At 38.2% G+C, this 70775-nt stretch overlaps 1 pseudogene across 1 annotated transcript; it reads left to right on the forward strand.

The window, feature by feature from the left end:
* The first annotated feature begins 5259 nt into the window (after positions 1–5259).
* Positions 5260–52898, forward strand: LOC110200605 (cytochrome P450 2C23-like; annotated as a pseudogene). Its single transcript, XR_013485167.1, has 6 exons — positions 5260–5472; positions 16290–16452; positions 16771–16923; positions 17272–17432; positions 45708–45849; positions 49208–52898. The product of XR_013485167.1 is annotated as a cytochrome P450 2C23-like (transcript).
* Positions 52899–70775: the final 17877 nt, after the last annotated feature.

The following is a 70775-nucleotide window of genomic DNA, read 5'->3' on the forward strand; positions in this document are numbered from 1 at the left end:
GGTCAAGTAAAAAGAAAATTTGAAACTGATCCAACCATTCTGGAGAGCAGTTTGGAACTATATCCGAAGGGCTATAACACTGTGCATGTCCCTGACCCAGCAATAGTATTACTAGGTCTGTATCCCAAAGATATCATAAAAAAAGGGGAAAGGATGCACATGAATAAAAATATTTATAGCAATTCTTTTTGTGTTGGCAAAGAATTGGATATTTGGGGGATGCCCATCAATGGGAGAATGGCTGAACAAGTTGTGGCATATGAATGTAATGGAATACTATTTTCCTATAAGAAATGATGAGCAGGCAGACTTCAGAAAAACCTGGAAAGACTTATATGAATTGATACTGAGTGAAATGATCAGAACCAGGAGAACATTGTACACAGCAACAGCAATGTCGTAGGAGGATCAAAAAAATTTTGATAGACTCAACTCTTCTTTTGTTTTTTCTTTTTGGTGAGGCAATTGGGGTTAAGTGACTTTCCCAGGGTCACACAGCTAGTAAGTGTTAAGTGATTGAGGCTGGATTTGAACTCAGGTCCTTCTGACTCCAAGGCCAGAGCTCTATTCACTGCGCCACCTAGCTGCACCCTAGACCGAACTCTTCTAAGCAATTCAGTGATCTAAGACAATTCCAAGACTCATGATGGAATGTGCTATCCACATACAGAGAAAGAACTGTGGAGTATGAATGCAGATCAAAGCATACTATTTTCTCTTTTTTTTCATGGTTTTTCCTTTTGTTCTGCTTCTTGTTTCCCAACATGACTAATCTGGAAATGCATTTAATATGATTGTACGTCCACAGACTATATCAGATTCCATGACTTCTTAGGGAGGGGGTAAAGAAGGGAGGAGGAAAAATTTGGAACTCAAAATCTTTTTTTATTCTTTCCCAGTTTTTTGTTTTACTCCTAATTTTGATTGCATTGGATTTGTTTGTGCAAAAACTTTTCAATTTAATATAATCAAAATTACCCATTTTGCAGTTCATAATGCTCTCTATCTCCTGTTTGGTCATAAATTCTTCTGTTCTCCATAAATCTGACAGATAAACTATTCCTTGCTCTCCCAGTTTGCTTATAGTATCAGCCTTTATATCTGAATCATGAGCCCATTTTGACTTTATTTTGGTATATGGTGTGAGATTTGGGTCTATGCCTAGTTCCTGCCATAGTCTTTTCCAGTTTTCCCAGCAGTTTTTTTTTTTTTTTATCAAATAGTGAGTTCTTATCCCAGAAGCTGGGGTCTTTAGGTTTTGGACCTCAAAATCTTTACAAAGTGAATGTTGAAAACTAAAAATAAATTTAAAAAAAGAGAAAAAATTCAAAATGTGAATAAAAATAAATAAGGAGATGGCACGATCTGCAAGGGACCATAGAAGATAAACCAATATCAGTATTCAACATATATTTTGCAAATGCTGTAGCATCAAAATTAATAAAAGAAAACTCATTGAATTCTAAGAAGATACAGACTTCCCTGCAACTCCAGCTCAGATGGGGTACTGGCCCTCATAGTCACGGCACTTTGATTTAAATCTATTCAATTCATTATGATTCAATCAACTGGGAACTGTGGTAATACCAAGTCTACTATCTATCTGACTATATTGTCTATACTATCTCTGACTTGTAGGGTGCAATATTTATAAAAACACCCCAAAAATGGTCACTTCTTTTCTCCTCCAGTTAAATAATAGCCACATCCAGTTACTGTCAGAGAACTGCCATTGAATACTCAGTGGCAAGGAGCAGATGCATTGTCTGCAATTGGCAGGGTACCTAGCAGGCTAACCTAAGCTGCTAACTCTTGATTCTTCTCCTTTTGTACTTCCAACCCCACATTCCATTCCCATGTGGCAGAATAGATAAAGTGTCAGCCCAGGAGTCAGGAGACTTGGTTTCACTTACTGGCTATGTAACCTTGGACAAGTCACTTACCATCTTAGTGTCCCCAGAAAACTCTCTAGCAGAATAGATATTTCAGAGAAAGTGCCAATGTGCATTAAGCAAGGACATCTACCAACAGGAACTCATGCCCTAATGGAATCACATATCTAATTTTTAAGAATGACAGAGCACATACTTGGCATGATCATACAATAGATTTGTGGTAGGAAAAGGTTTATATGGAGTTTAAAGACATGGGTTCAAATCCTGCTCTGCCACTCTGTGCTTGAACATATATGTGTAAATCATTGAATCACTCAGGGCCTAGGTTTTTGCATTTGAAAAATGAGGTGAGTAATGCTTGCCCTGCTCACCTCACAGAATTCTCATGAGAATTAATGGGAACAATGTCTGAAAAAAGCTTGGGAAACCATAAAGTGCTAAAGAGAATCATAGGATCATAGATCTAGAGTTGGATGAAAAATCGGAAGTCACTGAGGCCAATGACTTAATTTGACAGATGAGAAACTGAAGCCCTAATTATGACAATTGACTTGAGAAAGGTCACATAGGGAGTCATCAGCAGAGCTTGGATTTGAAACCAGACCCTCTGACTGCAAGTCACCTCACTAAGTGCTGGCCTCACAGGAAACTTGAGAGATCAAGTGACATGGTGCACCCAAATTGCATTTTACAGTAAAAAAAAAATGCTGTTAATTGTGACTGTGTATGAGTTTAAAAGCTATATAAAGATCAGATAATGATGTAGCTCTTCTTATTATTACCTCCAAACTGAACTTCAGCATAGAAATTGAAATGAAGTAGAATTCCATCTTGTCCAGAATGCCATGCAAACTTTGGGGGTTTGATGCACTCAGTGACATTTTATCTCCAAATGGAATACCTGGAAGACCTCACCACCCAAATGGAATCCTTCTGGTTACTTACCATGACAGTGCTAAAAACTGTTCATGTGCATGTGGCTCACTGATAATGATGATAATAATGATAAGAACATTGATTCAAAGGGAGCTCCCTCCAGAATCTAGGTCACTCTTTCTTGTCCTTGCACTATGCACCTTCTATCTATGTGAAAGCAATTAGCAGGAATTAAATAATAGTAGTGCTGGATTAGGTAAAGAGATGAGTTTAAAGAAATGTAAATCTGCTCAGAAGTTCATGCCACATTCAAAAGAGTTCAAGAGTGGCCATTCCATCATACATGTCTTGTATAAACAAAGAAAGAAGTTAATATCAAATTGAGTGAGTCCATAGTTCAGGTGGGATCCCAGTTTTGCCAGACACTCATTGGGTTTATGGCCTTGCATAAATCCCTTCATATCTCTGAGCTCAAATTTTCTAATCTTTAAACTGGGTGAGGAAAATTTGATTGGAGGGTAAAGGGGAGTCACAGGTTCACAAGGGTTTACTGTTTGAGAGCTAAGTCTTCTAGTTTAACACTGTCAGTAACTAGGGAAGGAAACTGAAGTCTAGGTATAGGAAGGGACTTGACCAAGGTCAGAATGTTAACAGGGGGTAGAGCCAGGATGATATTTCTGCTATTATTCTTTACTCACTTAACCACCATTTGGCTCAGTTTCCTCATCGTTAAAATGGGGATAATAGTAGCATCTACTTACTCATGTTGTTGTGAGGATTAAATGAGATAACACTTGTAAAGCTTTCAGCACAGAGCCTGAGATATGGAAAGTGTCATATAAATATTATTATTATTATAACATACATCAAGGGTTCCATGATTGTATAAGTGAAGGAACTCCCTTTAGAAATGGAAAAGGTAAGACAGTCTTACCTTTGTAGGATAGGAAGCTCATGTGTAAGTATTCTTCCTCCACAGGGACAGGATGCAGGGGTAGGCTGGTAAATGTTTAACAGATGGCTTCCCAGAAAAAAAATATATATAGCTATCAAAGTTTTAGGTTTAATATGTACTATTAACATTTCTCCACTTGTTTAAATCTAGAAATAAAACAATAAATTAATCCCTGATTTTTATAGATGTCCCAGGTGTAAATGGACACACTTAGAATTTAACAACCAGCCCTCTTCAGATAGACTGAGCTGGTTCTAGCATACCCCTGATCAAGAATCTTATTTTTTTATCTTTTTATTTTCTTTCTGAACTCTCAGAATCTCCTTTGTTCCAACAGAGCAAGAAACTTTGGTGGAATGGCACCCATAGACAAATTTTGCAGGTGATGGACTTCCTGTGAATAGAAGAGAGGGTGATAAGTGAATGGAGACTAGCTGAGACCCTACTCCAGTGTGCACAGTTCATTTTGAAGTGCTCTCTGTGTGCTGACCATTGATGGCACATTAGGTTATCTTTGAAACTTTAAAGATCTGTGGGCAAGTCAAACATGGGGCAAGGTATACATTCTGATGTCATGTTCAGAGCATTGCACCTGACAGGAAAGCAGAGGTCAGTGTGAACAGAGAAATGTGTTCCATATCAATCCAAGGGGGAAGACCATTAAGAATAAAACTACCTATGGCTACAGTCTCAATATGAGATCTGTGGTTGTTTTCCAACCTAGAATGGGACAAGTAATCCATGGAGGTCTATGAGAGAGTTGGGTTCATGCCCTGCTTGAGGTGTCATGAGGACATATACCAAGGATGGTTTGAGGGTGAGTGTCATCAAGGACTGCTACCATAAAAGACATCAAACTGAAAGATCAGGGTAATAAAGAATAAAGCTCAGAAGACATTCAGGGATATAAAAATGTTGGGACACTAAAGGTCCAAGCAAGAAGAAGAAAAAAGGGATATACGGTGGGGAGGTCCTCTAGGGTGGGTTGGTCCACTCAAAGAGGACAAAAAGAAGGCAGAGCATGTTAATGCTTATTTTGTTGCCATCTTCTCTCTCAAGAAGAGTGTTCTTCAAGGTGGAGAAAGAAGAAGCATGGTTAAGAAGGCAAGTAAGCCTGGTTTAGCTTAGGAGATAAGAAGATAGCAGCTAATCTCTTGAATGTGAAGTCAAGTCTATAGGATCTTAGAATCTGGACTGTATAATCACATCCTCTCAGGCCGAATTTGGACACTTTCTCTCCTTAGCTCAACAAATACCTACAGGCCAACAGAAACGTGATTGTTGACAGCCTGTGAGCCCCAGCAAGATCAGTTGGACAAAATATTTCCCTACCCTCATTTACCCTTGGCAATTTAGGGCCAAGTTAGAGTCAGGAACAGATTCCAAGGCAACAAATCTGTACACATTTACTCAACTACCTCTTGTTTACAGAAAAAAATCAAAGTTAATGGAACGTTAACTCTGTTTGTCTACAAGGACTATCTATTCATTGCCTGGGAATTCCCACCCCTTGTTATTACCAATGATCTGGTACCTCTGAGAGCTGTAGGACCATCTCTGAGGGCAATGGATCCTTGGGTACTCACCATGACTGCCCTCCTGGCTTGGGTCCTTTTACTGATCTTCTTATCTCTACGGAGCCAAGGATTCAAAAGGGGGAAGCTCCCACCAGGTCCCACTCCTCTTCCCTTTATTGGCAACATCCTGCAATTAGATATGAAGACTATCAGTGCATCATTCTCAGAGGTAAAGGGGCTGGATTTGCTTTTTGGGTCCTAGCTGCTTGGGTTGTATGTGTGTGCATGAAAGAGAGACATTAAGACTTCAAATGAATAATTGAATCAGGACTCATGGTGATTTAGAGTCCTAGGTCATGGAAGATGAATTAAGGGCTCTTTGAGCGATATTTACATTAGCAACGATGTCAGCCATGCATTGATTGTTTTGTCAAAACTGTGACAGCAGCAGGAGAAATTCAACAGCAGGACCAAATATTTAACTTCTGTAATGCATCATACTAGGCTCTGGGGATACAAAGACAAAAATAAATCATTCAATTAATTAGAACTTCTTCAGGACCTACTATGTGGCAGCCACTGTGCCAGACATGGGAGACAAACATATGGTGAATGAAACAATCTCTCCTTGAAAGGAAATAGTTAGCATCTTCCAGGAGCTTATGTTCTGCTAGAGGAATACAACAACTTCATAAGTAAGTAGAAAGTAATTAGAGGACAGACAAAACACTTGCATTTGTGGCACCCAAAGTTTTTCAAGTAGGGGAGAACACCTGAGCTGGAACTTGAAGGAAATAACAGATTCTGATTGGGAAGAGAGGGCAGAATGATTTCCAGGCATGGGAGAGAGTCTGGGAAATAGTAAAGAGTTGAGATAACATGGATAGGAGGGGAGTTTGGCAAGAATGCAAAGTTTGGAGTGAGAAGTAATACAAAATAAATCTGGACAATTAGGTTAGAGTCAGCTGTGGAGGCATTTAAGTGCCAAGTTAAGGAGGTGGTAGGGAGCTCCTGCAGACTTTTGAGTAGAGAAATCACATGATCAGAACAGTGCCACAGGAATGTTAAGTTATTAGTTATGTGGATTATTCATTGCAAAGGAGAAATATTAGAAGTAGAGGATTGAACTTGGAGGCCATTGAAAGAATGGGTAAAAATATAATTTATTAAGGACATACTATGTGCTCACTATTGTGGAGATAACAGAATCAGAGTTTTCAGCTGCATGTCAGTTGGAAAGGCCTTGTGCTCCATAGGACAAATTAACAAAACTGATGCTAATGCAGCACACTTAATTTCAATTCCACTGATAAATATCATATTTTTTCTGATACTGAAGCATTGGATAGTGCCTAGGACATTGGTGGTGGGAATTTTTCCCCAGTCTTCAGTAGCCGTGGCATCAGCATCTACAGAAGTAGTTTCCATGTAGTTGCTTCCAGAGCTGATATTTGGGGAGGCTGTATGGAAGTAGGAGCAGTGATATGCAGGGCTGGGCTCCCACTCTCAGGAATCATGGGCTTACCCTTCCTGCTAGGGTCAGTTGTTTATTACTTAGTATTGGTAGTGGTGAAGATGGTGGATCCCTTCTCCACAGTGATTGTTCCTCATTGAAAAGATGACTACTTGTCTTGGGTTCAAAGCAGAGCCAATGGTTTAGGGGCAGGGGTCATTGACATGAGAGGTAAACAATCAGAAAGGTTCTTGAGCAGTAATTCTTGACTATCTCCATCATTTTCCAAGAGAATTTGGTGGTGGTTTTGCTTGTCTGCCACACTCCACCTTCTCTTTCTCTCACAGTGACTTTCTGTGTTAGCTAGTTTGGGTGCCTGTCTCACTGGCCTATTAAAATAGTCTAAGCAAGTGGGGATGAGGGTCTTAATTGGGTCAGTGGACAACTGAGGAGGCAAGACAGAATAGATGTGAGAGACATGAAGATAGAATCTACCAGACTTCACCTTAATCAATTGGATACGTGTAATAAGTAAGAATGAAAAGTCAAATGTAAATTTGTGGCTTTTAGGGTGAATGGAAGTGGCTCCTCAAGAAGTCCACCTCTTGAGTGCCCTCGAGTGAAATGGGTAAGTTTGAAGGAAGGAGTAGTTTTAGGAGAAAATAAGTTGCATTATGTACATGCTAAATTTGCAATGCTAACAGGACATCCAGGTTGAGAAATCATTCATAAACAGTCAGCCATGTGAGCCTGGAGTTCAAAAGTGATAAATTCTGGTTGTATAGTTGTGGGAGTCTTCTGCTTAGAAATGATCGTTGAAACTATGGGTGCTGATATCACTTAGTTAGAGAGGGTAATGGCAGGTCAAGGGTCCAGAAATGAGCCCAAGTGGGCAGGAAATGTCTGAAAATCCAGCATTGGGGATTGAGAAAGAGCAGCCAGGCTTGTAGCAAGAGAACCAGAAGAGCCCAGCGTCATGGAAATCAAGAAGAGGAAGGCCTCCAGAGATTTCTTGATGGCCCAAGCTCCTGCTTCCTCCTCTCTCCATTTTTGGTAGTCATTTCTCATACATTATCATCATAAGTAAAATGACATAAAATTCTCTTTTCTTTCTCCTTTTCCACTCCCCCTCTTTATCAATGAGCTCACCTAAGCCAATAGTTTCATTGATGTGCTATGAAATTATCCACCACGACAGTCTTAGTCGTACATTTCCATCTTCTTCAAATGCCCTTCTTTCTACCAAATCTTCCTTGAGAAATCTTCATTCAAAGCTTTTTCTGCTTTGATGGATATTTAATTGGACTTTCCAATCAAGCAATTAAAAAGCATTGATTAGGTACCTAGTACATGCCAAACACTAACCAAGCTACTGCTGCTGCAAACACACAAATGATGTAGTCTCTGCCCCCCATTGATCATTTTTCTGTATGAATGGGGCCAAAACACGTGAAATATGCATACAGAAAACACTAAGCTAGCAGGCTACAGATAAGGCACTTATCCAGGGCAAAGTCTGTCTCAATGCCATGCTTCCAGTACCTCATTTGTACCAAAAGGAGAACTTTGGAGTTAATACCTGGGAAAATCTAAGACCAATAACTCTTTTGTGATTATTAGACAAATGTACATTGCCAGATTATTGCTCATCCTGTAGACATGAGAATTCAGGAAACTGCTCATTAATCATCCTACATTAGAGTGAGGTCTTTAATTAAAAGTGTCTTTGTAATAAAAGAACTCAGATCATAGTGGAGAGACTATGTCTCTGCACTGACACCTGGTGCTTGACAAAGTAAGTTGATAAAAGAGGCTCTATATATCTCTGTTCAGTTACATCTATTGGCCACAGTGCATCACTTGGGTGGCAGCCACAGTAGCAGCAGCAGTGTCTGATTCCAGAGCTCTTAGCCCACAGACAGTGGGAGGATAGAGTGGCTGATCAGAGGGAGATTGCAGGGATCTCTTTGCTGGTGCTGAGGTAGGATTCTCTTGTTTTGCCCATGCTTGGATCTGGGTCACAGTCCTAGCTGGTGGTCCTGGGGTGAGGAGGAGAGCTCGTGTGGCAGAGCTCATAGTGAAGGTGAAGAGAGAATCCTCCTCACAGTTCCAAGGCAGAAAATAGTGTCTGTGGTCAGTCATAGACTAGAGCACAGGCCAGGAAAGGAGTAAACACCTCACCCTTGATCATACCACCTTGGAAGAACTGAAAACTTACAGATCCCTAGAAGCAACTCTGAAAACAGCTGCACAAAACTCCTGAAGCTTGGGAAGTACATTCTCCACACTGGAAACAAAGCCATATCTTATCAAAGAGATAAAGTCAAGTAATTTCCTGGAAACATGAGCAAACAGTGGAAAAATACTTAGACTATAAAATCTTACTTTAGTGACAAAGAAGAGCAAAACCTACAACTGGAAGAAGACAACAAAGTCAAAATTCCTACTTCCAAAGCCTCCAAGAAAAACATGTATTGGTCTCAAGCCATGGAAGAGATCAAAAAGGATTTTGAAAAGCAAGTAAGAGAAGTAGAGGAAAATTGGGAAGAGAAATGAGATGATACAATAAAATAATGAAAAATGAGTCAACAGCTTCCTAAAGGGGACCCAAAAATACTGAAGAAAATAAGACCTTAAAAAATAGACTAATCCAAATGGCAAAAGAGGTCCCAAAAGCCAATGGGGAGAAGAATGCCTTCAAAAGCAGAACTGGTGAAGTGGAAAAGGAGGTCCAAAAGCTCACTGAAGAAAATAATTCCTTAAAAATTAGAATAGAACAAATGGAAGCTAATGACTTTATGAGAAATCAAGAAATTATAAAACAAAATCAAAAGAATAAAAAAGTAGAAGACAATGTAAAATATCTCTTTGGGGAAAAAATGACCTAGAAAATAGATCCAGGAGAGATCATCTAAAAATTATTGAACTACCTGAAAGCCATGATCAAAGAAAGAGCCTAGACATCATCTTTCAAGAAATTATCAAGGAAAACTGGCCTGATATTCTAGAACCAGTAGGTAAAATAGAAATTGAAAGAATCCACTGATCACCATCAGAAAAAGTTCCTCAAAGGAAAACTCCTAAGAATATTGCAGCCAAATTCCAGAGTTCCCAGGTCAAGGAGAAAATATTGAAAGCAGCCAAAAAAAAAATCAAATATTGTGGAAACACAATTAGGATAACACAAGATTTAGCAGCTTCTACATTAAGGGATCGGAAGGCTAGGGGTATGATATTGCCAGAGGTCAATGGAGCTAAGATTAAGACCAAGAATCACCTACCCAGCAAAACTGAGTATAATCCTTCAGGGGAAAAATGGATATTCAATGAAATAGAGGACTTTCAACTGTTCTTTCTGTGTGTGTGTGTGTGTGTGCTTTTATTTGACATTTTTAAATTTTTTAAATTAATTAATTTTTGGTTTTCAACATTCACTTGCACAAGATTCTGAGCTCCAAATTTTCTTCCTATCTCATCCCTCCCCTCATCCCAAGGTGTTGTGCTTTCTGAATACCCCTTCTCTTAATCTGCCCTCCCTTCTATCTCCTCCCCTTCTCTTACCCCATTCCCCTTCTATTTTCCATAGGGCAGGATAGATTTCTATACCCCATTGCCTGTATATCTTATTTCCCAGGTGCATGTGAAAATTATTTTTAACATATGTTTTTAAAACTTTGGGTTCCAAATTTTCTCCCTCTCTCCCTCCACACCCACCCTCATTGAGAAGGCAAGCAATTCAATACAGGTTAGACACATGCAGTCATGCAAAACACTTCCATAGTAGTCATGTTGTGAAAAACTAACTATATTTCCCTTCAACCTATCCAGCCCCCTGTTTATTCTATTCTCTTTTTTGATCCTGTCCCTTCTTAGAAGTGTTTGCTTCTGATTACCCTTCTCCCAAACTGCCCTCCTTTCTAATCATCCCTCTGCTCTCTTATCCCCTTCCCCCCTATTTTCCTGTAGGGCAAATAGATTTCCATACCAAATCGAGTGTGTATGGTATTCCCTCCTTAAACCAAATCTGATGAGAATAAGATTCACTCATTCCCTCTCACCTTCCATCATTTTTCCTCTATTGTAAAAGCCTTTTCTTGTCTGTTTTGTGTGAGATAATTTACCCCATTCTACCTCTCCCTTTCTCCTTCTCCCAGTACAATCTTCTTACCCCTTAATTTTATTCTCCAGATATCACCCCTCCATCATCAATTCACCCTGTGCCCTCTATCTATCTATCTATCTATCTATCTATCTATCTATCTATCTATCTATCTGTCTGTCTGTCTGTCTGTCTGTCTGTCTGTCTGTCTGTCTGCCTGTCTGTCTGTCTGTCTGTCTGTCTGTCTATCTATCTACCTATCTGTCTGTCTGTCTATCTATCTATCTATCTATCTATCTATCTATCTATCCATGCATACATACATATAATTTTTTCCCTCCAATACTAACAAAGGTCTCATGAGTTACAAATATCATCTTTCCATGCAGGAATGTAAATAGTTCAACCTTAATAAGTCCCTTATGATTTATCTTTCCTGTTTACCTCTTCATGCTTCTCTTGAGTTTTGTATTTGAAAATCAAATTTTCCATTCAGCTCTGGTCTTTTTATCAAGAATGATTTAAAGCCCTCTATTTCACTGAATGTCCATTTTTCCCCTGAAGGATTATACTCAACTTTACTGGGTAGGTGATTCTTGGTTGTAATCCTATCTCTTTTGACCTCTGGAATATTATATTACAAGCCCTCTAGTCCCTTAATGTAGAAGCTGCTTAATATTGTGTTATCTTGATTGCGTTTCCACAATACTTGAATTGTTTCTTTCTGGCTGCTTGCAATATTTTCTGCTTGACCTGGGAATTCAGGAATTTGGCTACAATATTCCTAGGAGTTTCCCTTTGGGGATCTCTTTCAGGAGGTGATGGGTGGATTCTTTCAATTTCTATTTTGCCCTCCAGTTCTAGAATATCAGGGCAGTTTTACTTGATAATTTCTTTTTTTTTTTTTTTAAGGTGGATAGCTGCATTTTATTTTTAAAAAAATTATTTATTTTTAGTTTTCAACATTCACTTCCACAAGATTTTGAGTTCCAAATTATCTCCCCATCTCGTCTCTCCCCCCACTCCAAGATGGCTTGCATTCTTAATGCTCCTTCCCCTAATCTGCCCTCCCTTCTATCTCTTCTCCCTCCCTTCTCTTATCTCCTTCCCCTTCAATTTTCCTGTAGGAAAGTATAGATTTCTATACCACATTTCCTGTATGTCTTATTTCCCAGTTGCATGTTAAAACAATTTTTTAAACATTTGTTTTTAAAACTTTGGGTTCCAAATTTTCTACCTTCTTTCCTCCCCACTCACCCTTACTGAGAAGGCAAGCAACTCGATACAGGTTATACATGTGTAGTCACGCAAAACACTTCCACAGTAGTCATGTTGTGAAAGTTAAGCGTATTTCCCTTCATCCTATTGTGCACCCCATTTATTCTGTTCTCTCTTTTGACCCTGTCCCTTCTTAGAAGTATTTGCTTCTGATTACCCCCTCCCCCAATCTTCCCTCCCCTCTATCATCCTCCTGCTCTCTTGTCCCTTCCCCCCCCCCCCATTTTCCTGTAGGGTAAGATAGATTTCCATACCCGATTGACTGTGTATGGTATTACCCCCTTAAGCCAAATCTGATGAGAATAAGATTCACTCATTCCCTCTCACCTTCCCCCATTTCCCCTCCATTGTAAAAGCTTTTTCTTGTCTGTTTTATGTGAGATAATTAACCCCATTCTACCTCTCCCTTTCTCCTTCTGTCAGTATAATACTCTCTCACCCCTTAATTTTATTCTCCAGATATCACTCCTTCATCTTCAACTCACCCTGTGCCATCTATCTATCTATCTATCTATCTATCTATCTATCTATCTATCTATCTATCTATCTATCTATCTACATACACATAATTTTTTCCCTCCAAGTACTCTAATACTGACAAAGGACTCATGAGTTACAAATATCATCTTTCCATGCAGGAATGTAAACAGTTCAACCTTAATAAGTCTCTTATGATTTCTCTTTCCTGTTTACCTCTTCATGTTTCACTTGAGTCTTGTATTTGAAAGTCAAATTCTCTATTCAGCTCTGGTCTTTTCATCAAGAATGCTTAAAAGTCCTCTATTTCACTGAATGTCCATTTCCCCTCCTGAAGGATTATACTCAGTTTTGCTGGGCAGGTGATTTTTGGTTGCACAATACTTAAATTTTCTCCTTGACCTGGGAACTCTGTAATTTGGCTACAATATTCCTAGGAGTTTTCCTTTGGGGATCTCTTTCAGGAGATGATCAGTGGATTCTTTCCATTTATATTTTGCCTACTGGCTCTAGAATATCATTTTGCCCTCTGGTTCTAAAGTATCAGGGTAGTTTTCCTTGATGATTTCTTGAAAGATGATGTCTAGACTCTTTTTTTTGATCATGGTTTTCTGATAGTCCAATAATTTTAAAATTCTTTCTCCTGGATCTATTTTCCAGGTCAGTTGTTTTTCCAATGAGATATTTCATATTGTTTTCTATTTTTTCACCCTTTTGGTTTTGTTTTACAATTTCTTGATTTTTCATAAAGTTGCTAGCTTCCATTTGCTCCATTCTAATTTTTAAGGAAGCATGGGTAAAGCAAGAGATTCATGCCTCAGCACCAGCAAAAAGATCTCTGAAATTCCCCTCTGATTAGCCATTTGATTCCCCCTCAGTCTGTGGGCTGAGAGCTCTGGAAGCAGCTGCTGCCCCATGGCTGAGCTGGGACTGAGGCTGGGACCAAGCTTCTCTCTCACCGAGGTTGTAGACTTTTCCTACTGACCTTCTAAATTGTTTTTGGCATTTGTGGACTGAGAAGTCTGGAAACCACCACAGCTGCCTGTGATTGAGTCCTCTGAGTCCTGCTCCAGGTTTGCTGAGGCCTGGTTTGCCTGCATGCCCACAATGAACTGTGCTCCTCTCCCAGCGCAGGACAATAGACCTTTTCCAATCAACCATCCAGGTTGTATTGGGCTGGAAATTTGTTTCACTCTGTCTTTTTGTGGGTTCTTCTGCTTTAGAATTTGTTTAGAGACTTTTTTTTTTACTGGTATTTGGAATGGTTTGAGGGAGAGCTCAAGCAAGTCACTGCTTTTACTGCACCATCTTGGCTCTGCCCCTTCCCCCAATCATTCTTGATGAAAAGACCAGAGCTGAATAGAAAATTTTACTTTCAAATACAAGACTCAAGAGAAGCATGAAGAGGCAAACAGGAAAGAGAAACCATAAAGGACTTATTAAAGTTGAACTGTTTACATTCCTACATGGAAAGATGATATTGGTAACTCATAAGACCTTTCTCAGTATTAGGGTAGTTGGAGGGAATATATGTATCTCTATCTCTATCTCTATCTCTATCTCTATCTCTATCTCTATCTCTATCTCTATCTCTATCTCTATCTCTATCTCTATCTCTATCTCTATCTCTATCTCTATCTCTATCTCTGTCTATGTCTATGTCTATGTCTATGTCTATGTCTATGTCTATGTCTATGTCTATGTCTATGTCTATGTCTATGTCTATATCTATCTATCTATACACACATACACACACACACACAGAGCACAAGATGAGTTGAATGTGAAGGGATGATATCTAAAAAATACAAAATTAAGGTGTGAGAGAGGATTGTACTGGGAGAAAGAGAAAGGAAGAGGTAGAATGGGGTAAATTATCTCACATAAAAGTGGCAAGAAAAAGCTTTTACAGTGTAGGGGAAGGGGGGGAGGTGAGAGTGAATGATTGAATCCTACTCTCATTGGATTTAACTTAAGGATAGAATAATATACACACTCAACTGGGTATGGAAGCCTATCTTACCCTACAGGAAAGTAGGGAGGAAGGGGATAAGAGAGGGGAGTGATAGAAGGGAGGGCAGATTGGGGGAGGGGGTAATCAGAAGTAAACACTTTTGAGGAGGAACAGGGTCAAAGAAGAGAATAGAATAAATGGGGGGCCAGATAGGATGGAAGGAAATATAGTTAGTCTTTCACAATATGACTATTATGGAAGTGTTTTACATGACTACACATGTCTAACCTGTATTGAATTGCTTGCTCTCTCAATGATGGTGGGTGGAAACAGAGGAAGAAAAAGAATCTGGAACTTAAAGTTTGAAAAAGAATGTTACAAATTCTTTTTACATGCAACGGAGTAATACAATATGCAGGCAATGGTGAATATAAATTTGTCCTGCCCTACAGGAAAATATGAGGGGAAAGGGATAAGAGAAGTGGAGATGATAGAAGGGAGGGCAGATTGGAGGATGGGGTATTCAGAATACACACCATCTTGGAGTGGGGGAGAGGAGAGATGGGGAAAAAATTTGAAAGTCAAAATCTCGTGGAAGTGAGTATTGAAAACTAAAAATAAATTAAGTGATTAAAAAAAAGAAATGGTCAAATCTGACTTTATATATTGGTATCTTAGCCAGAAATAAGGATGTTTAGAAGAGAGTGGCTTTTTTGGATAAGGATAATAAAGTCTTTTTTATACTTATGGAGTGTATGATTCCTCTTGATATGAAAGAACGATAGTAAGCAAAGATGTATCAATCTGGGAGTTTTTTCCATAATGATTATGAGCTTCCCAGGAATGAGAGTGTACAGAACCATTTGGAAAAGTCATGGATTTGTGGTTCAGTATGGACTATTATCCAGGAAAGATTTATAAAGAGCAAGCAGATAGGTAAAGTGGATAGATAGATAGATAGATAGATAGATAGATAGATAGATGGATAGATAGAGATAGAGACTGATCAGAGAGAGAAAGAGAGAGAGAGAGAGAGAGAGAGAGAGAGAGAGAGAGAGAGAGAGAGAGGAGAAAGAGAGAGAGAGAGAGAGAGAGAGAGAGAGAGAGAGAGAGAGAGAGAGAGAGAGAGAGAGAGAGAACAATTAGAGTAACCTGGAGAGAAGAGAAGGTCCAGAGAGGACCAAGAGAGCAGTCAACAGTGTCAAATCCTGTAAAAAGGTCTAGAAGAATATGAATTGAGAGAAGGCCATCAAATTGGCTCTTCAGAGACCATTAATAACTTTAGAGAGATCAGATGGAGTTGAGGGTTGGTGACTGAAGAAATACAGCAAAAATTTCAGAAATGAGAGGATAGGCAAAAAGAGTAGATAGATTTTGTTATGAAGTGGCAATCCCTTTTGTATCCTGTGTAGCTTTTCCATGTTCTGCTATAAATATTCCATGGGTCATCTACCCAGCATCTACCCTAAGGCCTTAATACAATCTTTATACTAGACAAGTACCAATGGAACACAGAAGGAAACTACCTGAAAAAAAAAAAAACTGTGACATATAATGACAGGGATTTACAAGGAGCAAACTAAAAGGAATGAGAATAATACTTTGTCATTCCACAGATTATGCCTTTGTCTACCCAGAATTCATTAACAACATATGGTCCCATACATGCATATGTACACATATGTACATATGCTGTAGCACATTATGAGGTAATGCGGAGGTAAATCCCAACTTTCTGAAGTTTCACACTGAACCTTTTCCTATTTCTTGGCATTCTTTTCACAGCTGGCTGAAAAATATGGCCCCACCTATACTTTTTATTTTGGAACCCAACGTGTTGTGGTGCCATATGGATATGACATTTTGAAGGAAGCTCTAATTAATCAAGAAGATGATTTTAGAGAGAGAGGAATTGTACCTGTATTTGAAGATGTAATCAAAGGAAAAGGTAAGTTTAGTCTATTCAAAAGAGTCATTGAAAAGCAAATGGGTATGGCAGAATACCACAGTAGAATGTATCCCCCCTCGTCCCTGGAGCATAGTTTACTGGTTTCATATTTATTGGTCTTTTCTCAGTACCTAAGACAAGACCTTCATGTAGTACGTACTTGATACCTACCACGCTGTAGTGAACTTTGCTTTGCATTAAATAAAATTAAACTCGATCAATGAATTAAGCCAAAAACCCTATTGCCACCATGCACACTGTGCCATCCCACCACTTCCACTTAGAATGACCAATGTCCTGTTGTTCTTCTTTGTTTAGGAGTTATGTTCAATCAGGGAGAGAGGTAGAAACAAATATGACCCTAAGGAACTCTCATGACCCTAAGGAACTTTGGAATGGGGAAGAGAAGCATTGAAGAGAGAGTTCAAGAAGAAGCCCAATGCCTGGTTGAGGAGCTCAGGAAAAGAAAGGGTTGGTTTTCAGTTCTTTCCTCCTGGGCCTGTGGTGTCCAACTGCTTACCCATCCCGTGTCTTAAATACTACTTGCTTTGGAAGTTATTCTAAAAGCTTCTGCCTTGGTTGACTGATCAGACAATCACTCTGCTGGACCAGTGGATTCCCTTCTCTCTTTTCACACTCAGGTATTATAAGCTTATCTAGTTTCCTTATAAAGAGTAAAGTACATTGTCCAGGAGAACAACATTAACTAGCCTTAGAGGAATTAAGGTATGGACAGAAGAGATGTCTAATTCCCATATACTTGGAAACATTTAAGTTAAAGCTATTTTTTCCTCCTTTGGTAACTTTTCTCTGCATTAGGTCAGCCCACTGATCCCGCCTTAAACCTTGGCTGTGCCCCATGCAATGTGATCTTCTCTGTCCTCTTCTGTGATCTATTCAATTACAATGATGAGAAATTTCTAAATCTGATGAATCTGTTAAATGAAAACTTTCAGCTGCTTAACTCACCATGGGCACAGGTAAGGCCAGAGCTGTCTTCTTATTTTGTGGTTGTTTGCTGAGTTTCAGTAATAAGATCAATGTACCATAGGCTGTCATCTCTTAGCAAGGTCTCCAACACACACACACACACACACACACACACACACACACACACACACATTCACATATCATGCACTCAATGACCACAATATCATGCAATATCTTTGGCTCTCAAATAAGATCCAGGTAGATATTCTTTTCCCTGTAGGCCTCTGAACTAGTTCTAGGTCATACAAATATCTGATTGAGTTTGGGATATCCCAAATAGAATAATGTTCATAGACGTGACTAAGTCAACTAGTTGTTGTAAAAGAGCCTTCCTAGGGCATTCTGGAGGGATTAGGGAAGACAGCTGGCCAAAGCTAAGCCAGCAAGCCACTTGGGCCAATAGCCTACACTGGTTTTGGGAGCACTATGGCCTAGCCTCTACAATGGGTGGACATGGAGGATCAAAGCCTTTATTCACTGAAACCAGAACTAAAGATCCTCATCCAGCCAAAAACAAGCTTTCTTTTCCTTTACCCATGGTCTGTTCAACTTAGAGTCTGGGATATACACTCTAGCTAAACACCTCTGTGGTAGAATGAAAGATTTTTGAAGATGAGGACTGCTTCATTGTTATCTATAGCACTGTAGCCTAGCATAGGATTTTTTTCATAGTCAGTACTGAGTAAAAGCTTGATGGATTTTGTTAACTTAATATGAATTGAATTGATTGGATGCCTTGGGGTCTCTTTGCCTTTTTTTAATATTGGCTTTTCCAAGGTAAGTAGATCTTCCTTAACTCAAATATCAGCTTCTTTAAGAACAAGGACATAACATTCTGCTTTCTGGTCCCCACAATGGGTAGCACAGCACTGGACAAATTAATTTTGAGATATTTTCCAATTTAGGCTTAGATTTCAGAGGACTTATAAAACTCTTGGGACTTGTTCAGAGTAGCTCACTTCCTGTAAGTGCCCTAGGGCTATTCCTGTGACTGCTCCTTTGATTGAGAGATCACAAAATCATACAGTTCAGGAAAAGAAAGGAATTTAATGAATAGAGGCCTAGACCTGTAGTGAGGAACGGTTAATCTGAAGCCTCCCTCAGACCCTTAATCATTGTAGGGTCCTTGGGAAATCACTTCACCTCACTTATCTTCAGTTTCCTTGTTTGTGAAATGGGGGATAATAAAAGCACCTACCTACCAACATTTTTGTGAGAATCAAATGAGCTTATATATTTAAAGCATTTTGGGCACATTGACAATTCTACATAAATGGTTGATATTGTTCCTATTATTGTTATTATTGTTACTGTGGAGAGGAGTAAACTGAGGTATAGAGAAGTGAGATGATATCCCTGAGGTTTATGCCACAGGTCATGAATGCTGACCCAGCTCTTCTGATTCCAAATCCAATCAGCTTTCTACTTAATTATTCCTGCTGAAGAACAGAAAACTTCATCTTCACAAAACAGCTTTGAGCTAATTTAGCTCAATTTAAAATTTAATTCAATTTTTAAAAATTAATTTATTTATTTTTAGTTTACAACATTTACTTCCATAGAAACATGAATCTTTAACATCTCTAAGTCCTTTTGTTGATATTGTGAATTTCAGCACCATGGTCAACCCAAACCTCCTCATTCTTGGCAAGGAGAGCGAGTGGTGATCAATTTGTAGAATGATGGGCTGAATTTACATCTTCAATATTATAGGGGAAAGAGAGGATCCTGCTATTCACTCACTACTTTTTTCCCTTTTAATCTGGTAACCATCAATGCCATCAAGATAACGGAAGTACCTAGGTTGGGACTATAAATAAGGCAGGCCTCTCCAAGAGATAGTAAACAATCCTATTTGCTTGGCATTCCAGATCCTCCAAATCTGCCATCACTTTAACTCCTTAGACTGATCCATATGCCTCCTTCATGTACTTTATGGATGAACTACATTGCACCATTCTCTGTCCCAGGTCAAACATTGTGCCTCTTTGACACTGTGGCTTTGTTTCCCCTGTCTCCTATTCCTTGAGTGTCCTTCAGGTCCCCTCTTTATTTGTTGAATTTCTTCCCATCCATTGAAGTCAAAGTCAAATGCCACCTACTTCATGAAGCCTACATTGTTCCCTGCAATCAGCAATGATCTTATGCTTCAGCATCTCCCAAAGGATTTTATATGCATCCTTCTAATGCACCAATCATTTATTATTTATTTAAGAATAATCTATGTGTATTTATCATATTCCCCTTCTATAATATAAACCCCATGTTGGCAGGGATTGTATATTTTAGAAACTTTGTATCTCTCTGAACACCCAATATTTTGCTCTACATTGATTACTTTATAAAGTATTCATTGAATTGACCCAAATGGGTTAGTAATTGCCTATCACAAACTTGTTTAGTTGAACATGTGTAGTGAGAAAGGCCATTGTGCAGCTTATCTTCTGACTTGCTGGCCCTCAAACACACTCAAAATACTAAGGGCATGCCACATCTCTTGGAAGCTTTTCCACACTTGTAAGAGCTTCCAGATCCTTTGACAGTCCAGGATCACCTCCATATTGATACTAGGCACAATAGGGGGATTTTAGTACAGGAAACATCAATTGCTGTTTAACCCAAAACTCGTCTTTCAGTTAGTAACTCTAACACAGTCATCAATATTTCTTTATGCTACAAGTGATAGAAAAAAAATTCCATTAAAAAACTGTAGAACAGGGGCAGCTAGGTGGCGCAGTGGATAGAGCACCAGCCCTGGAGTCAGGAGGACTTGAGTTCAAATCCTGCCTCACACACATAACACTCACTAGTTGTGTGTGACTCTGGGAAAGTCACTTAACCCCAATTGCCCTCAACCAAAAAACAAAAACAAAGACAAAATTGTAGAACATATAAAATACTTGTAAATCGACCTACCACAATACACATACAAACTGTCTGAATTTAACAACTTCAAAGTTCTCTTCATGGAAATGAATACTGACCTAAATAATTAAAGGAATCTTAATTGATCATAGGATGAACTAATATAATTAAATGGCAATACCATTCAATTAATATACTTATGTAATGCCATACAAATCCAAGGATTACTTGACAATGCTAGAAAAAATGATAAAATTAATCTGGAGATGAAAATGTCAAGAAACTCAAGTGACATCATGACAAAATGGAAAAGAAGGGATCCTAGCAGTGCCAGATCTCAAAGTGATTTGTGATTAATTTTGAAATAGATCAGTTAAATAGATGAAGCACGCTATAATTAGAAACAAGGTAGCAGGATAGCTTAATGCTTGATATACAACAATGAAAAGAAATCCCACCAGCTCCTGTGGTAGAAACTCAGTATTCGACAAAAAGAGGTCTGAAAAAAAAACAACCTAGGAACTATTCTGGCAAAAAAAGGATGCTAAGACTAACAGCTAGCAGTGTATACAAAGACTGACTTCAAATTTATACATGACAGATATATAAGGTCACATCACATACAACTTTGAGATACAAGGAAGAAATTACCTTTCATATTTGTATATAAGGAAAGAGTTCATGGAAAAAATATAGTTAGAAAATCACAGAAAATTAAAAGGAGCAATTTTGATGCATGAAGTTGAAAATTGTTGGCACAAACAAAATCAATGCTGCTACAATTAGAAAGGAAACAGTTACCTGGTGGGAAATGCTTGCATAAATTTTCTCTGATAAATATATTGCTGAAAAAATTTAAAAAGAACTGATTTAAATTCATTAAAACTATTTACTATGTGATAGTCAAACATTATTAATAAGTATTCTCAAAAGAAAACGTCAAAGCTACAAAGAGCCATATGAAAAATTGTTGCAAATTACTAACAATTAGAAAAATGAAAAATAAGTAAATCTCGCTGTCATTTGGCAAAGATGATAAAAGAAGAAAATAACACATATTGATAGACCTGCAGAAAAACTGGCACATTATTATGATGTTAGAGGAGTCTTTCTGTAAAGCCATTTGGAACTGTGCCTCAAAAGTCAGTAAACTGCCTACCCTTTCAATCGGCAATTTCTGTTTATTTTAGTCCCTATATACATCAGAGAAAAATGAAAATGACTCGTATTTACAAAAATAATCTTAGTAGCTTTTTTGTTGTGGTAGAGTACTACAAATTGAGGGGTATGCCCTTAGAATTGCTGAAAAAGTTATGTTACATTAACTTGATGGAATGCTTTTTTACTGAAAGAAATAATGAAAGGGAGCAGTTCACAGAAGTCTGGGAGGAATTGTATTAACTGATGCAGAATGAAATTAGCAGAACCAGGAGGTCATTTTATATAATTACAACAACACTGTAAAGACAAAACCTTTGGAAAGCTGAATTTTTCTGATCAATGCTATGCCCAACATTGATTCCAGGGGACCTGTGATGAAGTGTGCTAATCTTTTTCTGAGTGAGAGGTGACAGGCTGTGTATGCAGAATGAGACATACATTTATGGACATTCTACAGCAAATGGGTCTCCCAGTGCCCAGCAAAAATAAGGGAAGCAACACTACAAAGGGTCCAAGGTGGATAAACACGCTGCAACATCCATCTGAAAGGAGCTGAAGAAAGCTAAAGGAAGGAAAAGCAGGCAACCTAGAGTTGCTCTAGAGTTCCAGCCTTGCTGATTCCAGCCCATACCAGGCAAGCTGCAAGAACCCTACAGTCTCCAATTGGCAACATAAGAGGCCCCAGCACACAAAGCCAGTGACCAAGACCTAAGCTCCCAGCACAGGAAGTTTGGGTCAGTGCCCTCTGCTTCCCAACAGGAGAACTCACTCTCTTTAAAGGTCAGGGAATAAAGAAACACCATGAGTAAAAAGAAACGTACCATAGGTTCATATTATGAGAACAGTGAAGATCAAGGCAGAAATTCGGAAGAGAACAACATTGTCAACAAAACCACATCTGTAACCTCAAAAGGGAATATGAGCTGATCTGAAGCCCAAAAAGCCTTCTTAGAAGAGCTCACGAAGCATTTTAAAAGTCAAATGAGAGAGATAGAAGAGTCATTAAAAATACCATTGGCCAACTGGAAAAAAAGTACACTGAAGAAAAGAAGTCCCTAAAAATGCAATTGGCCACTTGAGGAAGGAGGTACAAAATCATCTAACAGAAGCAAACAATTTTTTAAAAATTACAATCAGGAAAAGGGAAGCTAATGACTCTATGAGAGAGCAAGAATCAGTCAAACAGAAACAAAAAAAAAGAAAAAAAAGATGAAAACGTAAAATACCTCATTGATAAAACAACTGACCTGGAAAATCAATCAAGGAGAGACAATTTAAAAATTGTTGGTCTACCTGAAAATCACGATGGAAAGAAGAGCCTGGACAGTATCTTTCAGAAAATCATGAAGGAAAACTGCCTGGAAGTCGTAGAACCAGAAGGTAAAAAAGTCATAGAATCCACCGCTCACCCCTGAAAGAGATCCCAAATGAAACGCCAAGTAAATAGTAGCAAAATTCCAAAATTACCAGATGAAAGAGAAATGCTGCAAGCAGCCAGAAAGAAACAATTTAAATATCATGGAACCACAGTCAGGATTACACAGGACCTTGCAGCTTCTACATTAAAAGACCAGGGTGTGAACATGATATTCCATAAGGCAAAGGAGCTTGGATTAGCAAGGATCAACTACCCAGCAAATGAATGATCTTTTCAAGGGGAGGATATGATTCAATGAAATAGGGACTTCCAAACTTCCTGATAAAAAGACCAGAGCTCAACAAAAAATTTGATCTTCAAGTACAGATCAAGAGACATAAAAAGGTAAGTGGAACAGAAAGATGCAATATGTTTACATCCCTACAATGGAAGATGACACTTGCAACTCTTGAGAACTGTATTGTGATTGCACCATGTTAAAGGAGTATACATAAAGGGGGTGGATATTAGTTGACTTTGATGTAATGATAAAAAAAATCTAATCAAGTGGGTTAAATGGATCCAAATAAGTGGATCAATCTGATCTTAGAAAATACTGAGAAAGGAGGAGGCAGACAAGGGTAAATTACATTACAGGAAAAGACACAAAATCCTATTACAGCAGAGGGAAAGAAGGGGGGGTGAGCATTGTTTGAACCTTACTCTCATCAGATTTGGCTCAAGAAGGGATAACATAATCAGTTAGGTATAGAAATCTAACTTGCCCTATAGGCAGTCGGAGGGAAAAAGGGAAAGAAAAGTGAGGGGGGATAGAAGAGAGGGAAGAAGCAGTAAGGGTAAAGGGGAAGAAAAGAGAAAAAAATTATAGAAGGGAGGAGGGACTAAGTGAGATGGTGGTCAAAAGCAAAACACTACTGAGGAGGGAAAAGGAGAAAGGTGAAAAAAAAAGCATAAAGGGGGGAGAGGATGGAGAAAAAGACACAGATAGTAATCATAACTGTGAATGTGAATGGGATGAACTCTCCCATAAAATGGAAAGGATTGCAGAATGGATTAAAAACCATAATCCTACAATATGTTGTTTACAGGAAACACATTTGAAAAAGAGTGATGCACACAGGGTAAAGGTAAAAGGCTGGAGCAGAATATATTATGCTCAGCTGAAGTAAAAAAAGCAGGGGTAGCAATCCTGATCTCAGACAAAGGAAAAGCAAAAAATAGATCTAATTAGAAGAGATAAGGAAGGAAACTACATCCTGCTAAAAGGCACCATAGACAATGAAGTAATATCATTACTAAACATATATGCACCAAATGGTATAGAATCCACATTCTTAGAGTAGAAGTTCAGGGAGTTACAGGAAGAAATAGACAGCAAAACTATACTAGTGGGGGACCTGAACCTCCCCCTCTCTGCACTAGATAAATCTAACCACAAAATAAACAAGAAAGAAGTTAAGGAGGTGAATAGAACATTAGAAAAGTTAGGTATGATAGACCTCTGGAGAAAACTGAATGGGGATAGAAAGGAATATACTTTTTTCTCAGTACATGGCACATACACAAAAATTGACCATGTACTAGGGCATAAAAACCTCACAATCCAATGCAGAAAGGCAGAAATATTAAATGCATCCTTTTCAGATCATGATGCAATAAAAATTATATGTAATAAAGGGCCATGGAAAGATAGACTAAAAAATAATTGGAAACTAAATAATCTAATCCTAAAAAATGATTGGGTCAAACAACAAATCATAGAAACAATCAATAATTTCATTCAAGAGAATGACAATAATGAGACAACATACCAAAACTATGGGATGCAGCGAAAGCAGTTCTTAGGGGAAGTTTTATATCTCTAAATGCTTACATAAATAAAATAGAAAAAGAGGAGATTAATGAATTGGGCATACAACTAAAAAAACTAGAAAAAGAACAAATTAAAAATCCTCAACTAAAACCAAATTAGAAATATTGAAAACCAAAGGAAAAATTAAAAAATTGAAATTAAGAAAACTATTGAACTAATAAATAAAACTAAGAGCTGGTTTTATGAAAAAACCAATAAAATAGATAAACCTTTGGTTAATTTAAAAAAAAAAAGAAAAACCAAATTACTAGTATCAAGAATGAAAAGGGTGAAGCTACCACCAAGGAAGAGGAAATTAAAACAATAATTAGGAATTATTTTGCCCAACTATATGCCAACAAATTTGACAATCTTAGTGAAATGGATACATATTTACAAAAATATAAATTGCCCAGATTAACGAAGAGGAAGTAAAATACTTAAATAACCCCATCTCAGAAAAAGAAATTGAACAAGCCATTGATGAACTCCCTAGGAAAAAATCTCCAGCACCCAATGGATTTATATGTGAATTCTGTCAAACATTTAAAGAATAATTAACTCCAATACTATATAGACTATTTGGGAAAATAGGTGAAGAAGGAGTCTTACCAAATTCTTTTTATGATACAAATATGGTGTTGATACCTAAACCAGGAAGAGTCAAAATAGAGAAAGAAAATTATAGACCAATTTCTCTAATGAATATAGATGCAAAAATTTTAAACAAAATACTAGCAAATAGATTGCAGCAACTTATCACAAGAATAATACACTATGACCAGGTAGGATTTATACCAGGAATGCAGGGTTGGTTCAATATTAGGAAAACTATCAGCATCATTGAGCATATCAACACAAAACCAACAGAAACCACATGATCATCTCAATAGATGCAGAAAAAGCTTTTGATAAAATACAACACCCATTCCTATTAAAAACACTAGAAAGCATAGGTATAAATGGAGTCTTCCTTAAAATAATAAATAGCTATCTAAAACCTTCAGCAAGCATTATATGTAATGGGGACAGGCTAGAAGCATTTCCAATAAGATCGGGGTGAAACAAGGATGTCCATTATCACCACTGTTATTCATACTGGAAATTAGCTTTAGCAATAAGAGAAGAAAAAGAAATTGAAGGCATTAGAATAGGCAAAGAAGAAACAAAGCTATCACTCTTTGCAGATGACATGATGATATACTTAGAGAATCCTAGAGAATCAAGTAAAAAACTACTTGAAATAATAAACAACTTTAGCAAAGTTGCAGGCTATAAAATAAACCCACATAAATCATCAGCATTTCTATATATTACCAACAAAGCCCAACAGCAAGAGATAGAAAGAGAAATCCCATTTAAACTTACTGTAGACATTATAAAATATTTAGGAGTCTACCTCCGAAACAAACCCAGGAACTCTATGAACACAATTACAAAACACTTTTCACACAAATAAAATCAGATCTAAATAATTGGAAAAACATCAGTTGCTCATGGGTAGGCCGAGCTAATATAATAAAAATGACAATCCTACCTAAGCTAATTTACTTATTCAGTGCCATACCAATCAAACTACCAAAAATTATTTTATAGAGTTAGAAAAAATAATAACAAGATTCATTTGGAAAAACAAAAGGTCCAGAATATCAAAGGAACTAATGAAAAGAAATGCAGGGGAAGGTGGCCTAGCAATTCCAGATCTTAAATTGTATTATAAAGCAGCAATCATCAAAACTGCTTGGTACTGGCTAAGAAATAGGGAGGTGGATCAGTGGAATAGGTTAAATATGCAAGACACAGTAGTCAATGACTATAGTAATCTATTATTTGATAAACCCAAAGACCCCAGCTTCTGGGATAAGAACCCACTCTTTGAAAAAAACTGCTGGGAAAACTGGAAAAGAGTATGGCAGAAACTAGGCATAGACCCAAATCTCACACCATATACCAAAATAAAGTCAAAATGGGTTCATGACTTAGATATAAAGGCTGATACCATAAGTAAACTGGGAGAACAAGGAATAGTTTACCTATCAGATCTATGGAGAACAGAAGAATTCATGACCAAACAGGAGATAGAGAACATTATGAAAAGCAAAATGGATAATTTTGATTACATTAAATTGAAAAGTTTTTGCACAAACAAAGCCAATGCAACTAAGATTAGAAGGAAGGTAGAAAATTGGGAAAGAATTTTTACAACCAGTCTCTCTGATAAAGGCCTCATTTCTAAAATATATAGAGAATTAAGACAAATTTATAAGAACACAAGCCATTCCCCAATTGATAAATGGTCAAAGGATATGAACAGACAGTTCTCAGATGAAGAAATTAAAGCCATCTATAGTCATATGAAAAAATGCTCTAAATCGTTATTGATTAGAGAAATGCAAATCAAAACAACTCTGAGGTACCACATCACACCTATCAGATTGGCCAACATGACAAAACAGGAAAATGATAAATGTTGGAAAGATGTGGGAAAATTGGAACACTAATACATTGTTGGTGGAGTTGTGAAATGATCCAACCATTTTGGAGAACAATTTGGAACTATGCCCAAAGGGCTATAAAAATGTGCATACCCTTTGATCCAGCAATAGCACTTCTAGGGCTATATCCCAAAGAGATCAAACAAATGGGAAAAGGACCCACATGTACAAAAATATTCGTAGCAGTTCTGTTTGTGGTGGCAAAGAACTGGAAATTGAGAGGATGCCCATCAATTGGGGAATGGCTGAGCAAGTTGTGGTATATGAATGTAATGGAATACTATTGTGCTATAAAAATGATGAACTTCAGAAAAACTTCAGAAAAACCTGGAAAGACTTGTATGGTCTGTTGCTAAGTAAAGTGAGCAGAACCAAGAGAACTTTGTACACAATGACAGCCATGTTATGTGATGACTAATTTTAAGAAACTTAACCCTTCCCAGCAATAGAAGGATCTAAGACATCTCCAAAGGCCTCATGATAGAAAATGCTATCCACATCCAAAGAAAGAACTATGGAATGAATGCAGTTGAAGCATACTCTATTTTTTCTCTTTGAGTTTTGTTTCCTCTTTCTGATGGTTCCTCCTATTGGTTTTAATTTTTACTTACAACTTCACTAATGTGAAAATATGTTTAATAGGAATGTATATGTATAGCCTATATCAAATTGTGTGCCATCTTGGGGAGGGTGGTACAGAGGCAGAAGGAGAAAAATTTTAAACTCAACAGCATATGGAAGTGATTGTTGATAAATCAAAATAAATTAATAAAAAAAAGTCCTGATTTTTGAGGCAGATAGGTGCTGCAGAGGATAGAACATGGGCCCTGGATTCAAGAGGACCTGAGTTCAAATCCGGCCCCAGACACATAACACTTACTAGCTGTGTGACCCTGTGCAAGTCACTTAACCCCATTGCCTAGCCCCCCAAAAAGTCCTGATTTTTCCATCCAACTGTTTCAAAATGTATTTAAATAAAGGCAAATATCACACATTGGATGGAAAATGAGAAAATCAGCATATTGACAAACTATTGCTGTAGCTGTGAATTTTCAGGCAATCTGGAAAATAATTTGGATTGAACATCCCCCAATTAATAAATCACATATGTCCTTTGAACCAGCAATACCATTATTTGGCCAGTACCACCAGAAAATTAAAAAAAAAAGATATGCAAAATTGAAAGTTGTATGCAAAAAAAGAACCGAATTTTATTTTTGAGGGAACTGCAAAGTACTAGATAATAAGGGGGATGATCAACTGGGGAATAGCTTAACCAATTATGGTATATTAATGTAATAGAATTCTACTATGTTTTGAGAAATTATGAAAGGGACAGCTTTATAGCTGGGAATACTTTATGAATGGATGCCAAGTAAACTGAGCAGAATTAGTTTGCACAATTACAAAAACAATGAAAAAACAAACACTATTTAAGGCTCAAGTACTCTGATCAATGTAAGGACCCACCATAATTCCAGAGGAGCAACAATGAAACATGCTACCCTCCTTTTTTAAATTTATTTTTAAAATTTATTTTGAGTTATCAACAATCACTTTCATATGCTTTTGAGTTTAAAATTTTTCTCCCCCTTCCTCACCACCACCCTCCCCAAGATGGCATACAATATGATATAGGCCATACATTTACATTCCTATGAAATGTATTTTCACATTAGTGAGGTGTAAGTAAACATTAAAAACAATAGGAGGAACCATCAGAAAGAAGAAACAAAACTCAACAGAAGAGGAAAAAAAAGAAAACAATTCAACTTTCACAGTTATGATTATTATCTATGTCTTTTTCTCCATCCTTTCCCCCCCATTTATGCTTTTCTTTCTTCTTTCCCCCCCTCACAGTGTTTTCTTTAGACCACCACCTCCTTCAGTCTCTCCTCCCTTCTATTATATCCCTTTCCCTTTTCTTCCCCTTTTCCCTCCTACTGCCTATAAGGCAAGTTAGATTTCTTTTTTTTTTTAATTTTTATTTTTTAAACTTTTTTTCCATATGCTTTTGAGTTGAAAATTTTTCTTCCTTTTTCTCCCCCCAACCCTCCGAAAGACGGCGCACAATCTGACATAGGATTTACATTTACATACCCATTAAACATATTTTCACATTAGTGAAGTTGTAAGTAAAAATTAAAACCAATAGGAGGAACCATCAGAAAGATGAAACAAAACTCAACAGAAGGTAAAAATAACTGAGAGTGATTCGACTTCCATAGTTCTTTCTTTGGATGTGGACAGCATTTTCCTTCCCGAGGCCTCTGCAGATGTCAGATCCCCGTAATGCTGAGAAAGGTTCAGTTTAGCAAGTTAGATTTCTATACCTAACTGATTATGTTATTCCCTTCTTGAGCCAAATCTGATGAGAGTAAGGTTCAAACAATACTCACCCCCCCTTCTTTCCCTCTGCTGTAATAGGATTTTCTGTCTTTTCCTGTAATGTAATTCACCCTTGTCTGCCTCCTCCTTTCTCAGTACATTTTCTAAGATAAGACTAATCCCCTTGGATCCATTTAACCCACTTGATTAGATTTTTTTTTATCATTACATCAAAGTCAACTAATATCCACCCCCTTTATGTATACTCCTTTAACATGGTGTAATTACAATACAGTTCTCAAGAGGTGCAAGTGTCATCTTCCCTTGTAAGGATGTAAACGGTTTGACCTTATTAACAACATTTTGCATCTTTCTCTCCCATTTACCTTTTTATGTGTCTCTTAAGTCTTATATTTGAAGATCAAATTTTCTGTTGAGCTCTGGTCTTTTTATCAGAAAGGTTTGGAAGTCCCCTATTTTGTTGAATATCCATCTCCTCCCTTGAAAAATCATGCTCATTTTTGCAGGGTAGTTGATCCTTGGCTGCAATCCAAGCTCCTTTGCCTTACAGAATATCATGTTCCAAACCCTGCGGTCTTTTAATGTAGAAGCTGCAAGGTCCTGTGTAATCCTGACTGTGGTTCCATGATATTTAAATTGTTTCTTTCTGGCTGCTTGCAGCACCTTCTCTTTCATCTGGTAATTTTGGAATTTTGCTATTATATTCCTTGGCATTGTCAATTTGGGATCTCTTTCAGGTGGTGAGCAGTGTATTCTTTCTATGGTTATTTTACCTTCTGGTTCTAGGACTTCTGGGCAGTTTTCCTTTATGATTTCCTGAAAGATACTGTCCAGGCTCTTTTTTTCATCATGATTTTCAGGTAGTCCAATAATTTTTAAATTGTCTCTCCTGGATCGATTTTCCAGGTTGGTTGTTTTACCGATGAGGTATTTTATGTTTTCATCCATTTTTTCATTTTTTTGTTTCTGTTTGACTGATTCTTGCTCTCTCATAGAGTCATTAGTTTCCATTTGTCCAATTCTAGTTTTTAACAGATTGTTTTCTTCTGTTAGTTTTTGTACTTCCTTCTTCAATTGGCCAATTGTATTTTTAAGGGATTTGTTTTCTTCAGTGTACTTTTTTTCCAGTTTGCCAATTGTGTTTTTTAGGGACTTGTTTTCTTCAGTGTACTTTTTTTTCCAATTGGCCAATTGTATTTTTTAAGGACTCTTCTACCTCTCTCATTAGACTTTTAAAATCCTTCTTGAGCTCTTCTAAGAAGGCTTTTTGGGCTTCAGACCAGTTCATATTCCCTTTTGATGTTGCAGATGTGGGTTTGTTGACAATGTTGTCCTCTTCAGAATTTCTGTCTTGATCTTCACTCTTCTCATAATATGAATCTGTGGTACATTTCTTTTTACTCATGGTTTCTTTATTCCCTGGCCTTTAAAGAGATTGAGCTCTCCCGCTGGGGAACAGAGGGCACTGACCCAAGCTTCTTGTGTTGGGAGCCTAGGTCTTGGTCACTGGCTTTGTGTGCTGGGGCCTCTTATGTTGGCAATTGAAGCTGTAGGGTTTTGGCAGCTTACCTGGTGTTGGGCTGTAATCAGCAAGGCTGGAACTTTCAGGCAATTCTAGGTTGCCTGCTTTACCTTTCCTTTATCTTTCTTCAGCTCCTTTTAGATAGGTCCTGCAGGGTGTTTATCTGCCTGGGACCCCTTGCAATGCTGCCTCCCTCATTTCTGCTAATGCACTGGGAGATTCCTTTGAGTTATAGTGCCAAGGCACCTGGTGGCTTTCTGAGTTGGTTTCCACAGGTTCCCCTGCCCTCACTGAGGCACTGGGAGGTCCAGGTGTTGGTGTTTGCCTTCTCTACCACCTGGGCTTCAGATCTCTTCCTGGTTGACAGTTGGAGGCTGTAGGGTTCTGACAGCTTACCTGGTATTGGGCTGGAATCAGCAAGGTTGGAACTTTAGGAAGACTCTAGGTTGCTTTCTTCATCTTCTTTCAGATGAATTCTGTAGGGTACTTATCCACCTGGGGTCCTTTGTAGTGCTGCTTCCCTTATTTTTGCTGAGGCATTGGGATACCCATTTGCTGGGCTGCTGTACTGCTGTTCCCTGTCTTTCTTCTAGGTCAGCTGTTCCAGGGTTTTTTTTTTTTTCTGGGGTGATATTTTCTGGGTTTTCAGAGGTTGATAGGGGAGGGTGAGAGAGACTACCTTTTTACTCTGCCATCTTGGTTCCTGGAAGCAGAAGCCTATGTTACCCTCCTTCTAACAGATAGAGAATGGACTTAAGATGTAGAATGTGACACACATTTCTGGCTATTGCCAAAGTGGGGATTAGTTCTGCTTGACAGTGTATATATGTTTTAGGTTTTGTTTTTCTTTTTTTCCCCAATGTGTACTAAGATGAGAGAGAAAACACTTTTTTGTTAATAAAAAAATTAATTAAACTTAAAAGAAATGCAATGCCTTTGAGTAGAACATAATCACTTATTAATAGAGATATAAAGTTATCTCTACAACAGTAAACCAAGATGTGCTTTTTTTTTTTTTTTTGGTTTGGGGTGTGTAGCTCTACAACTTTTTACCAGCTTTCAGAGTCTACCTTCCTGGAAAGCATAAAAGATTGTCTAGAAATACAGAGGAAATTAAACATTTCATTTTAGAAAGAGTGAAGAAGCATCAAAAGATACTGGACCCCAGAAACCCTCAAGACTATATTGACTGCTACCTTTCCAAAATGCAGCAGGTAGGATGCATGGGGGAAACACTTTGCTCATCAAGGAAGGCTGATCTTCTAAGGATTCTTACAGGCCAATTCAAACCAGAGGATTAGACATCAGAGAGTCTCAAGATATCCATGTCCCCTAAGGACACCACTGACTTTCTAGTACCTTGGCTTTTTTTGATCTGTCCCTGTTCCTTATCTGTACTTTGTAAGGGAAATGAGATTGGAAGTGTTCTGCTTTGCTGGGTAATGAGCTGTGGATCTGGGTTATCCCGTTTGGAGGAGAATGCTAATAGGAATCAATTAATAAACATTTACTAAGTGCCTAGTACAGCCAGGTACTTTACTATGTGCTGAGGACACAAAAAGAAGGAAAAGACAGCCCCTGAAATCCATGAGCTTACAATCTAATGGGGGAGATACTATACAAACAAATACATACAAAGTCAGCTCTAAACAAGAGAAATGGGATATAGAGCAAGACTTGGAGTCAGGAAGACTTGAGTTCAAATCCACCCTCAGATACTTCCTAGCTGTGTGAGCATGGGCAAGTCACTTAACCTCCGATTGCCTAAAATGGATCCACTGCAGAGGAAAGGCCAACCACCCCAGTGTCTTTGTCAAGAAAACACACAATGGGTTCATGAAGGATCAGACATGACTGAAATGACTAACAACAGACCTTAAAGCATTATATAAATGCTACTTACTATTGTGAATGCTAGCTATAACTAGCTTCCACAAAATTACTCAAAATTAGCTAATATTAGGAAGAGAGCACCCGTTATTTAGCTCCACAGAAAAATGGAAGATGCAAATTCTTCCCAGAAACCCACAAACTAATTCAGAAAACAAATGGAATACTTGTAGTATCCCATGCTGTATCCTGACAATGAAAATTTTCTCAGAGTTGCCATCAGGACATCCATCCAACATTCCAATTAATGTTTAACTGTCTTCCAGTCCTATGTAGTTCTACTCAGACTGATAGAGGAAGGTTGGTGGTGGCATGGATAGAGTACTGAGCCTGAATTTAGCAAGACTTGTGTTCAAATCTGGATTCAGACACTTTATAGCAGCACACCCCTGGCCAAGTCACTTAACAACTGTCTGCCTCTATTTCTTCAACTATAAAATGGAGATAATAATAGCATCTACCTCCTAGTGTCATTGTAAAGATCAAATGAGATGGTATTTTAAATGCCTGGCACATAGTAAATGCTTGATAAATGCTGATTATCTTCATTCCTTCATAGTCTAATGCAATGGATTAATCTTCCTTTAGTAGAAGCAATTATTTTGGGAGTGCTGAACAGTCAATCCTCTTTCCCATTGGATCTGGATTGTCTAAAAAACTCCTGTCCATGGGAGAGAAGGGTATAGCAGGGAAGAGTAGAAAATAAATGTTTTCTTCCCCTCAACCCCCAACCCTATCATGACAGTAAGTCTTAACTCTTTTTTTCTCTATTCTCATCAAAACTACTCTAGTTCAATTCAACATCATCTGTCACCCAGATAATGACAGTTCTCTCCTAACAGCATCAAGACTCTGAATCCATTCTTAACAATTTTTCAAAGTAAACATGCATAAAGTCATTCCCATGATCAGGACATCACATCACAAATTCTTTTTTTTTTTTTTGCTTTTAATGCCCTTTACAGTCTGTCCCAAGCCCTATTTTTAGTCTGGTTATCCATTTTCCCCATCACACCCTCTATTCTCCAGGCAAACCAGCCTCCTATTCTCTATACATAATATCCCATCTTTTACCTCCTTGCCTTTATACACTCTGGCCCCCATGCCTGGAATGCTCTCACTTGCTTTATTCAACTTGTAGGGGCCCATTTAGCTGCTACCTCCTTCAACAGCCTTCCCTTATTTCTCCTTTTGTTAGTGTCTTACCCAAAAATCTCTGTGTATTTATTTTCTACAGATCCCATGTGTACTTCTCTTTAAATGTGTTGTATTCCTTCAGTAGACTGTAAACTCCTAGATGATTTTGACGGTCTTATTTTCATCCTTTCCTTTTATATCCCCATTACTTAGTGCTCTGCATGGCACATAATAGATATATCTCATGTATTTGTTCACTGAGTCATTTAAAATACTGATAAAAATCTTAAACAGCATAGAACTAAACATAGGTCATTGAAATGTTCACTAGAAACTTTCTTGGGGACAGAGCCAAGATGGTGGAATAAATGTAAGGACTTTCTTTTTGGCCAATTTTTCTTTCTTTCTTTTTTTTTTTTAGGGCATTTTTCTCCTCATTGGCTTTTTGGACCTCTTTTGCCATTTGGGTTAGGCTGTTTTTTAAGGTGTTACTTTCTTCAGTACTTTTTTGGGTCTCCTTTAGCAAGCTGTTGACTTGTTTTTCATGATTTTCTTGCATCACTCTCATTTCTCTTCCCAGTTTTCCCTCTACTTCACTTACTTGCTTCTCAAAATCCCTTTTGAGCTCTTCCAAGGCCTGGGACTGATTCATATTTTTCTTGGAGGCTTTGAATGTAAGAGCTTTGATTTTGTTGTCTTCTTCTGGTTGTATATTTTGATCTTCTTTTTCACCAAAGTAAGATAATATAGTCTGACTCTTTTTGCACTGCTTGCTCATGATCCCAGCCAATTACTTGAGTTTTAAACTCCTTGTTAAGGTAAGAGTCTGCTTCCAATGTGGAGAGTGTACTGTCCCAAGCTTCAGGGGTTTGTGTAGCTATTTTCAGAGATACTTGTAGGGACCTGTAAATTTTCAGTTCTTCCAAGGTGGTATGATAAGGGGTGAGGTGTTTACTCCTTTCCTGGCTTGTGACCACAAGTATTCCTTTCTGTCCCATAACTGTGAGGAGGGGTTCCTCTCACAGCCACTACAAGCTCCACCATACCAGGCTCCTCCTCACCCCAGCACTGCCGCCCAGAACTGTGGCCTAGATCCAAACACGGGCAAAGCAAGAGATTCCTGCTTCAGCACTGGCAAAGAGATCCCTGCAATCCCTCTCTGATCAGCCACTGGATTCCCTCTCAGTCTGTGGGCCGGAAGCTCGGGAAGCAGCTGCCACACCCAGGGCCAGGCTCTTGGGGAATGGAGCTGAGACCCCGCCTTCCTCTCTGACCACCGACAGAAACAGACTTTTCCCACTGACCTTCTAAGTTGTCTTTGGCATTCGTGGATTGAGGAGTCTGGAAACCTCCACAGCTGCCCGGGATTCAGTCCTTTGAGGCCTGCTCCAGGTTCTCTGTGGCCTGTGCGCCCACACTGTGCTGTGCTGTGCTCCCAGCCCAGTGCGATACATCTTTCTGATCAATCATCCAGGTTGTCTTGGGCTGGAAATTTGTTTCACTCTGTCTTTATGTGGGTTCTGCTGCTTCAGAATTTGTTTAGAGCCATTTTTTATGAGTATTTGGAGGGGTTTGGGGGAGAGCTCAAGCCAGTCACTGCTTTCACTCCGCCATCTTGGCTCCGCTGCCATGTAAGGACTTTCTTGAGCTCTCTCCCAAACCCCTCAAAATACCTGTAAAAATGACTCTATACAAATTCTAGAGCAGTGGAACCCAAAAATGACAGAGTGAAACACATTTCCAACCAAAGATAACCTGGATATTGGTAAACGAGATCTTTCTCAGTATTGGGATAGTTGAAGGGAATAGACACATATACACACACATATATATATATATATACATATACACACACACAGATATATACATATACATACACATACATACATATATACACACACATATACTGACACATACATACATGAATGCACACACACATATGTGTGTATATATATATATATATATGTATATATATATATATATATATATATATACACACACATAGAGGGCACAAGATGAGTTGAATATGATGGGATGCCAAATAAACAAACAAACAAATAAATAAATAAGATTAAGGAGTAAGAGAGGAATGCACTGGGAGAAGGAGAAAGAGAAAGGTAAAATAGGGTAAATCTCACTAAAAAGAGGCAAGAAAAAGCTTTTACAATATAGGGGAAGAGGGGGGAGGTGAAAATGAATGAGTGAACTTACTCTCATTGGATTTGACTTAAGGAGGGACTAACATACACACTCAATTGGATATGGAAATCTATCTTACCCTACAGGAAAATTGGGGAGAATGTGATGAGAGAAGGGGAATTTTAGAAGGGAGAGCAGATTAGGGGAGGGGGTAATCAGAAGTGAACACTTTTGAGGAAGGACAGGGTCAAAGGAGATAATAGAATAAATGGGGGGGATAGTATGGAGGGAATATAGTTAGTCTTTCACAGCATGACTATTAAGGAAGTGATTTACATGACTACATATGTATAACCTATGTCAAATTGCTTACCTTCTCAATGAGGGTGGGTTGGGTGGGAGGAAGGGAGTGAATCTGGAATTCAAAGTTTTAAATGAATGTTAAAAACTGTTTTTACATGCAACTGGGAAATAAGATATGCAAGCAATGGGGTATAAAATCTATCTTGCCCTATAGGAAAATAGAAGGAAAAGTGGATAATAGAAGGGAGGGCAGATTAGTGGAAGGAGTAATCAGAAGGCACACCATCTTGGGGTGAGGGGAGAGGAGAGATGGGGAGAAAATTTGGACTCAAAATCTTGTGGAAGTGAATGTTAAAAACTAAAATTAATTAATACAAATATTTTTAAATAAGAAAAAGGGCCATTGTGATGAAAAAAAATTTCTTCTAGGTCAATATTAAGAATCCTTTAATTCCCTCCCTATTGTATTGACACTTTGTTTGTTTTGGCTGTATATTTTTTGCTTTTATTTCAGTGGCCCTGAACCATGAGAGATTTTTCAAAAACCAGTGTTGAATTGGCATAAAAACATAAGATTATTGATTCCTTTGCTTAATCCTTTTTTATTAATTTATTTACCTCATGCTTCTCTGGTTTGAACTTTTCCATGTCAAATGCCTAACTCAGTTTGAGATTCTTTTTAGGAAATACCTGAAATCCACCATTTTTTCCTATAAGGCTATCTTCTTTTATCAAATATTTATTTCCTCCCATCCAATGAAAAAAGGATAAACTAAACTTTTGCTAACATACAAGCATTATCAAGAAAAATAAATTTCCATATTGGCCACATCCAAAAATATCTCTCTTGTTTTGCTTACTAGTCCACCAACATTTTCTTCAAAGGCAGGTAGCATTCTTCATCACTGGTCCTCTGCATTAATGATTGATAATTGAATTAATATGAATTCTTCAAGCTTCCAAAATTTTTCTTTTTTCAGTGTTGAGACTATAAGTCAATCTTATTTTGTGCATGATTAAGCTCATATTTGCAGGATTGGTTATTAAGTCTATAATACAATCTCCTTTGATTTTAAAAGTATTGTTTTCCAATATCTCCTTTGATTTCTCAGAGAAGAGTAGTCCTGCTGTATCCTAATTTCTTTTCCTTGATAGTTGAAGGGCTTTGTTTTCATTGTTCAAAATAATTGTTTAGTGTTGAAGATCTGGTATTTGATCACTACATGTCCTTATGTGCTAAACTTGATGTTTCTTTGTGTTGGACAACCTCTGAATCCTATCAATATATATTTTATTCTTAGTTCTTGCAATTGTACATTTTTCATTATTGAAATCTTGTATTCAGTATTTAAAATTATTCCTATATTTCTAAGATATTGAAGATCTTTAAATTATGACATGTCCTGTCTTCAAGATCATTTTGGCTTGTAGAGAGCCAATGTATTCCAATATTTTTGTCTCTACATTTGGTGTCAAAATTTCTCTGTTTTCTAGTACCAAATCATTTAGTTTCACCTTAAAAGAATCTATACAGCTTTACACACATTGTTCATTATATGTTCTAAATTGTCTATTCACTGTTTCATATTTGAGACCTGTTATGTCAGCCCATTCTTCATCCTTATTTATTGTTTTCTCTTTGTGAAACACCTTAATAATCATAGCTAAAACATTTGCATCATACTTCCAAAATTTCAAAGCACGTGACAAATATAATCTAACTTGTGCCTCATAACCACCCCAGGAGGTAGGTGCTATTATTAACATTATTTTAGAGATGAGGAAACAAACTCCAAGTACTGATTCCATGTCCAGCACTCCATCCATTATGCCACCTAACTGCCTCTAAGAAATCGTTCCTTTATTTCTGAGTCCTATATTACTCACTGTATTGTTTTCTCACTTATCAGAGCTGTTTTATCAGCTGTTTTTAATTATATAGTCCATATTTATTGATTTATATCCTGGTCTAAATTGTTTGCTCATTTTCCCTCTTCATGAGTTTCACTGCCAGTTGATTTGAGTAGAAAATGAACCTCTACCCAAACTTTCTCTCAGCCTTTAAAAAAAGGAAACATAGACAGCTTCTTGTCTGTTCCAGGTAATATGGTGTTAGGTCTTCTCACATTTGGTCCATTCCACCATCCACCACTTTCTATTTTCCATTGTATGATCTTGAAAAAAATCACTTCATCTCTCTAAGCCACAATTTCCTTTTCTGTATAAAGAGTGTGTTGGGTCATGTGAGCTCTAAGGTTCTTCCACGCTCTAAATCCTATGAGCTTGCATATTTCACGGATCATCACAGATTTTGTGAGTTGGAAGAGGCCTCAGTGATCCAATTTTCCCACATCTTCTCCAACATTTATCATTATCTTGTTTTGTCATGTTAGCCAATCGTATAGGTGTGATGTGGTACCTCAGAGTTGTTTTGATTTCTATTTCTCTAATCAATAGTGATTTAGAACATTTTTTTCACATGACCATAGATACCTTTAATTTCTGTCTTTGAAAACTGCCTATTCACATCCTTTGACCATTTATCAATTGGGGAATGACTTGTATTCTTATAAATTTGACTCAGTTCTCTATATATTTTAGAAATGAGGCTTTACCAGAGACACTGGTTATAAAAATTCTTTCCCAGTTTTCGGCTCCCCTCCTGATCTTGGATGCATTGGCTTTGTTTGTGCAAAACCTTTTCAATTTAACGTAATCAAAATTATCCATTTTGCTTGGTCATCAATTCTTCCCTTCTCCATAGATCTGAAAGGTAAACTATTCCTTGCTCTCCTAGTTTGCTCATAGTATCAGTCTTTATATCTAAATCCTGTACCCATTTTGACTTTATCTAGGTATAGTGTGAAACATGTTAGTCTATGCCGAGTTTCTGCCATACTATTTTCCAGTTTTCCCAGCAGTTTTTGTTGAATAGTGATTTCTTATCCCAGCACCTTTGGATTTATCAAATATTAGATTAGTATAGTCATTGACTGTTGTGTCCTGCATACCTAACCTATTCCACTGATTCACCACTCTATTTCTTAGCCACCATCAAGTAGTTTTGATGATTGCTGCTTTATAATACAATATAAGATCTGGTACAGCTAGATCACCTTCTTTTGCATTTCTTTTCATTAGTTCTCTTTATATTCTTTTGTTATTCCAGATGAATTTTGTTATTGTTTTTTTTTCTAGCTTTATAAAATATTTTTGGTAGTTTGATTGATATGGTGCTAAATTTAGGTATAGTTGTCATTTTTATTATATTAGCTTGGTCTACCCATGCAATTGATATTTTCCAATTATTTAGATCTTACTTTATTTGTGTGAAAAGTGTTTTGTAATTGTGTTCATATAGTTCCTGGTTTTCTTTTGGCAGGTAGATTCCCAAATATTTTACAATATATAGAGCAATTTTAAATGGAATTTCTCTTTCTATCTCTTGTTATTGGGATTTGTTAGTAATATGTAGAAATGCTGATGATTTTGTGGGTTTATTTTATATCCTGCAACTTTGCTAAAGTTGTTTGTTATTTCAAGTGTTTGATTTACTTGATTCACTAGGGTTTGCTAGATACATCGTTATATCATGGCAAAGAGTGATAGCTTTGCTTGTTCTTCTTTGCTATTTTAATTCCTTTAATTTCTTTTTTTCTCTGATTGCTACAGCTAACGTTTCTAGCACAATATTGAATAACAGTGGTGATAATGGACATCTTTGTTTCACCCCTAATCTTATTGGAAATGCTTTTAGCTTATCCTCATTACATATAATGCTTGCTGATGGTTTTTAATAGATGCTATCTATCATTTCAAGGAAGACTCAATTTATTCCTATGCTCTCTAGTGTTTTTAACAGGAATGCATGTTGTGTTTTGTCAAGTACTTTTTCTGCACCTGTTGAGATAATCATATGATTTCTGTTAGTTTTGTTGTTGATATGTCAATTATGCTGATAGCTTTCCTAATATTGAACCAGCCCTGCATTCCTGATAAAGGTAAAAGGCTAGAGCAGAATGTATTAGTTTACAAGGAATAATTTACCTTCAGATTTATGGAGAAGGGAAGAATTTATGACCAAACAAAAAATAGAGAACATTATGACATACAGAATAGATAATTTTGATTACATTAAATTGAAAAGTTTTTGCATAAACAAAACCAAAGAGTTCAAGATTAGGAATATAAATTCTACCTGGTCATAGTGTATTATCCTCAAGATAAGTTGTAATCTCTTTGCTAATATTTTATTTAAAGTTTTTGCATATATATTCATTAGGGAAATTGGTCTATAATTTTCTTTCTTTGTTTTGGCTCTTCCCAGTTTAGATATCAGTATCATATTTGTATCATTAAAAGATTTGGTAGGACTCCTTCTTCACCTATTTTCCCAAATAGTTTATGTAGTAATGGAATTAGTTGTTCCTTAAGTATTTGATAGAATTCCCTCGCAAATCCATCTAGCCCTGGAGCTTTCTTCTTAGGGAGTTCACTGATGGCTTGTTCAAATTCTTTTTCTGAATTGGGTTTAAATATTTTATTTCCTCTTCTGTTAATCTGCACAATTTATATTTTTGCAAATTATTCATCCATTTCACTAAGATTGTCAAATTTATTGACATACAGTTGCACAAAATAGTTCCTAATTATTGTTTTGATTTCCTCTTCATTGGTGGTGAATTCACCCTTTTCATTTTTGATGCTAGTAATTTGGTTTTCTTCTTTCTTTTTCTTAATCAAATTAACCAAAGTTTTATCTATTTTATTGGTTTTTTTTCCAAGAAAACCAGCTCTTAGTTTTATTTATCAGTTCAATAGTTTTCTTAATTTGAATTTCATTAATCTCTCCTTTGGTTTTCAAAATTTCTAATTTGGTATTTAATTGGAGATTTTTAATTTGTTCTTTTTTCTAGCTTTTTTATTTGCATGCCCAATTCATTGCTCTTTTCTTTCTCTATTTTATTCATCTAAGTATTTAGAGATATAAAGCTTCCCCTAAAGACCATTTTTGCTGCATCCCATAAGTTTTTGTATGTTGTCTCATTATTGTCATTCCCTTGGATGAAGTTATTGATTGTTTCTATGATTTCTTGTTTGACCCACTGATTCTTTAGGATTAGATTATTTAGTGTCCAATTAATTTTTAGTCTATCTTTCCATGGCCTTTTATTACATGCAATTTTTATTGCATCATGATCTGAAAAGGATGCATTTAATGTTTCTGCTTTTCTGCATTGGATTGTGAGGATTTTATGCCCTGGCACATCACCAGTTTTTGTTTAGATGCCATGTACCACAGAGAAAAAAGATATATTCCTTTCTGTCCCCATTCATTTTTCTGCAGAGATCAACCATATTCAATTTTTCTAAAATTCTATTCATCTACTTAACTACTTTCTTGTTTATTTTGTGGTTAGATTTTGTGTAGTTCTGAGAGGGATAGGTTACAGTCTCCCACTAGTATAGTTTTGCTTTCTATTTTTTTCTGTACCTCCCTTAACTTCTCCTTTAAGAATTTAGATACTATACCATTTGGCGCATATATGTTTAGGAATGATAGTACTTCATTGTCTATGGTGCCTTTTAGCAGGATGTAGTTTCCTTCTTTATCTCTTTTAATTTAGATCTATTTTTGCTTTTGCTTTGTCTGAGATCAGGATTGCTACCCCTGCTTTTTTTACTTCAGCCAAAGCATAATATATTCTGGTCTACATTTTTGCCTTTACTCTGTGTGTATCCCTCTGCTTCAAATGCATTTCTTGTAAATAACATATTGTTGGATTATGGTTCTTAATCCACTCTGCTATCCATTTCCATTTTATGAGAGGGTTCAACACATTCACTTTCACAGTTATGAAGAGTTCATCCCATTCACTTTCACAGTTATGATTACTATCTGTGTCTTCCTGTCCATCCTATCTTCCCCCACCCTCGTTTATGCTTTTCTCTCTCCTTTTAACTTTCCCTCTCAGTAGTCTCAACCACTGCCTCTCTCAGTCTGCCCTCTCTTCTATTAACCCCCCTTTTCTTCCCCTTTACCATTTCTTCTTCTTCCTTCCCTTCTATTCACCCCCTCCATTTTCTTCTCTATTTCCCCTCCTACTTTCTATAGGGTAAGTTAGGTTTCTATATCTAAGTGATTATGTTATTCCCTCTTTGAACCAAATCTGATGAGAGTAAGGTTCAAACAATGCTCATCTCCCTCCCTCCTTTCTCTCTATTGTATTAGATTTTTGTGCCTTTTCATGTGATGTAATTTACCCTTTCCTGCCTCCTCCTTCCTCTTTTCCCAGTACAATCCTTTTCCATCACTTAATTAGGTTTTTTTACTGTCACATCAAAGTCAATTTACACCCATGTCCTCTAAGTATACCCCTTTTAAATGTCATAATAATATTATGGTTATTAAGTGTTACAAGTGACATCTTTCCCTGTAAGGATGTAAATAGTTTGCCCTTTTTAATAACTTTTTTTTTTTTCCTGTTTACCTTTTTATGCCTCTCTTGCGTCTTGTATTTGGAGGTCAAATTTTCTGTTGAGCTCTGGTCTTTTTATTAGGAAAGTTTGGAAGTCCCTTAATTCATTGAATGTTGATCTCTTCCCCAGAAAGATTATGCTCAGTTTTGCTGGGTAGTTGATCCTTGGTTGCAATCCAAGGTTTTTGCCTTATGGAATATTGTATTCCACACCCTCTGATCTTTTAATGTAGAAGATGCAATGTGTAATTGTGTAATCCTGACTGTGTAATCATGACTGTGGTTCCATGATATTTAAATTGTTTTTTTCTGGCTGCCTGCAGTATTTTCTCTTTGATCTGGTAATTTTGAAATTTGACTACAGTATTCATTGCCATTTTCAATTTGGGATCTTTTTCAGGAGGTGATTGGTGGATTCTTTCAATGACTAATTTACCTTCTGGTTCCAGGATCTCAGGGCAGTTTTCTTTGATAGTTTCCTGAAGAATGTTGTCCAGGCTCTTTTTTTCATCATGGTCTTCAGGTAGGCCGGAAATTTTTAAATTGTCTCAACTGGATCTATTTTCCAGGTCAGTTGTTTGACCAATGAGGCATTTTACAATTTTCATGTATTTTTTCATTTTTTTGTTTCTGTTTTACTGATTCTTGCTCATAGAGTCATTAGCTTCCATTTGTGCCATTCTAATTTTTAACAAGTTATTTTCTTCATTAGATTTTGTGCCTCCTTTTCCATTTGGCCCATTTTACTTTTTAAGGAGGTCTTCTCTTCAGTGAGGTTTTGTGGTTCTTTTTCCATTTGTGTAATTCTACTTTTTAAGGACTTGTTTTCTACAGTTAATTTTTGTCCTTCCTTTTCCAAATTATTGACTCTGTCTCACATACCTTTCATTTCTTGTCCAATTTTTCTTCTACCTCTCTTATTTGACTTTCAAAATTCTTCTTGAGCTCTTCCAAGAAGGCTTTTTGGTCTTGAGACCAGCTCATGTTCCCCTTTGAGGTATCGTATGTGGGTATAATGACAATGTTGCCCTCTTCTGAATTTTTGCCTTGATTTTCCCTTTCCCCATAATAAGAATGTATGGTCAGTGTCCATTTCTGATTTTTGTGCATGGTGTTTGCCCATTTCCTGACTTTTTTTTTTAAAAGTTGAGATCGTCTCCTGGAGTGAAGGGGGCACTCACTCATGCCTCTTTTACTGCTCACCTGGGCCTTGCATTTGGATGTTTGGCTACTACTCACCTGGGCCTTGCATAGAAATGTTTCAATGCTGGTGGATGTCTGTCAGACTGGAGTTTTGCCTCCTGGAGTTGTGCTTCTCTGGGTTGCGTTGAGGCCCCGGGTGAGTTGGCTGCTGGAGAATGCCATTGCCTGTGGTGGTTTTCCAAGCTGGTGTCTACTTGTTCCCATGCCTGTATTGAGGCTCTCAGGGATCTTGGTGTTGGCATTTCCCCACTCTACCTACCTGGGTCTCAGAATCTCCCCTTGGTATGCTTATGTGGGGCTTGCTGCTCACTTGCTGAGACACCTCTCATCCTGTACTGTTTCCCCTCCCTCAAAGTGAGAGGGACTTTCCATTAATCCCCCAGGCTTCTTGGGCTACAAGACTGCAGCACCCAACTCTTTGCTGATTCAGGGTTTTTCCTGGGTTGATAATTTGTGGGCCTTCAGAGGTCAATAAGGGAGAGTGAGAGCGACTTACTTCTTACTTCGCCATCTTGGGTCACAGAAGAGGAAATCAGGAAGATGCTCAGGAGACCTCTAATTTTAAGGGCTGTCACACAAAAGGATTACAAAGCTTTTGCTTCCCCATTTCCAGGATACAGAACTCCTATAACAGTAGTTTAAAATTACAGAGACACATTTCATTTCTCCATGAGGGGGATAATGTCCAAGACAAGAATGAAATTCTTCATTAAGTAATAAATTCCCAACATGCGGAAGCCTTCAAACTGAGGCTGGGTGACCACTTCAGTGAGATTTTGAAAAGGAAATTTCTGATCAGTCTCAGTTTGCCTGGATGAAGTTCATTTTCCCTACAAAATTTGAAATTCTGTATTTGCCAATGCAAAACCTTTCTCTCAATTTCCCATTATGAAAATCTGCAATTCTTTCCAATTTCTTATTTTTGTTCTTGTTGTTGTCATTCTTCTTTTTCTTCTTCTTTTCCCTCTTCTCCTAGTCCTCTTCCTCCTCCTTCTTCTTTTCCTAAGATGCTATCCTGTTTTGTGGGAAAATATCAGTATAAGGGGTTACTTACCAGGTCATTAAGGTTTTAAGTGAATTACTTGATTAAATCTTCTTCATACCATACATATTATTGTTTGTTAATAGAGAGTTGAGAGGGATCCAACTTTCTCCTCTTACATATGAGGACAATGGGGCCCTGAAGAATTAAGTGCCTTTCCTACAGATACCACTTAGTTGAGGCTAAATTTAAATCTCAGTCTTCTTGATTCAAAGTTTAATGCTCCATCTACTATGCCATATCATTTGAAGAGAAGAAGGTTGCCTGGGAAGGGTAAGCCTTTGGTTGGGTACTGGAAGCCTGAGGGCATTGAGAAGGTTCTAGTCTCTTACGGTAGGGAAATGAAGGTGTAAGAGTGCTCTTCGGATAAACTTTATGAACTTCATATGGTTACTGATGGCTTTCTCTTCTGTCTCTCATTACTTCATTTATTTTGTATCTCTCCTTTAGGAAAAAGAGGATCCCCAGTCTGAATTTGACTTAGAGAATATAATAATGACTACATCAGACTTATTTGGTGCAGGAAGAGAGACAACCAGCAGTATTCTAAGATATGGCCTGCTGCTCATTCTGAAACATCCTGAGGTCCAAGGTAAAGTTCAAGAACTGTCATGTTTACAGGTCAGGCTTGCTTTCCCAGCCCTGTACCTTGCTCAGGTGTTGGCCCCTCAGCTCTACCTTTTGGCTTTGTATGACTCCCACAGGCCAATTTTAGAGAAGAGAATACTTGGGCAGAACCTAGTAGTTATTTAAATATGTGACAGTCTGTCATGGAGAATGCCAATTCACTTTAACAAATATGGATAAAGCTCCTACTGAGCACTCTCAATTCTATGTTTGGATACAAACACTCAAATGAAACACCCCCTTTTCTCAAGTCACTTACATTCTGCCATGGATGGTTCTGCTGGAACCAAAGAGGTAGAATTAGGAACCATGAATGGAAGTTGCAAATTGACAAATGATGGAGACTTCATGTAAAGAAAGGCTTGCCAATTACTAGAATGCTCCCCAAGTCTATTCAGCTGCCCTGGAAGTCATAAGTTCTTGCTTACTGGAGGTTCTCAAGCAAAGGCTGGATGACCCTTTGTTCATTCCATTAGAAACAGGAATCCTGTTCAAACAGGGATGGCCCTATGTGAAAACAAATCATTTCTAATGCTGAGATTCTATGCCTCAGCCACTTTGGGTATTGAGACAGGAGCTGAGATACATACCTGGGGGGTGGTTTAAATCAAGATGATAATGTCATCACCAGCACTATCAAATTCAAATGAAGGCATCTACTTTCTTTGACAATAACAACTGGCATCAATATAAATGATGTAAGATTTGCAAATCACTTGACATGTTTCATTTGATGCTCTCTAAGGGAGGTACAGTTATTTTCTCCATTTTACAAATCATAGGATACTAGATTTAAAGGTGTAGGGAACCTTAGAAAACAGATAATTTATAATACCCATTTTTCAGATGAGGGAAATGAGACTGAGTTAGGTTTAATGCCTTGCCTGAATTTATTCAGATGCTATCTGAAGAGGAATGCAAACACAATTCTTCCTGACTCTTATCCCCTGAGCCACAGAATATTGTCCCATTGATGCTTTGCTTCCTAGACTGTGCAAAAGGAGAATATTGAGCACATCTGAGAATCATTGTAGGTCATATGATCAGGCAAATACTCCACACATGTTCTGTTGGGCTTTCCAAGGAGATGAGTAAGCTCATCCTGCAGCAAAAATTCATGAGGAAATTGATCGTGTGATTGGACATAATCGAGTTCCTTCCATAAAGGACAGACAAGATATGCCCTATACGGATGCTGTGGTGCATGAAGTGCAGAGATTCAGTGACATCATTTCTCTCAATGTTCCCCATGCAGTGACCCAGGACATTCAGTTCCAACAATATGTCCTCCCCAAGGTCAGCATTCACGGGGCCATGGGATCTAATGTTGCAAGAGATCGTTAAGTATCATCTGGTCCAGCGATCACATTTTAGACATGAGAAAATTGAGTCCCATTGTCTTGATCTCACATGAAGTTCTTAAGTCAGTCTTTTGATATATGAGGCTAAATTTGATGTGATGCTGAATGAAGAATGAGAGGAAAGTGTATACTTATCTTGATTCTCCCTGCTTCTCATTCATCAAGGCAACACTTTGGAAAGAAAATGCACTGGGAAAGTAACATTGATATTGCTCAAGAGAAATTTCTGTTCACGTCATTTCCTCTAACTATAGAATGAAGTGGATTATATTATTATCTGTTTGATTGTGTAGATGGAGAAACTGAGTGTCAGGTCAAATGACTTGCCCAAGTTCATTTAAGAATGTTGGAGCTGAGACTAGAACCTAGGTCTTTAGACTCTGAAGTACTGCTTTACAGGGAGTTCTAAATACACATTGATTAAATTAAATTGAATTAGGTTGAACTTTCCCAGCAATGGTTGAGAAAAAGTATTCTCTCTCCAAGAAAGAAGGGAACATCCCACCCAATTCCATACTTAATATAGCCCATTAAATGCATCGTTCAGTTCAAATCACCAAGGCTTCAGCAAGAACCTACTATATGAGAATTGCTTAGCCATGTGCTGTTGACACAAGGCAAGAATAGAAGGGTATTTGACCATTGAGGCCTTTGGCTTCTCCTGGAGTGAGCATGATTTGGAACCAGAAAAGTTCACCCTCTTCTTTCCTCCAGACCCAATCCGTGATTTGATTAGCAAAATGGCTTCTTGCTGAAGAAACTCCCTCAGGAGGAAGCCTAGTCTGCCCCTAGAAGCTTTAAGCATTGGCTGGAGCACTGACAATTCACATGTCCTGCCCAGAGTCACACAGGCAGCAGGTGTAGATATGAAGTGTAGAACAAGAACCTGAGGACAGAGAGAGCACAAAGTGGTCAGGGCCTTAGTAAAAGCTTCATGTAAATGGCGGTACCCAAGACAACCCTTAAAGAAAGCTAAGGATTCTAATAGGCTGAAGTGAGCAAGGAGTGACATCCAGGTGTAGGACACAGCCATTAGAAAGGCATGAAGCCCAGAGAAGGAGCCTTGTGGATGGTGAACATCAGTTTTTATCAGTATAGCTGGAACCCTAAGGAGGGCATGATGAAGACAATAAGGAGGACATCAACTTGGATAGCTAGATTGGGACCTATGCAGATTCTCAGTGGCTTCACATCCTATTCTATACCATACACAAAGGAGTGTGCATTTTGTATTAAAGTCAATAGAGAGACACCAAATTTCTTGGGACTGGGATACCAAGGATGTTCACAATGATAGATGACTTTCCACTGGATTTCTTCCCTCTAGGTACAACAGTCTTCCCTCTGCTGTCCCCAATCTTGAATGACAGCAAAGAGTTTCCCAACCCTGATTAGTTTGACCCCCAGCACTTCCTGGATAAGAATGGGAAATTCAAGAAAAGTGACTACTTCATGCCATTTTCCATTGGTAAAAAGAAACCATTCTCATTTCTACTTTTCAATCTAAAAGGAGAATCCCATTTCCCCTCCCCTCCTCCTTTCACTAAGCTTCCTCCTTGTAGTTCTGAGGACACACTGCCCCACTCTGGCATGTGGCACACTGTCTTTTGTAGTATTCACATGGCTTTGCTTCTTCTCAGACTCTCTCAAGAGGTGAACTGAGCTCTTGGCTGGCTTACCAGCCCCCTTATTTTAGTAGAACTATGACTCTGTTGAAAGAGCCTCTGCAAAAATGCTAATTGTGGGAAGAATGGTGTGAAGAACAAAATTACTTTCTGCCCCTAGTGACCATTAATGTCTGAAATATAACTCACATTAATAGTTCTCATCATTTCTGTGCATCTACATCCATCTCTTTTACTCCTTTTCCCTCTATTATCCTGGTTCAATGAGTCTGTTTCACTTTTGCTGACATTATGATATTGCACAGTGATTTCTAAGCACAATTTTGTTTCTTTCCAGGAAAACGGTCTTGTCTTGGAGAGGGCCTGGCAAAGATGGAGTTGTTTTTGTTCATTACCACCATTTTACCGAATTTCACCCTCAAACCAGCTGGAGATCCAAATGAAATTAGTGTCAAGACCAATCATGTTGAGTTCACCAATATTCTACCACATTACCAACTATGTTTTCTTTCTCGCTAAAGAGACAAAGTTGATTTGGTAAATTAGCCAGCTGATTTCATTTTCTGGGCTCAATAACCCCTTGTTTTTGATGAGAATCTCCTTGAGAGAAAGAAAAGTTCCAACCTCTTGAGTAAAATAGGTCTTAATTTCCAGAGACAAGACTAGGCAGCAGAGTACCTTGGCTGTCATTTTGTAGTGGGGCTGCATTATAGGCATTCATGTAAAACCTCTCACCCATGTCTCTAGCCATGTTCTAATTCACACCTTCAATTCCACTTTTAGAGTGTGGAGGAAAATCTTTAAAATACCACCTCCCTGAAAACCCATATTAGCTCATACTTTTCTTTTCATGTATCCTCAAGGATAATTTTATTTTGTATTCTATAGCTCGTTTGTGAATTTGGGGTAGAAGAAACATGGCTATGTTGCTAATAACTCCTGATGCGCAAATGTGTGCCTGCACTTCCATATATTGAGGATTCATAACTGCAAAAGCAGCCTGATAATATGGAAGGAGCCCAGATTTTGGAGGCAGAGGACATGGGACCAATCCTGATACTAATACTAACAATTTGTGTGCTCTTGGATAAGTCATTTTACTATTTATTCTCATATCAGATTCTTCCTCCTTACAATGAATGGGTTGGACTACATGGGCTCAGAGTTCCCTACTGACTCCCCTTCTATGATACTTTGATCAGCAGAGATAGTTGATCCACGCATCCATTCTTTAGTGGACCATTTTTAAAGGTTATTTTCAAAGGAAAACCATCCCCTGGTGACAGCCACACTAGTGATGGACTTCTCTGCTATTGGCTAGGATGGTCACCAAGTGACTGAGTCATTGTCAATTGATGGACCTATAACTTTTTAGTTTTGTAGAATCTTCCAGAGTTTAGGTCAGAACCATCAAGGTCACCTCCAATTATGTGCACAGCTCCCTCCTTAAAACAGAACAAAAATCCCATATAATTCCCAGTGATTCCCTAGCAGGTTCTTATTGTCTCTGTGTTACTCAGCACTCTTGCACCTTCAAACTGACACAACATGTCTTTCTGAATATCTGCTGAATTAACAACAGCTTTTCTAGCTTGGTGGAGGAGGAGGGTTGCTTCAACTTCTGGGAGGCTCAGGACATCTGAGTTCTTCATGTCTGGCTTTTCATTTTAAAGGTACAAGGTTCTGAGTCACACATGGACAGCAGGAAATCCCCCTGGGAATCTTTAGACAAGCTCTGTTCAACCCCAATTATATTGTCCTTCTGTGCCGCTCCTTCCTTACATGGTCAGTCTCGTAGAGACATGATCTATCGATTCACCTTGACTTTCTCATCTCCTACTTAACTCCCCTCCCCACAATCTGTTTTTCATTTTCATTATTCAAAAGAAACTGCTCTGAGATTAAAGTGTCTTTTAATTGCAAAATCCTGTTGCCTTTTATGAGCCTTCATCTTTTGGTTTCTCTGAAACCTTTGATATTATTGACCACACTCTCACTGGGTTTTCTTGACACTACCTCTTTTCTAGTTCTCTTCCTTCTCCCTGTCTGGCCACATTGTGGCCAAGATCACTTGAAACAGAAGACTCTGCTCTATGATGAGTTTAGAACCCTATGCCAGTAATGGTGGTGGTGAGTGTGACCAGTAGCCATGACAACTAATCCTTTAGCTGTGCTTGATATCTCATAGAAACAGTCAGAACCATAATTAGAAATTGCAACATCAGAGACAGAAGTGCCACGTGACTTCAAAGACTCTTTGAATTGCCCAGGAAATTGTACTATATTGAGGATACAGAGGCCCTGGGAAATTGCAAAGGAAACCACTGGGGTATGTTAGAGATCAAGACCAAACCATCAAGGAGCTCCAATGGGATGGAGTCATTTTGTCAGGGGAGAGAGAGGAGAAAAATGCCAGCTGCTAGCTTCCTGGTTAGCCATTTATTCTTGTGGATTAGGCTCTAAGATCCATTTTTTCCACTAGCTGAAAGAACACAAATGTTCTCCTCACCCTCTCAATGTTGGAGCCCTGGAACAATGCCCAGCCTGGCTCGCCATAGCTACAGCACATCTGCTCCATCAGTGACTATCTCATCCAAGATACTATTGCTAGCAGGTTCTAAATGCAAAGACTGTTGTAACTTGTCAGTCGTTCTGAGGTCATCTCTCCTAGAAGCAATCTCTCTCTACAGCTGTGACCATCCCCACATGATGGCCAGAATAAGACCAGTGAATGGAAACTGAACATACTTCTTTTTGTTCCTTCAAAATCTAGCTTGCCTAATGTTCAATTCGCCAACTCCCCTACCCCTTTTTAAAGCCCTTATCATATTCAGGAAAGTGACCTATGCACAAAATGCTGAGAAAACTGAATAGCAATATGCCTCTCCTCCCCAGTCTAAATAATCTGGAATATTACATTAGATGCTACAAGTTCCAAAGGATCCATGATCTAAATATTCATAGTCACATGAGAAAAAGAAGATCAGAATGGAATGTTAGAATTTTTAAAATGTGGAAAGTAATAAAAATCTATCAAAATGTTTCTAAAGATTGACATCTGGTCTGTATCTTATAGTTTTAGACCATGTTGCTTGGGCTGCTAAGAGGTTAAGTGACTTGCCCAGGGTCACATAGACCAGACATAAAAATAGTCTCTCATGATTCCAAGGCCAGCTGTTGCTCCACTGTATTATATGGCCTCTTGTAGTACTTCTCCAACCTGCCTGACTCCTCAGTTTCCTTTACTGAATCACCCCTATCAACCATGAGTGTCCCCTCAAATTCTGTTCCAAGCCTTCTTCTATTCTCTCTCTGTACTGGAGGTTCTTAACCTGAGATCACAATGAAGATGGTCTAGTGATAGATTTCAGTTATCCAGGCTTGCAATCTCAGTATCATCCTCAACTCCTCCCTCCTATTTATCCCCAATGGCCAATATCTTGCTGAGTCATATTGTTTTTACCTTCATGATATCTATTATATACATCTCCTTCTCTCCACTCACACAGCTACCACTCAAGCCTTTGTTAGTTCATATCTGACATCATTCCATAGCCTTCTAATTGGTGTCTCTGATTTGCCTTTCTCCCCACTTCAATCCATGCTGCCAAACTCAATTGCCAAATAGATTTCCAAAATCACATGTCTATAAGAAATCCCAGTCATTTCCTATTAATTCTAGGATAGAATACAAAACACTCTGCTTGACTTTTTGGTTTTATTTTTTATTTTTTTTTTTTTTTTTGCTAGGCAATGGGGTTAAGTGACTTGCCCGAGGTCACACAGCTAGTAAGTGTTGTGTGTCTGAGGCTGGATTTGAACTCAGATCCTCCTGAATCCAGAACTGGTGCTTTATCCACTGTGCCACCTAGTTTCCCCTGCTGTTTGACTTTTAAGGTTAACTCCCCTCTATACACTTAGTCAATCAGTCAATAAACCTTTCCTAAGTACCTACCTTGTGCCAGGCACTTTGCTAAGTGCTGAAGATACAAAAAAGGTAAAATATAGTCCATGCCTTTCCTGGAAGAGCTTACACACACACACACATACACAGACAGACACACAGAGAGAAGCCATATATAGGCTAAATAGGAAAGAATTATAAGAAGGAAAGCACTAGAATTAAAAGAAGTTTGGAAAAGCTTCCTGTAAACTATAGGATTTTAGCTAGGACTTAAAGGAAACAAATAAAAAGCCAGTAAGTGCAGATGAGAAAGGCAAACATTTCAGCAATATGGCACAGCCAGAGAAAATGCCTGGAACTAATCTTTCTAGAATAGACAGGAGCCCAGTGTCATTAGGTCAAAGAGTATGTGTTAGGGTGCAAAGTGTAAGAAGACTAGAAAAACAGGAGAATAGAATGCCAAACAGTATTCTATGTATTTGATCCAGAGGCAATAGGAAGTCACTTTTTTGAGTGGTCTCTGTGTATGCGTGTGCGTGCGTGTGCATGTGTGTGTGTGTGTGTGTGTGTGTGTGTGTGTGTGTATGTGCATGACTTGAGCATACCAACATTTTAGGAAAATCACTTTTGTGGCTTAGTGGAGGATGGACTGGAGTGGGGAGAGGGTTTAGGAAAGCATGACTCAACAGCCACCTGGATGCCTTTTTCCAGACATGAAGTGCCAAGGATCTGCCTTAGAGTGGTGGCAGTGTTGGAGGAGAGAAGGGAGTGTATATGAGGGATGTTACAAAGTTGAGGCAGAATAGGGGGAACATTCTAGATGAATGCTTCAGCATTCCCCTCCAAACAACTTTAAAATGATGCATCAAAGTGAATTTTGGTATGGCAAAATCAACAAAAAGTTGAGGTAAAAATTCTTCCATCTCAAGAAAACTTGAGAGGTCAGAAGAAGTCTGTGAATACTTGTCCAAGAACCATGGGAACACTTGTATGAACTGATGCACAATGAACAAACAGAAGAGGAAAATAATATACACATTATAATTAATTATAGTACATAAGTAGAAAAGGAAAGGAAGGAAGGAAGGAAAGAAGAAAGGAAAAGAAGGAAGAAAGGAAGGAAAATGGAGTAAAGTAATGATTGAATGAATGAAAGAAGGAAGGAAAAATAAAGAAAGGGTGGATAGATGGAAGGAAGGAATAAAAAAAGGAAATGGATGAGGGGAAGAAGAAACTTAACATTGTATAATTATAATTACTAAGGTTGGTTTCAAAGAAGAGGTGAGAAGATGTAACCCTCTCCCTGCTTTACAGAAATAGAGGACTACAGGTGTGAAACACTGCAAATTCTGACAAATGCAGTTGATAATACGCCGGTCAGTTTTGCTCAACTGCTTTTATTTCATTTTTATCTCCTGTTACAAGAGATGACTTGCTGGATGCCAATAAATTTAACAATTTAAGTGAAGTGGAATAATTTTTACAAAAATATCAACTGCTTAGATTAATAGAAGAGGATACAATAGCTAAATAAACCTATTTATAGTAAGAAATTGAACAGGCCATAAATGAACTTCCTAAGAAAAAAGGATCAGGACCAGATGGATTTACAACTGAATTTACCAAACATTAAGAAATCAACTAATTCTGAATCAATTACATAAGACCTATGAAGGAAGATGCTATCAACATCCAGAGAAAGAATTGACAAATAAAAGTATATATTGTATGGTTATATGTGTATGTATGTATGTATATATGTATGTGTGTGTGTATATGTATATGTACATATATGTATATTATATATATAGATGTATGTGTGTCTAATCGTAGCCTTCTCTAGGGGGTGGGAAGGGAGGAAAAAATTAAAAGTGCACAGTAGAGAATGAAAGAAAAATTAGAAGGAACCTAGAAAAGTGGGATATCTTCAAACATAATTTGTAGTATTTTTTATATAGTTTTGCCAAAAAAAGTAAATGGTATGAAACGGAAATTTTTGGATTTATATTGAATCTTCTTATGTTGTGCTGTGTATATGGAAATACTGGGGTTTTTTTTGTATTTTTGTATTTGAGTTCAAAATATATAAAAATTTAAAAAGAGATGACTTCCTTGGCAAGGCTACAGGGAGGCTATATTTTGAAATGGAGGCACTATAAAACAAACAATATCAGATTTAAAAAATTAAGAAGATCCAAGGGGCTGCTAGATGGTGCAGTGGATAGAGAGCTGGGTCAGGAAGACTTGAGTATAAATCCAGTTTCAGACACTTACTGGCTGTGTGACCATGAACAAGTCACTTAAACCTGTTTGCCTTAATTTCTTCATCTATAAAATGAGCTGGAGAAGGGAAGGGCAAACCATTCCAGTATCTTTGCCAAGAAAACACCAAGCAGGGTCATGAAGAGTCAGACAAAACTGAAAAAAAGTGAACAACAAACAACAAATGGAAAGAGGTGAACTTTGTTATTGACTATTCTTGGTTACTTATATAAAATAATTTTAATTCATGTAGCAGATTTTTTTAAAAGAAAAGCCTGGTTTTCAAAATATTTATTTAACTTCACAATTAAAATGATGAGAGAACATTTCTAGCTTCCTTCAAAATACCAGATTTATCAGTGACTCCTCCTGAGTCTCACCATTTTCCTACAAGACAACAAACTTTTGGCATGTTAACTAGCACCTGTCAGCTCTAGTCCCCAGCCACAGGGCAATGGACCTGTGGGGATTTGCTACCTCTGGCCCAGTGGCTTGTGGTTTTGTTCCTCATCATCCTGTTTGTGTGGAGAAAGAGGGGAGGTAGAGGGAGGAAACTCCCTCCAGGCCAGCTCCTCTGTCCGCCTTTGGGAACTTCCTCCAGTTGAACTCACAGAAGATCCCCAAGTTCCTCTTCATGGTAGGGGGCTTGAGGCGCTTGTGATAAAAATCCATGACAACTCAGAAGACTAAGTATCTTATAATCTACACCCAACACATTCGCTCTCCCCCATTCCCACCCTCTACCACCTCAGGGTAAGAATTGCAAAATATGTGGATGTGTGGATGGGTTGTGTTATGTAAGTTGGACAGAATACCCAAACTGATGAAGTCACAGATCTATCGGTGTATTGGTGAACACTTGCTCATTATTCCAATATTGCTCTTCTCAGAAGTCCTTGGACCCAGAGGTTGCACCTAACCCAGTGCAAGAACACAAGTGAGATGTTCTTTTTTCACCTGCAAAATCCGGATGGCTTGTTGCAAGACTGGGGAGCTAAGGCTTTCTAGGGCCCTTAAATCATGAAAGAGCTTAATGGAAGACATGCAAAAGAAATAAAACCCTTGAATAAGTGTGGTAGAGATCTCCACCCAACTTTGGGTTGGATGGTTTGAATGTAGTCTGCACTGCTGAAAGTAGTAGTCACATTGATGAGGTCATGGATTTACTGAAGTAAGTATAAGAATGTGTTTGCTACTAGTACCAGCTCTGTGAAAAACAAGGTTTGTTTCTCGTTTGTGCTTTGTATTTCTGTTATTGGCACCACCATGCTCCCAGTCACCCAGAACTGAAACCTAAAAATCATCTTTGACTCCTCCCTGCATCTCATTCCCCAAACATAATGTGTCACCAAGGTTTGTGGTGACTTTTCACCATCTCTCAGTGGATTCCCTCTTCTCCTCACCCTACAGCAGGCTCTCATAATTTGTCACTTGGGCCATTGCAAAAGCCTTATAATTGGTCTCCCCAACTCCAATTTCTACTCTGCCCAATCTCTCTTTGAATGTGACTGGAGGAATCTTCCTAATGTGCTGCTGTGATGTTAGTTGTTACTTCTCTACACAAGTTAACTGAGTAGGGAAGTGACATGGTTAGATTTGAGCTTAAAGAAAATCCTTTCAGAAGTTGAGTCCTGGGAATATTTACCTGCAGAGTGTATGGCAAGCTTTAAGAAACACAATGGAGACTTCTGCTTCCTGGAGCCAAGATGGCAGAATAAAAAGGTAGTCTCTCTCACCCTCGCCTATCAACCTCTGAAAACCCAGAAAATATCGCTCCAGAAAAAAACAAACAAACCCTGAAACAGCTGAACTAGAAGAAAGAGGGGAACAACAGTGCAGCAGCCCAGCAAATGGGTCTCCCAGTGCCTCAGCAAAAATAAGGGAAGCAGAACTACAAAGGGCTCCAGGCAGACAAAGTACCCTGCAGCATTCATCTGAAAGGAGCTGAAGAAAGCAACCTAGAGTCTTCCTGAAGTTCCAGCCTTGCTGATTCCAACCCAACACCAGGTAAGCTGTTAGAATCCTATGCCCTCCAACTGTCAACCAGGAAGAGATCTGAAGCCCAGGTGGTAGAGAAGGCAAACACCAACACCTGGACCTCCCAGTGCCTCAGTGAGGGCAGGGGAACCTGTGGAAACCAGCTCAGAAAACCAGCAGGTGCCTCGGCAATCCACCACAAAGGAATCTCCCAGTGCATTAGCAGAAATGAGGGAGGCAGCATTACAAGGGACCCCAGCAGAAAAACACCCTGCAGCACCCATCTAAAAGGAGCTGAAGAAAGCTAAAGGAAAGGTAAAGCAGGCAACCTAGAATTGCCTGAAAGTTCCAGCCTTGCTGATTACAGCCCAACACCAGGTAAGCTGCCAAAACCCTACAGCTTCCAATTGCCAACATAAGAGGCCCCAGCACACAAAGCCAGTGACCAAGACCTAGGCTCCCAACACAAGAAGCTTGGGTCAGTGCCCTCTGTTCCCCAGCAGGAGAGCTCAATCTCTTTAAAGGCCAGGGAATAAAGAAACCATGAGTAAAAAGAAACGTACCATAGATTCATATTATGAGAAGAGTGAAGATCAAGACAGAAATTCTGAAGAGGACAACATTGTCACCAAACCCACATCTGCAACATCAAAAGGGAATATGAACTTGTCTGAAGCCCAAAAAGCCTTCTTAGAAGAGCTCAAGAAGGATTTGAAAAGTCTAACAAGAGAGGTAGAAGAGTCCTTAAAAATACAATTGGCCAATTGGAAAAAAAAAAAGTATACTGAAGAAAACGAGTCCCTAAAAAACATAATTGGCAAACTGGAAAAAAAGTACACTGAAGAAAACAAATCCCTTAAAAATACAATTGGGCAATTGAAGAAGGAAGTACAAAAACTAACAGAAGAAAATAATCTGTTAAAAACTAGAATTGGAGAAATGGAAACTAATGACTATATGAGAGAGCAAGAATCAGTCAAACAGAAAAAAAAATGAAAAAAAAATGGATGAAAACATAAAATACCTCATCGGTAAAACAACCGACCTAGAAAATCGATCCAGGAGAGATAATTTAAAAATTATTGGACTGCCTGAAAATCATGATGAAAAAAAGAGCCTGGACAGTATCTTTCAGGAAATCATAAAGGAAAAGTGCCCAGAAGTCCTAGAACCAGGAGGTAAAATAACCATAGAAACAATACACTGCTCACCTCCTGAAAGAGATCCCAAATTGACAATGCCAAGGATTATAATAGCAAAATTCCAAAATTACCAGGTGAAAGAGAAGGTGCTGCAAGCAGCTGAAAAGAAACAATTTAAATATCATGGAACCACAGTCAGGATTACACAGGACCTCGCAGTTTCTACATTAAAAGACCACAGGGTTTGGAACACGATATTCTGTAAGGCAAAGGAGCTTGGATTGCAGCCAAAGATCAACTACCCTGAAAAAATGAGCATGATTTTTCAAGGTAGGAGATAGATATTCAATGAAATAGGGGACTTCCAAACCTTCCTCATAAAAAGACCAGAGCTCAACAGAAAATTTGATCTTCAAGTACAAGATTCAAAAAGACATAAAAAGGTAAATGGGACAAAAAGATACAAAATCTTGTTAATAAGGGCAAACTGTTTACATCCCTACAATGGAAGATGACACTTGCAACTCCTGAGAACTGTATTGTTATTACACATTGTTAAAGGAGTATACATAGAGGGGGTGAATATTAGTTGGCTTTGATGTAATGATAAAAAAAAAATCTAATCAAGTGGGTTAAATGGATCCAAATAAGTGTATTAGTATGGTCTTAGAAAATGTACTGAGAAAGGAGGAGGTAGACAAGGATAAATTACATTACAGGAAAAGACAGAAAATCCTATGACAGCAGAAGGAAAGAAGGAAGGGGGGGTGAGCATTGTTTGAACCTTACTCTCATCAGATTTGGCTCAAGAAGGGAATAACATAATCAGTTAGGTATGGAAGTCTAACTTGCCCTATGGGCAGTAGGAGGGAAAAGGGGAAAGAAAAAGGAGGGGGGATGAGGGAGGGAAGAAGTGATGGGGGTGAAGGGGAAGAGGGAGGAAGGGGATAATAGAAGGGAGAAGAGACTGAAGGAGGTGGTGGTCACAAGCACAGTACTGGTGGGGGGGAAGGGAGAGAGTAGAAAGAAAAGCATAAGCAGGGGGGAAAAGGATGGAGAAAAAGACACAGATAGTAATCATAACTGCGAAAATTGAATTGCTATTTTTTTTTCTCTTCTGTTGAGTTTTCTTTCCTCTTTCTGATGGTTCCTCCTATTGGTTTTAATTTTTACTTACAACTTCACTAATGTGAAAATATGTTTAATGGGAATGTAAATATATAGCCTATATCAGATTGTGTACTGTCTTGGGGAGGGTGGTGGGGAGAAAAATTTAAACTCAAAAGCATATGGAAGTAATTGTTAATAAATCAAAATAAATTAATAAAATTTAAAAAAATAAAAAAAGACATCCAATGGGTTTCTAATCATCAATTAGGTGACAGAAAATTTGGGGCTTAAAGGAGAAAAGAGTTTGACAGTTAACAGAGGATTTTAAAAGAAGGAAGGCAGTTAACAGAAGAGTAAAAACAAAAGTGTTCAAAGGGCAGTACTAATCTCAGTGTAGGTCTTTTTCTCTTTTTGTATAACTTGGTTGACAGGAAGAGTTTCTTAGTCATTGGTTGATAGGGTTGACTAGGAAAAAGGCAGAAATTTTCTTAGTCTGGGTGAAAAGATTGTCTAAGAACTGATGAAAATATCAACTCTATTGGTTAAGAATATTTATTGAAGATCACAGTTGCTCTCAATGAAGGTGAATGGTTTTCTAATCACAATGTCTTTAGTAGCTGGATGACAGAGAAATAGCTCTGAAGATATGTCAACTGGGGATGACATCTGAGGCAGAATAAGAGACTGAAGTAGGCTGAAAGAGTTATAGCTTTCATCTGCAGGGAAGAGGCTTATTAATCATTGCACTCCCTGTTATACTGTGAATATGGCTAAAAGAGGTAGTGAAAGAGCTGTATCACCTTCCCTGTAGGGGAGAGGGTTACTAACTACAACATTTCTAGTGATTTTTGGGTACGGTCCTAGGCTAATAATAGGTTGGATGAAGATAGTAAGAATAACTGGAATTTATATAATTCTTTCAGTTTTGCAAAGTATTTTAGGTAAGGGAATAAACAGTTTTGTAGTATTATCTGATTTGATTTTCAGAGCAACTGTGCAGGCAAAGTTGATTATACTACTGTCCTCATTTTAAAGTTGAGGAAACTGAGGGAAATAGAAATTAAAAGACTTGCCCATGATCACACAACTACTAAGTGTTCAAGGTCAGATTTGAACTCGGCACTTCCTGACTTTAGGTCCAGCACTTTATGTATTATGATGTCACCTAGCTGCCAGAAGATTGCATGTATTCCTTGAGTATGTACTCCTTCATATAGTTAAACTTGTCATATGTATTACCATATATTTTACCATCCTGCAAATGATTGCTATGCAGGCCTACTTTTCTCATTGTATGTGTTTTACATTGTGAGAGAGTGAACCCTAGGTTTATGAGGGAAGAGGGACTGTTCTGTTATTACATTGCTACTTAATTAACATGCCTATGTTTTTAAGATTTTTTTTTTTTGGTGAGGCTATCAGGATTAAGTGACTTGCCCAGGGTCACACAGCTAGTAAGTGTCAAGTGTTTGAGGTTGGATTAGAACTTAGTTCCACCTGACTCTAGGGCCAGTGCTGTATCCACTGTGCCCCCTCACTGCTCTAAAATGCTTTATTTTTGACCTACATGCATGATTGGTAAAGTCAAACATATTGGTGCATGAACTCTGGTTTGGAGAAGATTCTGACTCACAAAAAGTACCCAGAAGGTGGAGTAGCTAACTGGAGTCCCCAGAGTGAGGGGACCCCAAGTGCAGCACAATAGACTACAATTTCTTGACCGTGGTATTCAAGGCTATCCATCATCTCACTCCAATTAACCTTCCCAGCATCATCTCATGATTCACATATTGAACATTGCAGAGACATCAGAATTGTGAATCCCCATTTCTTGCTTTGCTCTCTTGTTTTTCATATCTTTGCTCATTACATTCACTAAGACTTAATATCAGGCTTTTGAAGTCCCTGCTTTGCTTCAAGGCCCAGCTCAGGTGCTGTCTGACCTCTCAAGGTGATTGTGATGTCTCCCTCCTCTCATTTCCCATAGTCCTTTACTGCATCTGCTCCTCTGTCAGTCTTGTCCTCTTGCCATCGATGTATGTCTCTACCCTTTTTTAGGATGTGGCCCTTAAGGGAAGATCTATATTGGATCTACCTCTGAATCTCCAGTGTTCACCCAGTCCTGTACATGGAGGTGATTAATAAATGTTTCTTGAATGAAAAAAGTGTGTTTTGTTTTGTTGATCATCACTCCAAAAGTTTCCCCTTTGCTTTTCCCCCTTCTAAAATTTCCTGCTGCTGCTGCTGTCTCTCCACTCCCACCTTACTGGTCTTTTATCAGTTTCCTTTTGAATATTGAATACTGTTATTCCACTCATAGATCTCATACCACCATTTCTCGCAGACGCCAAAAAGGTCGAATTTGCCTCCTTACAAGAGAATCTATAGTTCCCCTTTCTTGGTTCCCTTACTTTATAATGAGTTTTTAGAGATCTGGGATCTTGGGTTTTATTGCGGGATCCTTCCATGGAATTGGCCTCCTGGCAATTTTGAGTTTTTTTTTTTTTGCTACTATTCTTTCCACTCTGTATCTAGTCTGAAATAAAGATATGCGTAAAAACGACATAGGTAGTTTTCTTTCTCCCTCTTCCTTTTCAATTTAAAGTCCATTTAGTGATATTTTGAACATTCCAGGCGTATAAAAACCCTCATCAGCATGTTGTTCTTACCTTGGTCTCTTGCCAATGAACTAAATTTGTGACTTTTGGCCCCCCAAAACCCCGACCCAGTGTAGTTTCTTCTTGGCTTTCTCCTCCACTACTCAATCTAGTTGTAAATATTTTTTAGAGTAGTTGTGTGAGAAAGTTCAGCTGCATGACTTTTTTGCTACTCTACCATTTATGGCTATCACTAATGTTTTTATCACTCTGAACAGAAATATACTTGGATTAGAACAATTCTTAATTAATAAAAATGGTTTCAGGAGAGCTCACACCTAAAATGAAGGGCACAGAATTTTCTTCCACAGTAATTTGTATGATATCCCATGAAACTTGTTATAATAGAGCTTAGTTTTCATAATTTAATAATAATAATGACACTAGCAATATTTATATAGCATATTAAGATGTGCAAATCACTTGAGAAAATTTATTGCTTTTGATACTTGCAATAACCTGTGGAGCTAGGTAAGTTGGATATTATTATTCTCACTTTGCAATTGAGGAAAGGAAGTGTGTATAGTGGAAGCGTGTACTCCCATTCTGGGAAGATATTTCTAGAACAAATGCCATTGCTCTATGTGATTAGTAAATGCCCTTTCTAGAAATTAAATGAGGCAACTGGCTGATGATCTTTGACAAGCATGACAATGGGAGCTCATGAGCAACAAAATATTTAGACTTCAACCACTTAGGTTTGTCCTCAGAATCATGAGAAGAGAAGTAGCCAACCAGCTTTTGGAGAACTGGCCTTGCAATAATTATAGGGTTTGGAAAAGCAAACCCTAGAGATGGCACAATATTACTTCATCTAAATCAAACATCAACTTGTAAAATTTGGATTACAGTCAAATAATACCTTGGCCAGGAAGTTGTGTAATGGCTTAAGTCTTGTTGCAACTTCAAAACAAATAAATAGTTGGATAACACACAAACAGGAGGAATTCCTTCTGGCTCTATTCCATGAAAGGCTTAAATACCTTTGGTGAGCGTGCATCTCCCTTATAGATTGTTTCTGTTGTTATATCTTTTAAGGAATCTGACATAATCTGGAAGGTGTGTGCCCAGGAGACACTATGTTGAGAGGGGGGCTCTTGGGCATTATTTGGTGCTACTAATTCAAAAGTTTCTTATTCTCAGCAGACAACCATTTATTAAATACCAACCATGGGTCAGGAATTGTGTAAGACATTGAGGATACAAAGTAATGCAAAAACATCATGACTGCTCCCAAGATCTTCATGTCATGATGGGTAATATTACCCTTGGACCTGGGAAAGCAGGCCCAATTAACTAATTTTCCTAGATCAAGAGGTTTGAAGTGATACCAAGGTATAGGAAGGATAGTAGTCGTGGAATACATGTACAATAAATACATGGTGATTTGGAGTGGGGCTATCAATTACAGGAAGGAGGAAAGGCCACTTGAATGAGGAGGCTGTTTAGCTGAGACTTGAGGGATCATATGTGTTAAAGATATAGAGGGGAGAAGGGAGAGAATGCCTGCATAAAGACCCATAGAAAAAAGAAGGGATGTTATAAATGACATTGCAATTTATGCATATTGATCTGTAAATATTGATATGAGTAGCACACTGTCTTTATTCTGAGCAATTAAATGATTTTGATGTCCTGTATTCTCTTCTTAGAGTTTCTAATGCATTCCACATTGACTGCTTTAAAATTATGGATGCTTTACCTAAATTTTTAGTAATTCACAAAATAAGCTACCATTTCTTCAAACACGTTTTTAAAAATCTCCTAATTATTAATGTTATGACTGTAACCATAATAAGCTGGAATTTAAAAAAATTTGCCATTTAAATAGGGGACAGATTGATAGCTGCCGTCAAAGTGTGTGTGTGTGTGTGTGTGTGTGTGTGTGTGTGTATGATTATTCATCATATTGTGTAGAACAGTGTCTTGTGGTAGAGAATGCTACGTTACAGACTGCATAGTTTGTGTACAGTCTGAAATCTTTTAATTTTGTCTTTTCTCTTTTTGTGTGGATTTAAACTGTTGCTAAAAATAGGAACAATTAGAGTAATAATAGCTAATATCTGTATAGCCCTTATTATGTGTCACACACTATGCTTAGTGCTTTACAATTGTTTTCTCTTTTGATCCTCACAAGTCTGGTAGGTGCTATTATTACCATTTTACAGATGAGGAAACTGAGGCAAACTGAAGTTAAGTGACTTGCCCAGGATCACAGAGCTAGTTAGGATCTGAGGTGAAATTTGAACTCAGGTCTTCCTGACTCCAGGACCAGTGCTCTATCCATTACTCAACAGCAGAAGAAAACAAGATATACTGCATTTCTTAATTTGAAAATATTGTTATAAATTTGTGTCAACAATTGAAATGTAAGTTTACTTGATTTGATTTGTTTAAATTATAATTTTGATGTATATTGTATACTTAATACAAAATGATTCTTTTAACTTCAAGAAAGACAGAATTATTGTGTCTGAAGGTTTTGAAAAACAGGTCACTTTGAAATCTAAAGGCAGTATCAAAATTCCATCCCTAATTTATCTATACTGGCAAAACAAATAACATTCAACAATAATAAAACAGTAGTATAAATATAAAATTTATCCTTAAAATTACTTATTTCATGAAAACAAATATTATCAGGATTGCATATGAAGGGATCCCACCCCCCCACACACAAAATGCCTGACCCACAGAATTCCTATCTATGAAAAAGTTTTTTTTTTTATGAACTACATTTTATTCTTTGACACAGCCTATGGCAAAAAGTGCAACATATTTGGTTTTTCTCAAAATGAGTGTTGTATGGTAGTGATAAAAGGATGTTCAATGTATACAAATTTCAGGGTCAGCTATCAGACAGGTTTGAGAACACTTTCTGCAAATGAAGCTATTGATATCTGTTGCATGTTGAGGGATTGCATAGGAGTGAAGTAAAGCCATCAAAGTGTAAACCATTTTTCCTAAAATATGTTGACAGTTCAGAATAGCATGGAGAGTAAATGGGAGGATTCAGTCTTTATCTGTCAGAGATCATGCATCCTGAATGGAATTGTAATTTATCTGGTGTCATGGACTACAACAGTAATCTAAGTGTAGATAATTATTTCAGTTCCATGCTTTTCAGCATTTTCAATCACAACACATCTTATGCAAATATTAATATGATAAACTAATTATTCTGTAGCTTCACTGATAAATCAATGTATTTCACACTAGTCCATAAAATTTATAAAACATTTTTATCTAAATTGTTTATATGAACAAGAGTCCTGCAAATATAGATAGAAAGCTATAGATAGGTATATATGTGTGTATGTGTGTGTATATTTCCCAGGGCCCATTCATACTCTAGAGGTGGCTCTGATAATGGGGGAGCTACAATGCAAATACACACATACACAAGATTAAATGGAAGGAAATCTAAGAGAGAAGGTACTAGTGGAGGGATGGGGGAGAGGAAGAACAGAGAAGGCCTCTTGCATAAGGTGAGACCTTGAGCAAAGAAAAGTCTGGAAAACATTTCAGAATGGCATAGTTCACAGTTAATCAAAAGACGTGGGGTCCTGTGTCTCTGGATCATAGAGTGTATAGAGGGAAGTGAAAAGTAAGACATTAAGAAAGGTAGGAAGGGGTCATTTTGTGAAAGTCCTTAAAAACCAAGTAGATAATTTTATATTTGATCCTGGGGGTCATAGGGAAGCATGGGGGTAGTGAATGGTGCAGCAAGGTGGTACAGTGCATAGAGCACAGGGCCTGGAGTCAGGAAGACTCATTGTTATGAGTTCAAATCTGGCCCCAGGCATTTACTAGCTATGTGACTCTGGGCAAATCACTTAACCCTGTTGGCCTCAGTTTCCTTACCTATAAAATTAACTGGAGAAGGAAATGGTAAACCACTTCAGTATCTTTGCCAGAAAATCTTCCAAATGGAGTTATGAAGAGTTGGATACAACTGAAATGGCTGAACAACAAGAAGGGGGAGTGAATATGAGGGATACATGATCAGATACACCTTAGGAAAATCTCTATGGCAGTTTAATGGAACATAGACTGAAATGTAGAGAGAAGTGAGGCAGGAAAACCAACTAGAAGGCTGTTACATTATACCAGACATAAATTGACGAAGGCCTGAACAAAGGTGGTGGCCATGTAAGTGGAGAGAAAGGGATGTACATCATAGATTTTATGAAGGCAGAAACGATTTGAGTCACCAATGGATGGGTTATGGGGAGAGTGGAATTAAGGATCATACAGAGACTGCAAGCCTGGGTAACTGAAAAGATCATGGTACCCTCAACAGTAATAGGGAATTTCAGAAGAAGGGAAGTTTCAAGGGGAAGATAATGGTCTCCGTTTTGCACACGTTGAGTTTGAGATGTATGTGGAACGTCAACCTTGAAATGTGTCCAGTATGAAGTTAGGACTGTGAGACCTGAATTCAGAAGACTAGGCTTAGGTATACAGATGTGGGAATCGAGACGGTAATGTAACTCAGGGGAGCTGATGAGATCTTCAGGTGACAATGTAGAACACTCATGGAGATCAGGCCTTTGGAACTTTTTTGTGTCATGGACATTTTGATAGCCTCGTGAAGCCTTTAGAGACTTTTAAAACTTGAATTTTTAAATGCATAAACTAAAATGTTTGAGATTACAAAAAAACCAATTAGGTTGAAATATATACAACAAATCTCTTCAGTTTTGTCTTTGTAGCAACTACCAAACCATCATCTCGTCTCTTCTAATTTAATTTGGCATAAGGCATATCTAAGGGGTCTTGCTCTCTTTGGACTTACTGACTTGCGGAGTGGCCAAAACAAGGGCTCCGTAAATATGACTCTCACCGGGCTGGGGCGAGGGACAGCCGAGGCGGGGTAAAAGCCAGCAAACAAAGGCGCCGCCGCGCCACGGGGGTGCCGGCGGCTCTGGCACGCAGGCGGAAAGCTGCCGCGAAGCTTCAGTCCCAAAGCGCATTCAGAGAGCCATTCCAAACCCAGCAAGCCTGGAGAGCGGGGCTGCAAAGACCCGAGGACAGCGAGCGAGGGCTCAACTCTTCAGTCTTTCCCTTTCGGGAGAGCTGTGCCAAGTCAATAATTTGCAGAGCAGTAAATAGACTCTTCCATGAGTCCAAAACAGAACAGCGCTGTGTAAAACTGGGAAAATAATCAACTTTCAGGCTAACAGCAAGGAAAACCCAAACTTCTACTAGAACGGGGGATCTGAGTCCCTCTCTAAAGTGCAAAATCGGTGGTCCACAAACTCAAATAGCTAAAACTCTTGCATACTGCGAGGGACAGTCAACACGGCAAGGCAATAAGTTACAGTCAGTGCTTGTTAATCTGGGAATGGGGGGGAAGAGGTGTGGGTCACAAACTAAGACTACGTAGATATGTTTACCAAAAGATTGAGTATGATATGGATGTTTCCCTTGCTTGCTAACAGAAGGATTAATTATACAGTCAAATTTAACCTGAAGATTCTTCTACTTATCAGGATCTGTGGAAGGAATGGTCATAAGTAGAACTGAAAGACAGAAGAGAAAATATTTTGAGAAGGCAAGGTGAAAAAAGAAAGAGGACCTTTGCTTCGCTCACTTTTAGAGCGTTAGAGTTGTGAGAGAACTACCATAGAATATTCAGTGGCAAGGAGATGATGCGTTGTCTGTGACTGGCAGGCTACCCAGCAGGCTAACCTAAGCTGCTCACCCTTTTCTTCTCCTTTTCTACTTCCAATCCCATATTCCATTCCTAAGTGCCAGAGTAGGAAATTTGTTGGCCCTGGAGTCAGGAAGACTTGATTTCACTTATTTGCTATATAACCTTGGACAAGTCACTTACCATCTTAGTGTGCCCAGAAAACTCTAGGAGAATAATTTAAAGAAAATGCCAATGTCCATTATTAGTAGGGGACATTTATCAATAGGAACTCATGCCATAATGGAATCACCCATCTGATTTTTAGGAACTATATAGCACATAAATTGGCAAGGTCATAGGAGGGATTTGTGGTAGAAGAAGTTTTATGTGGAGTTAAAAGACGTTGATTCAAATACTGCTCTGCCACTCCCTGCTTGAACATATTTGTATAAATCACTGAATCACTCAGGGCCTAGGTTTTGGTGTTTGAAAAATCAGGTGAGTCGTGCTTACCCTGCTCACCTCACAGAATTCTCATGAGAATAAAGGAAACAATGTCTGAAAAGAGCTTGGGAAACCATAAAGTGCTAAAGAGAATCATAGGATCACAGATCTAGAGCTGGGCGGGAAATTGGAAGTAACTGAGACCAATGACTTCATTTGACAGATGAGAAATGGAAGCCCTAATTAGGGCAAGTACCTTGACCAAGGTCACATAGGGAGTCATCAGCAGAGCTTGGATTTGAAACCAAGCCCTCTGACTCCAAGTCACCTCAGTAAGTGCTGGCCTCACAGGAAACTTGTGAGATCAAATGACATGGTGCACCCAAATTGTATTTTACAGTAAAAAAAAATGCTGTAATTGTGACTGTGTATGAGTTGAACAAGTATATAAAAGTCTGATAATGATGTAGCTTTTCTCATTATTACCTCCAAACTGAGCTTCAGCATAGAAATTGAAATGAAGTAGAATTCCATCTTGTCCAGAATACCTTGCAAGGTTTGGGGGTTTGATGCACCCAGTGCCATTTTATCCCCAAATGTGAGCACCTGGAAGACCTTACCACCCAACCTAAATGCTTCTGGCTCCTCACCATGACGGTGTTAAAAACTGTTTATGAGCACACGTCTCCCTGATAATAATGATCAGAAGGTTGATTCAAAGTGAGGTCCTTCCAGACTGAATGTCACCCGTTCTTGTCTTTGGATGGTGCACCTTCCATCTGTGTGAAACCAATTAGCAGGAATGAAACAATAACAGTGCTGTATTAGGTAAACAGATGAGTTTTAAAGAAACTTACCTCTTTAGAAGTTTATGCCAAGTTCAAAGGAGTCCATGTGTTGTCAGCAAGGTCCACATTTTGTATAAACAAGGAAAAAAGTTCAACTCAGATTATTGAGTGAGTACATGGTTCAGGCAGGATCCCAGTTCTGTGATACACTCATTGCATTTGCAGCCTTCTGTAATCCCTTCATATCTCTATGCTCAAATTTCTTAATCTCTAAACTGGGTGGGGAAGATTTGATGTGGGGAGGGAATCACAGGATCACAAGGATTCACTGTTTGAGAACTAGATCCTCTAGTTAAACACTCTCAGTAAGCAAGGAAGGAAACTGAAGTCTGGAGATAGGAAGAGACTTGAACAAGGTCAGAATGTTAACAACATGTAGAGTCAGGATGGCATTTCTGCTGTGATTCTCTAGTCACTTAACCACTATTTGACTCAGTGTCCTCAACTGTAAAATGGGGATAAGAGTATCTACTTATTTGGTTTGTTGTGAGGATTAAATGAGATGATACTTATAAAGCTTTTAGCATAGTGCCTGTGACATAGAAAGTTCATATAATAATAACAATAAAATAATAATTATTATTGCATACATCAAGGGTTCTGAGATTGTAATGATGAAGGAACCCCCTCTAATGATGGAAAAGGGAAGACAATCATACCTTTGCAGGATTTGCAGCTCTTCTGTAAGTACTACTTAAAAATTCTCCACAAGGGCAGAATGCAGGGGTGGGCTGGTAAATGTTTAACAGCTGAATTCCCAGAAAAAAGAAATACACCTCACACTTTTAAGTTCAATCTGCACTATTAACATTTTCTTCACCAGTATTTTTCAATCTAGAAATACAGCAATAAATCAAGCCCTGATTAGTGGTATTTGTCAGATGTCCGAAGTGTAAATGACCACACCTTAGAATTTAACAACCAGCTCTCTTGAGATGGACTGTGGTGGCTCTAGCACACCCTTTGGCAAGAATCTTATTTCTTTATCTTTTTATCTTCTTTCTGAAGCTCTCAGAATCTCTTTTTTCCAACAGAGCAAGAAGCTTTGGTAAAACAGCACCTTTGGACAAACATTGCAGGCTATGGACTTTCTGTGAAGTGAAGAGAGGGTGATAAGTGAATGGTAACTAGCTGAGACCCTATCCAGGGATGTAGAGTTCTTCTTGAAGTGGTTCCTGTGTGCTAACCATTGATGGCACATTAGATTATCTTCGAAACTTTAAAGATCTGTGGACAAGTCAAACATGGGGCAAGTTGTACATTCTGATGTGATGTTCAGCCTTGCACTTCACAGTAAAGCAAAGTTGCAGCATGAACAGAGAAATGCATTCCATATCAATCCAAGGTGGAAGACCATTAAGAATAAAAGTACCTAAGACTACAGTCCCAATCTGAGATTTATGATTTTTCTCCAAGCTAGAATGGGGTAGCTAATCCATGGAGGTCTGTGAGAGAAATGGGTTCATGCTCTGCCTGAGGTTTCATTAGTAGATGAGAGCATATACCAAGGGTGGTCAGAAGACGAGCGTTATCAAGGATTGATAATAGAAAAGGCACAAAACTGAAAGATCAGGGCCAAAAAGACTAATGCTCAGAAGATATTCAAGGATGTACAATTATTGGGGACACAAAAGGTTCAGGCAAGAAGACAAAGAGAAGGATAGATAGGTGGAGGAGCCCCTAGGGCAAATGGGCCACTGCCCAAAGAGGACAGAAAGAAGGTAGAGCATGTTAATGCTTATTTTGCTGCCGTCTTCTCTCTCAAGAAAAATGTTCTTCAAGGTGCAGAAAGAACAAGCATGGTTAAGAAGTCAATTAAGCCCAATGTAGCTTAGGACATAAGAAGATGGCAGTTAATCTCCTGAATGTGAGGTCAAGTCTGCAGGATCCTAGAAACTAGACTGTATAACCATATCCTCTCAG

The sequence above is a fragment of the Phascolarctos cinereus genome, unplaced genomic scaffold, assembly GCF_003287225.1.
Source record: "Phascolarctos cinereus isolate Bilbo 61053 unplaced genomic scaffold, phaCin_HiC Scaffold_3;HRSCAF=262, whole genome shotgun sequence".
Classification (NCBI taxonomy): domain Eukaryota; kingdom Metazoa; phylum Chordata; class Mammalia; order Diprotodontia; family Phascolarctidae; genus Phascolarctos; species Phascolarctos cinereus.